The sequence below is a fragment of the Lynx rufus genome, unplaced genomic scaffold (genome assembly GCF_022079265.1).
Source record: "Lynx rufus isolate CCGP_SWC_20201006 ecotype Redwood Valley unplaced genomic scaffold, mLynRuf1.p SCAF_9, whole genome shotgun sequence".
In the NCBI taxonomy this organism is placed as follows: Eukaryota; Metazoa; Chordata; class Mammalia; order Carnivora; family Felidae; genus Lynx; species Lynx rufus.
The window spans coordinates 78,730,681-78,802,769 of NW_025814897.1; the positions used below are offsets into that span (position 1 = coordinate 78,730,681).

The 72,089-nt window shown below is 36.4% G+C and overlaps 1 pseudogene; it reads right to left on the reverse strand.

Moving 5' to 3' along the window:
* Positions 1–15,850: 15,850 nt before the first annotated feature.
* Positions 15,851–50,051, reverse strand: LOC124505998 (transcription initiation factor TFIID subunit 10-like; annotated as a pseudogene).
* Between the last annotated feature and the right edge of the window lie 22,038 nt (positions 50,052–72,089).

Consider the following 72,089-nt stretch of genomic DNA (forward strand, 5'->3'; position numbering starts at 1 on the left):
TTTACTAATTACATGAATTTGGGAGACTATCTTTCTGAGCATAAATAACAAATAAGCATATTGAAGTATCCAGTGTTATTTAATTTATTTATATTTAAATTATTTATATTTATTTGTTGATCTAAACAAGCTTATAGAAGATATTCTAATTTATTCTGTGGCATGATGTCTAACTTATCATGTTCATTATTCCCTCAAGCAGGGAAGCACATTTTATGGCAATTTTGAGCTTATATTTTGCTCTCTGTTTTCTTAATGCATTCCTTCAACAATCCTCTAAATCATGTGTCCTCATGTTTATACACAAGGAGGTATAGAAAATAGAGTTCTAGAATAATAGCACTCAAAGGGATATTAGAGACCATTTATTTCAAATGCCATCTAAAGTATGAAGGTATATTTCTTTGTTTCTTTTGAGACTTTGTTAATCCCTTAATAAATAATATTTAAGTGGTGTCTTTTGAAATGAAACCAAAACCTGACATTCTTAAGATATACAAGTCCCCAAATATGCTTTATTTTGATAGTTTCTTTGTATTATGAATAGGATTTTTTTCTAATTCCATTTATCCATTGGATATTGATGGTCTAGAAAAAAACCCTTGGGGGCGCCTGGGTGACTCAGTCGGTTGAGCGTCCGACTTCAGCTCAGGTCACGATCTCGCGGTTTGTGAGTTCGAGCCCCGCGTCAGGCTCTGGGCTGGTGGCTCAGAGCCTGGAGCCTGCTTCGAATTCTGTGTTCCCCTCTCTCTCTGCCCCTCCCCCATTCATGCTCTGTCTCTCTCTGTCTCAAAAATAAATAAACATTAAAAAAAAAGAAAAAAAAAGAAAACAACTCTTGATTTACAGACACACACACACACACACACACACACACACATATCCCTGTTTTGCTGGCCATTTACTAAACTATTTTATTAGTTTTAATAGTGTTTACAGTTTTCAATTTTTCTCTTTTTTAAAAGTATTAACAATTTCATCTGCAAACTGAAAATTTGGATTATCTTTAATATTCGAATTTAATTTTCTATGAATTAATTCAACATAAAAATGTCTGAAAATATTTGTAGACAAAAGTTTATTACAACATTATACAAAAGAGTAAAAATTAGAAACAGCCCAAATGATGCCCATTAATGAAAACTGGTTATAGTCTGAAGTAAATGACATAATTTCATATATCTTGACTTTAAGAAGGTGTACCGGAAATAATACTCACCTTCAAAATCTTGTTGCAAACTGTGGGCATTACATGTTTAATTTTTGTCTCACCAAATTATTTTGGATTTGTCCTTTAGAGGTCTAGAGTTTACTGTAAACAGCCATTCTTAGCTGACAGCTCACATCTAGCAAAGATCTAATAGATAGACACTGCTTAAAATAGGCAAAATTTGTAATTGCAGAATATTACAATAGGCTAAAACTGTTTGAACATATTGGCTTATACAACTAAAAATTGTATGAATATGCCACACTGTCCAACTGAAAATTTAGTTGGTGTTTCTGTCATATCTTCATCTTACTGGTTGTAGGAAACATCCTTGTGATTGCTGGATTGTATGCACCACATACATCTACATTCAGGTACTAAGCCTTTAAATAGTTCTGATCTAGATCTTGTATCTCAGATTGATACTTAGTTGAACTGGAAAGAAAAACTTACTTTCCTCACTTTATGGGAGGTATTTCCCCCAACCTGTTTTGATAATAGAGAGAATCATGTACTTTATTTTTTAACATTTTTTTAAAAAAGTTTATTTATTTTTGAGAGATAGAACAGTGTGAGTTGAGGGAGGGGCAGAGAGAGAGGGAGAGAGAGAATCCCAAGTTGGCTCTGAGCCACCAGCACAGAGCCTGATGCGGGGCTTGAACTCACAAAACCATGAGATCATGACCTGAGCTGACACCAAAAGGTGGGTGTCTGAGCCACCCAAGTGCCCCTAGCACCAAACACTTTAAACCTGATATACTAGGGCATATGCTGACCCATCAGAAAGCAATTGAGAAATAGGAGACTAGGAAGCTGCAGGGCAGAAGGCTCTTGCTTTAGGAGAGATGATGCTTTGTTAAGTACCTCATGGGGTTTACTGAAAGAGGTAAGAGTCTCCTGGAAGTCCCCAGGGAAGAGTTGCACACACCTTCACCTTCACCTCGTGTTTATATGGTTCCACAGGACTGAGATGTTTTATTATGGAGGCAAACACGATTTATTATGGATGGTATTTTTAACTTGTTTGCCAAGGACAAATGTGGAGGTAGTAAGACACCCAGTTCAATATTCTCCAAAATGCCTGAAGCTAAACTCCTGATTAAATCTTTTGATTAGTGCCTAAGATGCATTATTTGTATTTCTTTCAGCATGCAGCAAAGTCACCAGACAAATGCTTTCAAAACACAATAGCAGAAGCATTGACCTTAAGAATTAAAAAATCAATGGGCTTTTAACTGTTCATTTGCTTAAAGGTGCAATATTTTAGTATTTTGTAATGAAATTATAATAATAATGGTAGAGATCCGCTAATGTCATTTAATTTTAGAGAAACTTGTGTCGGGTCTAATTATTGAGAATTGAATATATTTCCAGTTAAATACACACCTATATTTTAAAATAGAAGCAATTCAATCTTTCACTCTTAAGTCATGATATCATTATGTTCAGGAAAGCCAGGATACTAATAATCAGTATTGCTGCTAAATAGTTTAGCCACTAAAAATAGTTTGCAAAATAAAAGCTCCTAAAACTTATTTTATATAAATTGTTCCTCTAGAGCATGCTGAGCTGTACCTATCACAAGCCCTCTGGAACCTTCAGTTGAACAAACCATTTTAGGTTTGTGGGTCAATGAAGCAGTCGGTTCGAAGTGGGAGAAGAATTGCTCCAAAACTAAAAATTAGACAAAAGAGGCCGTCCTCCATAAAAAAGTTCTTAGAATGTGAGGAAAGGGAGCATTCACATTTACAGGGGGAAAAATGCTCATTTCTACCATGAAGCTCTTGGGGATCCCGTATTACCCAGGAGTCATGAGGAAAGGTTCACTGTGTATCTCTTGGATATTTCATGACGTAGGTAACTTAGTAACATTTTAAGACTTTTTCCTTCAATATATCCTTGTTAAGTATTTATTCTTTGCCAGAATCTGTCATGAAAATATAAATATTGGAGAACTAAGGCCAAGAACATCCAAGGAGTTTTTACAGTTCAGCGCACAAGACAGATGTGTAAACAATCATTCCAAGCACTTGTAAGGTGGGAGTGTTGTCCACACTGCAGAGAAGTATAGTAAAGGAGAGTGATCAGTTACAATAGTAGCAGTGTGAAGAGGGTGGTGGGAAAGGTTTCACAAAAAGGAAAGAAGCAATTTGAGGCTTATTTTATTTTGGCTAAAATATAAAAATAAAAACTAACACTATTGATTGCTCAATATGTGCTAAGTAAATTAATTATCTCACTTAGTCATAACAACTGCTGTATAAGGTAGGAAAAATTGTCTCTGTTTTACTAATGAGGATCTGAGGCCCAGGGCGTATAGATGAAACAGGACAGAGTTCATATTTGAACACAAGCATCTTGCTTCTGAAGCCATTGTTCCCAAGCACTCCCTATGCCACCTCATTGTAAAAGGAAGGAGAGCACATTGCAAAACCCAGACTGTGAAACAAAACTATGCTTTGGGGGAAGTAAAAATAATTCAGCACAACTGAAGCAAAGGCTGTATGTACATGAAAGAGTGAAAGGGTATAGGATTGGATCAAAGGATTAGAAGACAGACCAAATGGGACCACGTAGGCTGTGCATATGGCTTAAGAAATGAGGAATGTAGGACCAAAGGCAAAGAGATCAGATGACAGACAGAACAACCAAGGTAAGAGAATGATGGCTGCCTAGAATAAAGCAGACACAGTGATAAAGGGACAGGAGTGGATAGAAAAATGGTTAAAAAGAAGAGTGGAAAGGGGCGCCTGGGTGGCTCAGTCGATTAAGCGTGGGACTCTTGATTTCAGCTCAGGTCATGGTCTTATGGTTCCTGAGTTCGAGCCCCACCTCAGGCTATGTGCTGACAGTGCAGAGCCTGCTTGGGATTCTCTCTCTCTCTCTCTCTCTCTTTCTCTCTCTCTCTCTCTGTCTCTCTCTGCCCCTCCCCTTGTCTCTTTCTTTCTCTCTCAAAATAAAAAAAAATAAACTTCAAAAAATCTTTAAAAAAAAGAAGAGGGGAGGACTAGGGGGTGTATTAAAGGGAGGCTGAAGAAGACAAGAATGGATCCTAGGTTTATAACCTGAGCAACTGATTGTATATTAGAACCACACAAGCTAGGACACAAGGGAGAGAGTGCTTTCCCAGAGTCAATGCCCTTGTGCCTTTGAGGGTTTTGTGTGCATCTTTCAGAGATGCTTGTGCCTGGTGAATGCTTAAGAAGTCATTATCTATTCATTAGAGACCTCTTTGAGAGAAGCATACAGCTGTCTTTAGGACACAATAGAATGTGTCTCCTTTGCCAAGGTAACAAATGATTCTCCATTTTCCCCAATTTGTGTAAATATACAAAAATTATCCAATATCACGGGTTTATTCTTAGATTCTGAGCCCGAAAGTCCAGCAACTCGCTTTGAAAACATCCAACATCCTTTTATTGTGAGACATTTAAATTGCCCTGCAGACGTGACCTCACAGATCGTTACTTCGCCACCATGAAGTGGGCCAAAGAATAATTTATCACTATTTTTAAAAGGTATAAAAAGGTTAAATGACTCATTGGATTGCTCAAAATAGAAGCTCAGCTCTGAAGTCAGCTAGGTGCATGTAAGAGCAACCACCAAATGGCTGCATGACAGGGTGTAAATTGCAGTTTATTGATACTTGATATAGCTTGAGTTCTTAGAGTCTTAGTCTGCTGTGAGCAATGAGCTTAGAAGTGAAAAGGGGAATTGAAGAGGTATTTTTTCCAAGGTAGGCAGTTTATTCTTATTCTTTGTAGGCTTTTCTTCTGACCTGTGCTATTCCATCAATAGGAATCTCAAGTTGAGATCCAATATCAAAGAAATAGGCACAACACGTTTGGCAGAAATGTTTCCTATATAAAAACGCCTTTATGTTATGTATTATCCAATATTCTATTTGTCCCATACAATTTTATATTTTATAATTTTATATCTAGGTCATCTCATTTAGTCTCTGCTGATGAATATGTATGTCAAATGCAGTCCTTTTCTCTGGATGCCAGACCTACATAAGAAACTGTTTTTGCAATTCTTGGCTGACGAATAGGTCTCTCAAGGTCAGTATATTCACAACTTGAGTTACGTATATTCTTTCTATTCCAATTTTGCTACTCCTACAGTCTTGTACAACTAGTTAATTGAAACTCTGTTCTTCTGTTGGTCAGGCCAAATCTTGGAATCATTCTTAATGCCTCAGCTTTTCTGAGGTCCCAAATTGGGTCTCTGATGAAATCCTGTAGCTACATTTATAATCAAATAGCTATTCCATTTACTCTTCCCACATCCACTAACTTACCAGGTCGAACCATCAATGCTCTTGTCTGAAAACATTGGGACAGCCTTCCAACTTGTCATCCTGACTGTGTATTTTGCCTCCAAAATCTATTCCCACCATAATAGTCAGAGTTACTCTGTGATAATCGACGCTATATTATTCTTTCACTTAATCCCTCTGGTGCCTTTACTTCTCATTTGAAGTACAAATCAAAGTAGTTACAACACAATTTAATCTGGTCCTACCATATGAATTTCCTCCTCCTACATTCCCTATAGCCCATTCCTTTCTGTCCACACTTGACTTCTTCATACATGAGGCAAACTCCTGCCTCAGTGCCTTTGCACCCATGGTCCAGTCTTCCTGAAATCACATCTTACAAACTTTTGCATGATTTCATCCATTATATCTCTTAGGTCTTCACTTTTCTTTGAGGCTTTCCCAAACTACCTGTTTTAAAATTGGAACCATTATGGGGTACCTGGGTGGCTCAGTCGGTTAGGCATCCAACTTCTGCTCAAGTCATGATCTCACAGTTCGTGATTTTGAGTCCCGCATCAGGCCCTGTGCTGGCAGCTCAGAGCCTGGAGCCTGCTTCAGATTCTGTCTCCCTCTCTCTCTGCCCTTCCACCTCTCAATGTTGGTCTCTCTCTCTTTCAAAAATAAATAAACATTTAAAAATTAAGAAATAAAATGAAATAAAATTGGAACTATTACTCTTATATACAATATCCTTCTTCCCTACTTTATTTTTCCCCTTAGCTCTTATTGTTATGTATAATAGGTAATATGCATTTTATTTATTTTTCTTATTTATTTTTTGCATGATAGAATTTAAGAACCATGAAGACAGGGATATTACCTGTTTTCTTAATGGTCTTGTACATGTAGTTACTCAATATATATTTATTGAATGAATGAAAAGCTATGCATTTTATACTTACTAAAATGACCTAGAATTTTGTACATTTTTTGTACATTTTTAAGAATCCTCATCATAGAAGAATGGTTGCTGTCTTTGCATGGATTCATGAAAAGTTGTATGTCTAGTTCATCTATAAGGTTGAACCATATAAAATTGCCAACTTTCAATATTGGTTTTGATTAATTTCTAAATAAAATTAATCACTTTTTTTTTCTTAGTACTGATTGCTTTTCTCCTTTGATTTCTTTTTTTTAAGTTTTCAAAATGTTTATTTTTCAGAGACAGAGTGCGAGCAGGGGAGGGGCAGAGAGAGAGGGAGACAGAGGATCTGAAGTGGGCTTTGCGTTGATGGCAGAGAGTCCCAAGCAGGGTTTGAATTCGTGAACTGTGAGATCACCACCTGAGCTGTAGTCCAATGCTTAAACCAACTGAACAAACAAGGGGCCCCTCTCCTTTGATTTCTTGACAGCTCTTAACTATAATTCCCAAATTCTGAATTCTATAAAGCAAATGGCTATAGGCTACTTCAGTTAAAGAAAAAGAAAGGTTGTCAATTACTCAGAAATTAGCTACTCTATGATCAGCTTTATGTTTGCAAGCATATGCAGGTTTAAGGCTGATATTCCTAGTCTGGAAAAGATAAGTTCTGGGCTCCATTCTGCTATTGCAGCATCAGGAAGATATGATAATGTAATCACTATATTATTTTATTTTTTTACTTTTTCCAAAAGAAAAATGTCATTATCATCTACTGAAGAATTTGAGACATTGGGTTAAGTTCTTATTTTTGCCTTTTATCTATGTAATTCTTTTTAAATTGGGTTTCTCCTGAGTAAACCCAACTATTTTACCTTGAACAAAACTCTGTAGCTTGTCTCCTTTCACAGAAAAATTTAAAAAAAGAAAAGAAGTTATTAACTGTTTTATCTTTTGGTGAAAAATAATCAGCAGTGAGCTTAACACTTTGAAACAAAGTATGCTAGTAAGCTAGTGAGTACACACATGTTGCCTCTATTATTTACTTCTCCTCTATTTAAATTTTGTTAATGTTTATTTATTTTTGGGAGTGAGACAGAGGGACAGAGCACAAGTTGGGAAGGGGCAGAGAGACGACAGGAAGACACAGAATCCAAAGCAAGCTCCAGGCTCTGAGCTGTGAGCACAGAGCCTGACACGTGGCTCGAACCCACGAACCATGAGATCATGACCTGAGCTGGAGTCAGACATCTCACTGACTGAACCACCCAGGTGCCCCAATTTCTCCCCTACCTTAAAAATGGACTGTGATGCTTTTATTTCATCTATTTCTATAAATATAAAAAACAAAATCAGCAAAAACAAACAAATAAACAAACAAACAAAAAAACACTCCTAAATGTACTGAAAGCCAAGGAAGACAAGACTTCATTAAAAGTGGCTGATGAAGTGATGAAGTATGGACAAGGAGGAAAGGATATCCTTGGCATCTGGGGGTAAGTTTGTGTCAGAGGCTGTGATAGGTAGGGATGTGGAAATGATAACTCACGTTGCAATAAAATTGTGTTAGTTCTTTTCCATAACAACAGTCTGGCAGGGTAAGATTTTCCTGTCCCCATTTTACAGAAAAATAACCTAAGATTCTTGTCTAAGAAAAAAATATATTGTATATGCGTAGGTAATGTATGGAGTATTCATGTATATGTAGGTGTGTGTATGTATATGATTCTTTCTGACAAAATAATTTGTTAGCTTTAAGGTATTTTTGTTAGCTTCAAGGTCTTTGAGACAGTAAGCAAGAGAGCTGAAATTGGAATATTTTCATCTGATAAATAGAATTATGCTTCATCTCACCTTCTGAGTCATTCTTAACGCCTTAGGAGTATGAACTCTTGTTAATCGCAGAATATGTGTTATTAAGGATTTGCCTTTCCTGCATCCAAAAGGTATAGTGTGGCCAAGGTACTAAAACAGACATCAATTTTCCTCCTAGTAGAAATAAAATAGTTCTAAGAAGCTCTTTTTATCTCTAGGTTAAACCATAATACTTTTATGACAACACAGAAACTCCTGGAAAACTTTTGACTTAGAAAAATTTGTCTCCTTAATATTTTGTCCTTGAGGTGATATATTTATTAGGATCTGGGAGAAGCCTTGGTAAGGAAAACAACAAGAAACAGCACTGCCCATTTTATTTAAAAGTATATTCAATACACTGGGGAACCAACAGCACTGCTTTAATATCCTTCAGAAGGAATACATGATGGAAATGGAAAGAAGCATTTGGACACTTCATTATAGAACTCCCTGTGGTTGGGGGCCACTTGAGAGTTTTGGCTGCTTCCCCGGCAGGAAAGAAATGCTTGTGATTAATAACCTCGATCTTCAGTGCCTACCAGAGCTGGTGCACAAATATGCCAGGTCCCTCACATTTTGTGTGGTGCGTTTTACACTGATTTCCAAAGTTTCTCATGAGAGATTAGCCTCCATTCACTGGCAATAGTAGCTGGCTTGAAAAGGTTGTCTTTATTGGCTGCCTTTTCTCTTAGCTTCATTTCTCTACCACTGGTGTTTCTTTCACATCTTTACACAAGCTACTTGCGCTTGAGTCCTTGCCTTGGGGTATACCTCTGGGGAACTCAAACTGAGACACACATTTTAAAAACTGGGTGCTTCCTGCTCTACTTTTCAATGACCCAAATATCTAAATGATTATTCCCGACAGCCTCTGAGCACCCATGTCCAGGTTTCTGCATCTTAGACGCTTCCATTTTGTCACTCTCCTCTACATATATTTTAAGAAGTTAAATTCTGCTGACATCCCATTCTAGATATTTGGTGTCTGGGTCCCTTTAAAGTCTGTCAGAGCAAAATTTGCACTGGATAGTTAAGCAGGCAGAAGCCTTTATACAAAACTAGTGTAAAAAGGAGAAAGAGTGAACTCAACTCTGGGAGCGCTCTTAAGTGTGGGGGTGAGCAAGTGGAAAAGTCCTAGATGACATTAGTGAGAGCACACTTAGTCCTGTGTTGGCAGTTGTTTTTCTCCATGATTAGGCCATGTGTGATTGCTCCTTGATGTTTATTTAGGTTAGGTTCCCACCTTCCACGAAGACTGGGAGGTAGGGGCACTATTTCTTTCAACGTTCACATTTCAAAAAGGTGGTTCCCAAGTCGTTGAGAAAGACATTTCCTTGATTATAAAACTGGCAAGAGTCTGGGAGAAGACTTACATCCACATTTCAAATAATGTGTACATAATATACAATTGCAAACTTTCTAAAGTAAATGCTCTAAGAAAAGAGGTCAAAGGCCGATTGTCAGGAAGAAAGCTGTCCAAAGTTTAGTCAGGCTGAGGGGAATATTAAGGCCATCTTGGTCAATTCCTATTAATAAACATCCAAAGACATGCTTTTCTAGTCCTCTCTCATGCAGTGGTAAGAGTTGTCCAGAGGTGTCCTTCATTAGTTGTGTGATTCTGGTAACTTTACTTCACATTTCTAAGCCTCATAATCAAAAAGCTGGTAGTAATCATATACTTTCTTCAGTATTAGAACGTATTAGTTGGCTAGGGTGGCCCTAACAAAATACCACAAACTAGAAGGCTTAGACAACAGGAATTTATTTGCTTATGGTTCTTTGGGCAAAGTACGAAGTGTTAGCCTGGTTGGTTTCAGGTAAGACACCCTTTCTAGCTTATAGACGACCATCTTCTTACTGTGTCCTCACATGGCCTTCCTCTATATGTAGCATCCCTGGTATCTCTTGCTTTTCTTTTAAGGACATTGGTCCTTTTGGATTAACACTCATTTGACCTTAACTACTTCCTGACGACCCCACCTTCACATACGGTCACACTGGGGGTTAAGACTTTCACTTATGAATTTTGGAGGGACACAATTCAGCCCGTAACACATAGTTTCAGGATCATAGTAAGAAACCTACAAATGGTAATTATTATTAATAAGCACACGACAACTGGAAGCTTTGAATGAAAGGTAACTTTAGTAGCGTGTCAAGGAAATTTGAAAGCACAGAAGATGAGCTCTTTGGAGGCAGACAGCTCTATTCTAAAGTGCAGATGTAACTAATTCACTTACCAGCCATGATTAAGAAAACATATTTCTAAAAATTCTTTCACCAGTACCTCTTTGATTTGATAAGTTTTACATTGGTTTGGTAGGCTGATATTTTCTTATGCTACATAATTATTCAGGATAAATAAGCTTATAAAGAAACGTCCTTCTGGGGGTGCCTGGGTGGCGCAGTCGGTTAAGCGTCCGACTTCAGCCAGGTCACGATCTCGCGGTCCATGAGTTCCAGCCCCGCGTCAGGCTCTGGGCTGATGGCTCAGAGCCTGGAGCCTGTTTCCGATTCTGCGTCTCCCTCTCTCTCTGCCCCTCCCCCGTTCATGCTCTGTCTCTCTCTGTCCCAAAAATAAATAAACGTTGAAAAAAAAATTAAAAAAAAAAAAAAGAAATGTCCTTCTGGCAAATTTGTATATTAGAGTTAGACTAAAAAAATTACCTTTAGGAACTAGCCTGAAACCCAGAAGAACCTCAATAGATCCACCTAGCCCTTTTGCTACCAATCGTATTGATTGTGGGAGTAAATACATACAGAATACATAATTGGCTTTAAGTGACATATTTGCTAATAAACCTATAACCACAAAGTAGATTTAACTAAAAGAAATATTTGACAGAACAAACCTTTAGAAAAGGGGCAGTGGGTGGGAAGTATTTCAGGAAAAGCAATGCTAAAATTAGAAATTTTCTCACGGAGGATTTTTTGGGGAAATCCCATTTATTCCCTATTAATCTCATATTTTAGGAACTTCCAACTTGTACCATTGGAATAATTTACATGATTGTCAAAACGTCGAAAAGGCAAGACGCATAGCCTTACAGTCACTACTCATTCTTGTACCTGGAGGAACTCCAGATATCTAAGAATACTCTCAGAAAAGCAAAGTACATGTAACATTCCCAGAGTCACTGATGGGTTGAATGGAAAATGCTAAAGTTGAATATCTACCCACCCTTTTCCCATTTATGTTGTTCTAGTGAATTTAATAACCCTTGCCTGAACTTGTTGTCCTGAGTTCGAGCCATTGAGAAGGTTTTGGTGATAACATAACATCATAGATGTGATTGGCTTTTGAATCTTTGTCAAATTGATAGTGTGAAGGAGATATTGCAGAATAATATGATGTGATAGAGAATCAAGGAGTCTTGTATGTCGTACAAGGCAGGAGGATTCCTCAAGCTCCTTTACTATAATATCCCTGCAAATGTTTCGGGGTTATTACCTCAGGGCTTTAAGTGTGTATATAGAGATGGGGTAGGGAATGTACTTGACTTGTCCATTGCTTCCCAGATTCCAACTCTGACAAATCTTCTTCTTCCTTACAATAAAAGTAGAATAAAAAGAACATGGGAGAATAAGGAATGGGAAGCAAGACCAAAAAAGAGAAATGCAGCAGAATGAAGAGCACCAAAAATCTGAGCTGCCTCACTTCTTATGTCCTCTGGTATTGTTTATGCCATTAGCTAAATTAATTAAGCACTTAGATTAAAAGTCTTCTTGACCGCTGATTAATCAGCAAGATTTTCAGAGTGCTAAATTACTCTCTGAGGAAACATCAAATTTGATTAATACTTCTTGTCACATTCACTCACACACACACACACACACACACACACACACACACATCCCTGTATACACATGCACACACATAACACTAATTACTAAAGTATTATTTTGGTATCTTAAGGATAAGTCTCACTTCCAGAAGGATTTTTCATCATTCTTTTGTTTAAAGTTCACATCTTTGTGAAATAGCTATTATCATTTGCTCACTTTCCGGAGGACGAAAATGAGACTTAGTATGTTTGTTACTTGACCATAGTCTCCAAACGAGTGAAAGATGAATTTAATAATGTAACCCACTTCTGTCTGATTCCAGAGCCATTACAGGGAGACAATAGATTTTAGTTATCAAGAGGTAAACTCTCAAGTCAGATGGCATATCTTGAGTGCTGAATGCAACTAATTACAATCTATGGAAACCTCTGCATGTTAATTTCCTTCTTTCACCTCTCACTTCCCCTTCTGTGATATGGAAATAATATATTGTGTACCTCATGTAAATGTTGTGACAATTAAATGAATTAGTGTATGTACTCAGAACACTGCCTAGAATATAGCACATGTCCAGCAAACGTTAGTCCTGAAGACAAAACAATGATGATGATGATGATTAATGATGATAATGAGGACCCATTGTCTCTAGTGATGAAACAGCTCTCTCTGCAGTAGGTGAAGCTTCTACCCCTCACACTTTTTTGACAATGATACATATGTGTTGAGAAGGCTTGCCTCTGACGAAATAAGCCTATCTATTCTATATGTATTTCCTGCATTGCTGTTACTGGTTTGATCAATGCTGACCATTGCTGTGGAGAAATGTGTTATGATGTCTCTTCCAGAAACTGAAAATGCAGGTTATTTTTCCTATCTATACTTCAAACCCTAGGAAACTTCTTCGTGTCATGTCTCCTAATGAAGTTGAGGGAGATGGCATCCAACTGGAGCAGGATGAAGGCTTCCACAGCCCATCAATGTGGTTTAAAGAGGAAAGACCTTCTTTTTCCATTTGAAGTTTCTGTGTTGATTCTCATTGTTCATTCTACTTTTCTAATCACCCTCAACTCAAAGGGAATTTAGGGGATTCCTGACACCATCTTCTGGTTGAAAAGATTTACAAGACCTTTAAAGTAATGAAAGAAACTGGCATCAAAGACAAAAGTAGCCAAAAATTGGAATTATTCAGAAAATTTCTTGAAGTACTTTTATGTTTGTGTCAGTGCAGTACCAAGAAAAATATGTTTTAAACAGAAACACTCTTTTTGTGGACTTTCATATTTGGGAAATTGGCTTTGTTTTTAGAGGCCCTTTTTACATTGTGCTTGATTTAATATCAGGCCAGAGGCAGAGTTTTGTCTTCCCAAATAATGATGACATTAAACATCTTAAAATTAGTAAATGACAGAAAAAATGCAATTCAATAGAATGTTCCGAATTTTTACCAAGACCTTTATTAATGAAGTTGGTCAAGAGAGCTCTTAAATTATTTCAGTTATTCTTTGTGGATTTTATGGGATACGTCTGAGAAGATTTTTATTTATTTATGCATTTATTTACTTTATTATTTTTTGTTTGTTTTTTAGTGACAACATGAAATTAAGAACATATGATTGTATCTGGTCATCAACTTTCATCATCAGACTGAATGCCAAATGAATTCTAGCTGTTTCCTAAATTAAAACTTGTAGTCAAAAGACAGAGTTATGCTACATTAGAGAAAATTAAAAAAAATAATTGGTCTCAGTATCTGAAGGCAAGGCCATGGTTTGTGGAAGGAAATGGATCTCTAGAGAACCCTTAGGACAGTAGAGTAAGGAGTTTGGATCATTAACCATTTGTAGTTAATAGAATATGGTTACAGTCACTGTATTTCAGTGCTGTCTGCAGTGACCAAGTCATGTTGGAATTAACAGGATATAGATTATGTGGTGGCTAATATTGATGTTGCTTGGAGAGGAGGATTGGGCTGCATTTATATGATCACAATATAGTTAGTTCAGTTCTCTGCACTATTCTGTGTCTTGCCAACTAAATTCACGTGTGTGAGTCCAAACTGCATAGGAGACTTGTGTATGTGAGAAAGAAGTGTGTACACATACTAAGATACTGAAAAATCGGTGATGGGGTGTCCTAGAAAGTGCTCAGTATTTAGTCAGAGATCTGGTGTCTCATCACTGCCATTAGTTAAGTGTGAGATCTGTGCTGACTAAAGCATTCTTCGAGCTTTACTTCCCTGATTGATAAAATGCAAGCAATAAATTCTAACTACATAGCTGCTATGAGAATTAGACGTGATGCAATTCATCAGAGTGCTTTGTAAGAGGTAAAAATTCTACATAAGGTTGACACTTGAACGCAGGTTTGAACAGCCAGGTCCACTTATACACCGATTTTTTTTCGACAAATACAGTATAGCACTATAAATATATTTTTATCTTCCTTTAATTTTCTTTTTTTTAAGTTTATTTATTTTTGAAAGAGGAAGAGTAAGGGAGGAGAGGCAGAGTGAAAGAGGAAGAGAGAGGATCCCAAGTAGGCTCCCCACTGTCAGTGCAGAGTCCAGTGTGGGACTCGAACTCAAAAACTGTGAGAGCATGACCTGAGCTAAAATCAAGTCTTAATTGACTGAGCCACCTAGGCGCCCCATCTTCCTTATGATTTTCTTAATAACATTTTATTTTCTCTAACTTATTTTATTGTAAGAATACAGTATATACTACATATAACATATAAAATATATGTTAATCAACTGTTTATGTTATCAGTAAGGCTTCTGGTCCATAGTAGGCTATTAGCAGTTAAGTTTTGGGGGAGTCAAAAGTTATATGTGGATTTTTGACTGCATAGGGGTGTTGGTGCTCCTAAGCCCTGTGTTGTTCAAGGGTCACTGCACAGTTGTAACTTATTATAATTATTTTTATTCATATTACTTTTATTCTACATGTGCTCTAAATCTCAGCTAGAACCAATAAATAACCGGTAATAGTCATAGGTATAAAAGTGTATATTATATCACTGATCTCATACTAATTTTTCCTTCAGGAGGAAAAAAAGACCTCCCCCCCAAAAAAAGTAAAACACAAATAATCGAGGGAAGAAAATTAAAAATTAGTTTGAAGATTGGAGACCAGTTTTATGTAGCAGAAGATATTGAAAAATAGCAAGAAATAACATCATCCTATTTGTAAAAACTTGGTTTTCATTATTCAGATGTGTGTGTGATCACCATGCACACTGAAGAGAAATAATGTTTTACAGACTTTTATGAATTAAAGGGAATATTCTAGATAGTGAACTGGCCTAAGGGTTTGAAGAACCAAATTCTTGGCTTATTTTCTGGGTTAATTTGAATAATAATCTCACAGTGCCCAAATCTCTAATAACACAAATGAGAAAATCAGCCGTGCTAAGTGATCTCAAAAAGTTGTTCAGACTTCAAAATTCCAGACCAGACACCAAGTCGCTGCTTCTAAACTAATGCAGGCTTCATATCAATGATACATTTATTATTCCATTTTATTAGTAAGATGGCATCATACATTTCTATAGCTCAAAGTGTACTTTGATCTCCATACTTTTGATTCATGAAAAACTCCCTGAGTTGTCTTCAATTTCTTTCATCAATGTTTTATAATTTTCAGATTACAGCTCTTTCACCTCCTTGGTTAAGTTTATTCTAGGTATTTTATTCTTTTTGGTGCAATTTTAAACAGGATTGTGTTTTTATTTTTTCCGTGTCACAATAAATTTTTTATGGAAATAGGCTGGTGTGGGGACAAGGGCACAAACAAGTGCCTTTAGGTCCAGTGGCTCAGGTGAACTAGTGCGGCCTCTTCACATCGATGCCATACTCCGCTGACTGCAGGGGTCAAGTCCTCCATGGTTAGCGTGCTGCTTGCGGTCCTTGCTGTTGCTTCCAGAGCTGCTGGAAGCTGTGCCCTTCATTTTTCAGTGCTGTAGGGCATCACTGGCAATATCTGAGATGGATTTCTGGGCAGCCGCAGCTAGGGAGATGAGCTGAATTATGCCTGGGTCCAAGGTCTCAGAGCCAGCGCCGTGCAGGTAGTAACTAGGCACCGCATCTGGGATCATAGGCGTGTAATCCTCTAGCTGCATCAAGAAATCGACCACAGGCTTCTAGACATCACTGCCTTCACCTCTCCATTGGTCCTGCTCCACAGCACGTAAACCCCAGTAGACCCAGCCCCCTCGACTTCGGTGCCTGGCAGACAGTGGAGGCGCCCAGCACCACCCCAGTCACGTGCCCCCTGCCACAGCTCCAGCCCCAGGTCCGCCCCTCCCCCCCACCCCCGCCGTCCCTGTGCAGCTGGCCGTTTTCCCCAGTGGTGCTCATGGGGCAAGACTAGGGGTACTGCTGAGGCTCAGGCGGCAGAGCTCAGCACAGACGTGTGACGATTGTCTTCATTTCTCTTTCTGCTACTTTCTTGTTGAGAGTTTGTTGTTGTTTTAAATCATGAACGGATCTGACATTTTGTCAAATGCTTTTTCTGTATCTATTGAGATAGTTACATGGTTTTTATCTTTTTTTGTTGTGAATGTGATGTATCACATTGATTTATTTGCAACTATTGGACCACTCTTGCATCGCTGGAATAAATTTTACTTACCTGTTAGAATGGCTAGTATCAAAATGACAAGAAATAATAAATGTTGGCAAGGTTGTGGAGAAAGGGGAACACACTCATGGTTGGTGGGAATGTAAATTGGTGCAGCCACTACAGAAAACAGTATGGATCTTTCTCAAAAAATTGGAAATAAAACTACCATATCATCCAGCAATTCTACTTCTGGGTATTTATCCAAAGAAAAATAAAATACTAACTTGAAAAGATATATGGACCCCCATGTTTATTGCAACATTACTTATAACAGCCAACATATGAAGTAACCTGTGTCCACTGATGGATGAATGGTATATATAAACAATGGAATATTATTCAGCCATAAAAAAGGATGAAATCTTGCCATTTACTACAACATGGATGGACCTCAAGGGAATTATGCTAAGTGAAGTAAGTCAGACAAAAAAAGACAAATACCATATAGTCTCTCTTATATGTAGAATCTATAGATAAATTAATTAAACAAAAAAAGCAAGGTCAAAATCACACAGAACAGGTTGATAGTTGCCAGTGTTGGAGCATAGGAGAAATGGGTGATCTGTTTTTGTTCGTTTGTATTTCGGAAATAAATTAAAAACCAAGCCAAACAATGTTAGTTGGCATAGTGTAGGTATAACATCGGGATGAGAATCAGAAACTTGCTGAATTTTGGAATAAGGTAAAATAAAGGATCTTGCATACACTTAATAAATTACCAAGCTAAGGTTCAAATTCAGGTCTGTCTATAAAAGTCAAAACCTTTGTCATTATTCTAATCTCTTTTTCATCAAGAAGAAAATGTTGAAGCAAAGGGTCATGAGGATCAAAGGTAAGGCACTCTGTTTAATCTAAGCAAGTAGCCAAGGATAATAATCAAGAGTAATCTACCATTTAGATTAAAGACAGTAAATCTAGAAAATGGATCCATAGTCCAGGAAACATGCAGCCAATGTTTTCGGGACAGATATTTGGGTACAAGAAATTATAAATGCAGATTATAGAACTTGATTCTGAAGACAGCTTCTATCCCATCCAAAGGAAGATATTTCAGTGAGCATTTTTTACTGAATAAATTTAAGATTGCCAATAGATGGTATATTGATACATAGATACATAGATATATAAATATAGAAATAGGATATATGTAGCTTAAAAGATTAGAATTTAGATAGTGGGTGGTAAAAGTGAAGAACAGAAATGAAGACATAACCTAAGAAAATGAAGCTCCTACTTAATGAAAATTTAATGGGTTCTGGAGACAGATGGACTGGGTTCACATCCAGTCAATATTATTACCTATGTAATCATAGGCAAGTTTTATAACCTCTGGAGCCTCTTTGTACTTTTCTATAAAACAGAGACCATGAAATTAACCATGTGTGGTTGTTATGAATATTAGAAAGAATATATCCAAAATGCCTAGCTGTGCCTCCATAAAGTAGTTACCCAATGAATGGCAATAGAACTTGTCTTTATTATTAATACTGTCAGCTTCACGTAAAGTTGCATGTCCTTGAGAAGCGGGGCGGGGGGGGGCAGAATGATAGATTCTGATGGCTAAATAACACATTCCCATGCACCAGAGAACTGAAAAGATAAGGGAGAAGAAAATGGGTGTATCAGAATAGGCAGGTTCCATTTCAAAGCACTCAAGGAATCAGCAGTTAAAAACTTAAAAAAAAAAAAAAAAGGTCTTATCCATTTGTGTTGAAAAAAGAGACTAAGTTGGAAAGTGACATTTGTAACATTAAAGAACCTGCTCAGTTCAACTTTGCTATTTTTACTATTTAGAGTCTGGAACACAGAGAAAAAAAGGTCTTTGAAATTTAGTTCCATGTTTCCAATTAGTAAATGGCTTCTTAATTATTATGATTCTAATTTAGGAAGACGAAAATAATGGTTCATAGATATTTTTATCCTTTCTAATAATAAAGAATAACTGTAAGTTTGTAGTTAAAATAAACCATAGACGGATAAATGAAAAGCTGAGAATGTAAATAATCTAAAGAAAATTACATTGCTTGCTAAAAAGATCATTTTGGCATAAAAATCTGAGTCTAAGCCATATCTGATGGTAAGTATTTTGAAAGAGAAATAAAAAAGACAAAGCATAAGAATTATGTGATGTGTCAGCCAATGACTGCCTGATAACTTTAAAAAATGGAGTCAAAGATGAGATTTCTCTACTAATAAAGAGAAAAACAGGAGTTTTGCAGGTTAAAAAAATAAGGTAAACAACTTATACATCTATTTGTTCTAAGTGCACTTATAAAAGACAATAAAATAGGTAGACAGAATATAATAACAATGTTGACATTATGCTCTCAATTTAGTAGAAAATAGCCTATATATAGCCTTCCTAGTATCATGACACATGTGACTTATGTATACGTGGCAGTCTTCCCTTAATGTTATGGCTATGTATGTATAGACACCATTTCAGAATTCAACTCAGAAATCTCATTATGCTCTATTTAATTGGGTGTGTTTTTAAGTAAGTTGAAATCCATAATAGGAGACATAATACATTTCTACCTTGTAACAGATTTATCCCATCTTGAATAATAATTGCCTATTCCACAAGAGTAACCATTTGAGCACCTTAATATGGATGCCTGGTAAAGAATAAAGAACACCAGGAAGTCAAATATCCTCAAATGAGAATATATATATATATATATATATATATATATATATATATATATATAAAATAACATAAATGGTATAGAGTTGTGACAGCCTGTGAAGGATTAGTTAAAGATTTTGCTTAAACAGATGTGACCTGGAATTTATTGTAATTACTGTGGGTCTATGGTTAATTCCAGAGAAAGCAAATAGGAAATAAGAGTAAAAGATTTTATTTTCTCAATTAGGCAAGGATCAAGCTGAGGGAGATCAATGAAATCGTGATCAGTAACACCTAGCTTATCATTACTGAAAAAATAAAAGTCACTTGGAAAAAGACTAGGAGAGCAGAAGGTAGGCAAAGGATCTTGCTGGAAATTTATGGACAAATTGCTTGAGCCATATACGTCATGAGTCATAGGCTCACTATTTCACTGTTTGTAGACACATCAAAACATAGAATGCCTTAGCCTACAGTTACACTAAACCTAATTTGAATAGTGGAGAATCTCCAGAGTTGAAACTTTTTAAATTATTTAATTGCGTATACTTTTTTACTAGGATTATTATTACTGAATAAATATGCTTTTGAAAAATGTGTTTAATTTTTCTTTCTGAATAACTATGCTTAAAGGGAAGCTATTTCTGTAAACCACAATGCATACTGCCCCCAATCCACCACCTGATAATTAACCTGAATTTACTCATCCTAATTTGCAGAAATGTGGAAAAAAGTAACTTCCTTTTTATAAATCTGTAGATTATGATAAAATTAATGATAACACAATCAACTAGTCATTCATTAACTCTAATTTTAATTTAATGAAGCAAATCTAGTCTGAGTCTTTTTTTTGCATTTTACCCTTTATCAATAATAATCTGAAACTACGGAATGCCATTAGAGAATGCATTAGTAAGTTGAGATCTGTGCCCTCTCTTCCAAATAGTCAACAAGATCCACAAAGTCTATGTTTTGCTTTTGATCTTAAAAAAATGAAATTCAAACTAAAGTTTCAATTTAATGAGGTGAATAAATTCAGAAAAAGCAAAATTACAAAGAAATAGAACATAGGATAAATTAGTTCAGACACTGAGATTAATGATTTTCTTTCATAGCTAAATTATAAAAACTATTTATGAAATTATAAATAAAGATGCTTTTCTTTTGGTTATACAGGAAAATAAAATATATTAATCTAATTTTGATATTTAATTAAAGTTAAAATTTAGATTTTCCAACTATAGTATTTTGATCTTTTATTAAACTTAGATTTAAAATTCAAAGAAACGCATTCTCATTTTATAGCATTATCCTCCACTTTGTACTTAAATATCTATCATTAATATGTTATATTGGGTAAATATAATGCACTAATGAATAAATCAAGCTGTGTGGGATCAAATTAAGTTGTTTTAGAAAATAAGCTGTTATGTGTTTGAATTCTGGTTTTTGACACTTAATGTCGTTTTGACTTTGAAAAGTTACTTTAAAAGTCCCTGATCCTTGGGGCGCCTGGGTGGCGCAGTCGGTCGGGCGTCCGACTTCAGCCAGGTCACGATCTCGCGGTCCGTGAGTTGGAGCCCCGCGTCGGGCTCTGGGCCGATGGCTCGGAGCCTGGAGCCTGTTTCCGATTCTGTGTCTCCCTCTCTCTCTGCCCCTCCCCCGTTCATGCTCTGTCTCTCTGTGTCCCCAAAAAATAAATAAACGTTGAAAAAAAAATTAAAAAAAAAATAAATAAAAGTCCCTGATCCTTATTTTTTTCATATCTAAAATGAAGTTATTAGAAGTAAGTTTATTGTGAATACTAGATATGCTCTATTTGCAATATTTACCATTGAATATGGCTCATGGTGGGAACCAGTCTTTAAAGTGTTGGGGCACCTGGGTGGCTCAGTTGGTTGAGAGCCTGACTCTTCGTTTAAGCTCAGGTCATGATCTCACAGTTTCCTGAGTTTGAGCCCCTGCGTTAGGCTCTGCACTGACAGTGCTGCGCCTACTTGGCATCCTTTCTCTCTCCCTCTCTCTGCCCCTCCCCCACTCGCTCTGTCTCTCTCAAAATAAGTAAACAAAAAATTAAAAAATAAAAATAAAATGAATATTACTCCTCTTTCTCCCTCCCCTTTGGCTTCTTCTGATCCCCCCTTCATCTTCTTTTTTGTATCATTATTATCACCAATTGTTTTAGCATGAATTTCATTTAAACAAATGAAAACACCATCATTCCCATGTTTGAACTGCATCATTTTACATCTGGGTAGACTAAAGGGCTAAATGTGATGAATGAGCTGTACTGATTCCAGATCAGAGCCTCTTGTGACCTTATTACTTTAGGGTAGAGTATAGAAAATGCTTTCAGAAAGAAAGATGATCAAATTGATATAGCCAAAATAATCTTTTGTTCAACTTGTCAATCAATTTCATAGCCACAAATGATATATAATAATGAAGACTCTATTCACCATGGATTCTTTATGGTCTCTAGTTCAAGCTCTTGCTATTATTGAAAGTTTTATTCCTTACATTCATTTTTAAAATTTGACTTCATATTTGGATATTATACAGTGATGTTCACAAATGAGAATAAAGTACATGAAGACTTAGGGTCTTTGGGGAAAACATTATCAACTTAAGTATATGGTCCATGGTGATAGAGGTCAATCTGAACAGGTAAGTCATTTGTTCCATCCAATGTTAATTTGGGCTGTATGCCTGAAGACAAGGTGTTGCCTAATGGAAATCATCAATTCTGATTTAATTCTGGATCTCATTCTAAATTATATTGTGAGCTTTCAGGTGGCATTTAACTTCTAGGACTAATGAACTTCCTCTGTGAAATCTTTAAGATACTTTTTTTAATTCTAAGGTAGTTACAAGGATTTTAACCTGGGAAATAATGATTTTTGGAGAACTAATAACTGTGAAATGAAGAATTACAGTCTTTGCTTTTCAGGTTATAAAGGGGTCACTTCTGAAGCTGGGCCAATGAATTAGCAAGTATCTATATCTACTACTCTATTTGATCTCTATGACTATATCCCCTCCCTCCCCCCACATTATGCATCTGTGTGTTCAATTTGAGTTTTGTTACACAAATGCAACTTTAGTTATCAGAACATAAAATAATGTGGTAGACTAAGCCAATAATGAAAGGCCAAATTTTCTGCAGCATTGTCCCATTTTTTGATTACCTTGATTGCAGGGTTTTCAGTCAAAAAGTGGCAAGATCTAAGTTATATTGTGAACTGATCACTATTTTCATTGTGTCAATGCAGAGAAACTAGTTAGGAGGCTACTATAATAATATAGGCAAGACATGGTTGTAACTTGGACTTATATGATACTTTTGGAAATAATTATCAGCGGTAAGATTGTGGATAATTTTGAAGAGATAGCAAACCAAATATTTTCGGAGTATGAGAAGAAGAAAGTCACCAAGGATGATTCTTCAAAGTTTTGTTTCTGTTTTCTGAGCAACTTCATAATAAAGAAAACTGTGGAGGGGAGTAGTTAATGGTGAGTGGGGGCAGAAATACTATTAGTCATGTCTTGGACATTGGGTTCTCCAGATGCATACAGGTTCAAAAAGCTTATTAGAGATGAACAGGTATATATATATATATATTTTACATTTTTTAATGTTTATTTATTTTTGAGAAACAGAGAGAAAGAGCATGAGTGGGGGAGGGGCAGAGAAAGAGAGAGACACAGAATCTGAAGCAGTCTCCAAGCTCTAAGCTGTCAGCACAGAGCCCAACACAGGGCTTAAACCCACGAACCATGTGATCATGACCTGAGCTGAACTCGAACGCTCAACCAACTGAGCCACCCAGGTGCCCCAGAGATGAAATTGTGTAAACAGAAGGTGGACCAATAAGGCTGATGAGAGAAAAAAGTTTAATTGCAATGCAGGGCTGTCAACACCATGACTAATTTGATGGAGTCCTCTGCAATGAGCATTGCCTATCAGTGTGTACTACAGAAGCTGAAATGGCTGGGCTTATCTATCCTGACCCTCTGTCACTGGATGTGGCTTCCCCCAAACAAGGTAGCTGTCTGCAGGCGAGGCAGACTTTAAAGATCTGGAAATTGGAGGCTGTCTGCTGACCTCACAAACTGCAGCTGGGCAGCAAACCTGGCTTGGAAAGATCTGGCATTTTTTATTGACTTTTCCATATTCATTAAGAGAGCTGCTGCTCAAGGATGCAAATGGACCTTTCTTTCTGAGGAGAACCATACAAAATAGACATTAACTGGACAAATTACAGCTGGTCTCAGGGCTAAAAATGATGCTTACTGTCTCCCTCTTTCACTATCGATTTCTAATTTCCCAACACTCTGAGCTACTATCTCTGTGGCCTTAGTACCTTGCATGGCGAAGTTACCTAGACCCTGCTTTCAAAGGAGTCTGAGCCCGGATCCTCTGCTCTTCTCAGAAAATGGCTGTTGTTATATATTTATAGTTATAATTGGTCAAAAGTGTAGTAAGAAGCATCCAAATGGAACAACCAAGTTTAACATGCATTTTTTTCTGCGTCTCGTGTAACAGCAGTGCTACATTCTCACAATTGTCGGGGTCCATTACCATTGCCTAGGGAGTAATTCCTCTTCTTGTGTAGAGGTCCTGGAAACAAAAGGCACCCTATATGCTCAGGAATCATCTGATTTTATTTTATTTTATTTTATTTTATTTTATTTTATTTTATTTTATTTTATTTTATTTATTTATTTTAAGTTTATTTATTTTGAGAGAGAGAGAGAGAGAACACAAGCTGAGGAGGGGCAGAGAGAGAGGAGAGAGAGGAGAGAGAGAATCCCAAGCATGGTCTGCATTGTCAATATAGTCAGAGGCAGGACTTGAACTCACAAACCATGACGTCTTGACCTGAGCTGATATCAAGAGTTGGATGCTTAACTAACTGAGCCACCTGGACACCCCTGAATTTTGTAATTATAGTTACATAAGATACTTTTATGTATCCTATGTGAAAGTAATTTCTTTCTAAAGATCAGGATTTCTGATCCTACAGGGTCCAGAGTTGTGGAGACAGAAAGCATCAAATCCCTCTTAGGTCATCAGAAATGATAATGAGACCATTCAGCTTCCTCACTTGGTTTCTAAATGCGAGTGTATTTTTTCTACTGGGTAACATTTTTTTTTTGTATTGAATATATAGTCAGAGTCCTGAAGGATATAATCTTATCCTTCAGAGTATCACCCTAAAGGGGAAAATCAGCTGTGCTTTCAGCAGGCTGTCCCAACAATCTATCAGGTGATGAATGCAATATGAAAAATGGATCTCCCAATCATAATCCCAAAACCACACCTTCTTTGCTGAAAGTGAGTGCCCTAGTCTCTTGCGATGTGATGTGGGATCCCATTCCAGTGCAGCAAGTAGTGGGTAAGCCTTCAGAAATTGGAGGTCAAAGTCCAGGGGATAGAAAAAACAAATCCATTACCCAGAATAAGTGTGTGTGCGTGTGTGTGTGTGTGTGTGTGTGTGGTGTTTTTTGTTTTTTTTTTTTTTGTTTGTTTGTTTTTTGTAATTCTGTTCTTTCCAAGGAAGGGCTCTAGAGAAATCAACTTTCCACTTGGTCTAGTCAAGAAATGATATCACATGGAGGCACCTGGGTGTTCAGTCGGCTAAGTGTCTGACTTCGGCTCAGGTCATAATCTCACGGCTCATGGGTTCGAGCCCCACCTCGGGCTCTGTGCTGACAGCTCAGAACCTGGAGCTTGCTTCAGATTCTGTGTCTCCCTCTCTCTCTGCCCCTCCTCCGCTCACACTCTATCTCTCTCTCAAAGTTAAAAATATTTAAAAAAAAGAAAAGGAAAAAGAAAAAAGATATGATATCATATGAAGACTTCACAAGGCTCTCTGTTGCTGGCATTTCAGACATTAGGCAATAATGATGATTAGATTAGTCTTGGGAAGTAGAGTCCCTGATATTGGGCTTATGTGTAGCCTCCATTCCTATAACTAGGTCTTTTTAGTTCATATGTGTGCATCAAGGCAGAACGATGTTGGCTAAAGACAGACAATAACTGACATCAACTGGCTGAGATAATTTGTCTACTTAGTCGTTCAGTGTTTTTTGTACTTGGATGCTCTCTAGTGGATATTAACATGTTACAGACAGATGTCCAAATGTAGACACTGATTAATTAAAGATTTATGCCGGAAAACATAGGATGGCTAATAAAAATAATTGAATCCTTATGTTATAATGTACAATTATTGGAAGAACACTGAACTAAGAGTCACAAACACAAGGTCTCATCTTGAATATGACATTAGTAGGACCTAGACCTTGACCAATTGTAACTGCATTTGTGAAAATAGGAATATTACTTGCTCTGAATGCCTCAATGTGTTATTGTGGTAAATAGTAAATTCTGGTGAAATTTAAGTACTGTTTAATATGGAATAAGAATAGTTATAAGCAGAAGTCCAGCCAGTGAGGTTTTTAGAACTCTTATTCATAAGAATATAGACAGTGATTCTTCCTTGTGGAAACTTGATTTCATTCCATCTCTCCTATAAGTCTACCTTTGTCTAACTGTTTCCTTAGAGTAATAGTCTCTAATAGTTGTGACCGCGTAAATGCCTTTCACGTTATAGCACAGGGTGGTTTTACTAAATTGTTTTACCTCAACACTTAGTGGTTTTACCTCGGTACTTAGAGGTCACTTGTTTTGTGTGTTTCATTATCACCTATTCTCTGATACTAAAGTGAAGGGCACACATTTTAGTTTTTGTGGTTGTTGTTATATCAGTATTTCACTTCTAGCTATAGTGTAAATTCTCTGAATTAGATAGTGTAAATTATCAAGCTACCTCCTCCAGACCTGCAAAAATATGGTTAAACAGTATGAAATTTTATTTCTTCTTTATGTAACCACCCAGAAGTGACTGGTTGAGGGCCAAGGGAGAAGTTCTGCCATATTTTTCATCCAATGACACCTAAACTTCCTCTGGTCATCACCATTTTCTAGTCACTATAAAGGAACAGAAAGTACAGAACAATGGTTTGGGCTTTAAAGAGTGATTTATAACCCACTGAATCTAATAAAAGTGTAATTTTGGCTTATCACATCTGATCTCGGTAATTGGAACTAAGAGCCCCTTAGAGAGAGCTGGCCAGTTATCATCAGCCAAGGTGGAAAAAGTATGTCTGTCACAAAGTAATCTTGAGCCTAGGTCAAGACGAATCTAATATAATAAATTATAAACAGGTTGGTAATGAAATAGGAAGCAGCAGCATGAGCTGATAGCTGAGTCATATAATTAGAAATTCTTGAAATAAAAATCTATTAGTTCTTATTATTGAGGTCTTGAGAACCTGCAAAATTCCTACAACCAGCTAACAGACTTAAACCATGCCTTAAATTCTGTTCTTCCATTTTTATGAAAATACATTAAAATTTATCTAACATCTGCTTACTCCTTTTCTTCCCTCTACTGGGATCAAGAAAGTTCTTATGCCATATCATGTGCTGAACCTTTGCAAAAAACTCAAGTCAATTAATTTTTGAAGCCAAAATGACATTTAATTCAAGATGAAAACTATCATATCCATTATGTTGGCCAAACTAACTTTCAAGGAGAGCTTAAAACTATGGAGATTCTGTCAGTGCAGTGACCCAAATTACTTTTTGCCACTCATTGCCTCATCAGTGCAATTTAATTGATTCAACAAGGTCATAACTGGGCATATAGGCAAAGCTATAGAATTTCTTCCCAATATACAAGTTGATGTCAACTTCCAACCAACATGTTTTTATTACCAGAATTGTTTGTTATGCTATGATTATTTTTCAATATGTCATAAATTACTTACAGCTATGCTCATATTGACAAAGTTCTTATCTACTGACACCAATTATTTCCCCTTTAATCTTGTCAGATGGCTGCTGTTCAGTATAAGGTGTCCTTAATTAACAACTAACTGTAATTAAAAGTATAATGAAAATATATTACATTGTCAAGACTCTGTTCATCTTGATGTTATACAAGGACAATAGGACTGTTTCTATGAGAATGTAATGCTCAAATATTTAGCCCTCAAAATTTTCTCAGTGCATTTCAAGGATTAGCATTTTGAAATCATTGTTTTAAAATTGCAATAAGTACTAACTCCACTAAAAATAATATATACGACAACAGCTGTTTATGAACTCGTTCTCAGAAGTAGCTGTTTATTTTTTGTGTGGAAGAAAAATGGAAAAATTAGGAAATAATTTATTCTTTGTAAGAATCAAAGCTTGAAGCCATCTCTTATTTATTTAGGCCAATTATCCAATTATATTCTTGATATTAGGTCAAATTAAGCCATAAAAATTAATAGTAGTGCAATTCATCAAAAACACATTAATATTTTTACTTAGACTACATCTTTGAGTATATTCATTCTGTCTTGGCAGTGTATTGAGGTTTTCTATTGACACAGGATTTGAAGTATTTGCTTCTTTGTTATCTGCTTTGAAGAAAGAAATGAAATGTAAAAATCTAAATAAGAAACATTTTCAAACAGTATTGAAAGAAAATTAGATCAGAACTTTTTCTTTTGATTTTTTAAAAATTGGCCTTCCTTGGGGCGCCTGGGTGGCTTAGTCGGTTAAGCATCTGACTTCGGCTCAGGTCATGATCTCACAGTCTGTGGGTTCAAGCCCCCGGTCAGTCTTTGTGCTGACAGCTGAGAGCCTGGAGCCTGCTTTGGATTCTGTGTCTCCCCCTTTCTCTCTGCCCCTCCCCTGCTCGCTCTGTCTCTGTTTCTCTCTCTCTCAAAAATAAATAAACATTAAAAAAAAACACCACCACTTAAAATTGGCCTTCCTCTATATTATGTAATTTCTCATCTAATATCCTCTTACATTTTAGCATTTTACTATATACTTACTAAGTACCTGGGGGCTTATGATATATTTTGCACACAAATATGCACTAATTTTTTTGTGAATAAACGATATGGTGATCTGACGTATGTTTCAGAGACACTCTGTGAAGTAACAAAGGAAGACTCATAATTACTTGATCAGAAATAAAATTAAGGATCTCTGACTAATGATGAAATCACAACCATTAAGACAATTAAATATTACAAAGTCAGTGTAATTTTATTTTTTCTCTACAGTGTCAATACCCTATATCCAGTGACTACCAGAAACATAATATTTGGCTGAACTATTTGCGTTTATTACTCATCTCAACAGAGGAAAGAAAAAAAAAAGACCAGGGTTATATTGTGATTTATTATAAAGCAGATATATTTGGTCTTCATATCCCATTCCTGCACAGAGTTCCTAAAACCTTTGGAATTTCTTAAGTGAAAAGAATGATAGAGGTGTCTTGGTATTTGTAACAAACCCCTTTCAACCACATCTGAGTTTAATGTTAATGAGGTCACTTTTGGATCTATCTAAGGATGGGGTTGGTTTGCCATGGGAACCAACCTATGTTTGGAAGGTTGGTAGTTTCAGTTCCATCCTTCTGACCTCCTGGGAGAGAAGATGGGTTAGAGATTGAATGGATCAACAACAGCCAATGATTTAATCAGTCATGGCTATGTAATGAAGCCTTCATAAAACCCCAGAAAGATGGGGTTTGGAAAGCTTGCAGGTTGGTAAACACACGGAAATTTGAGGATACTAGTGTATTAGGAGAGGTTGTGGAATCTCTGCCCTTTTCACATACCTTACCGTATGCATCTTTCATCTGGCTGTTTCGAAGTAACTCACTTATACGATCAACCTGTAATCTGGTAAGTAAAATGTTTCCCTGCATTCTGTGAGATGCTGTAGCAAATTAATCAAATGTAAGGTGGGAGTCATTGGATAGTCCAATCTATAGTTAGTTGTTCAGAAGCACAGGTGACAACATGGACACACAAATTGGCTTCTGGAGCGTGGGGTTGGGGGGGTGCAGTCTTGTAGGGCTGAGCCTTTAGCCTGTGAAATCTAGTGCTATGTGCCAGGTAGGTTGTGTCAGAGAGTGAAATTGCAGGACATCCAGCTGCTGTTGGAGAACTGCTTGCTGGTATGAGGAAAGAACCAACACGTTGTAAATTGGAATCAGAAACATTAGACAGCCTGATGGGAATGAGAAGAAGGACTTAGTACCTCTGATTTTCTTTCTCAAACTTTCTTTCTTTTTTGCACAGTACATCAGTTTGAATCCCAAATTTTTTGCAAGAATTACTGAAAAATGACAGGATAGTTTTTTACTCCTGGAGTTGCTAAATTTTGAGAATGTGTTTCAGGAATGCTTAGCAGGTATTTAACTTTTCTATGGAGAGATAGCCTACCTGTTACAGAAGCTGACAAAGAGGAAAGACAAAGAAACCCTGCATGAATCCAGAAGGTATCTCTTGACCTCCTGCATCTAAATATCCTTGAATGTTTTCAAGCTTGATGTCCATATAATGAAAGCCAGGAAATTCCCTTTATTCCTAAAGTTGGGTTGACTTGGGGTAATTTGCTGCAACTGAAAGATCCCTGTCAAGTTAAAGAGGCTGAAACCAGTGATTAAAGAGGCAAGAGAATGGCAGGGTTTTCCTTTAATAATGCAAATCAAACCTGCACTAAGGGCTCCTTTAGGGGAAGATTTATTTTCTATTCAGATCCTGTAGCACAAAATATAGTACCTCCCAGATATTTTATCCACTGCTGTTCTATTATGTTTTTCTTCAAAGTACTTCTATTCTGATGTCTTGCCATCTGATCCCCACCTCTCATTTGGGTGGGGTAGATCCTACCTCTAATAGATGCCCTGCAGTTTTCCTTTATATCGATAATTTCTCTTTTTTTCTGCCATATTTTTCATAGATGTATTTATTGCTCAAAAACTTCTGGAAGCAGTTAAATGGCTTGAGTTGGTTGCTGAGAAGTCAATCCTGTCCTCTCAATTTATTCAGGAGCATTTCTAAAGGCACTGCTCATTTTCAAGTGTTCATAAATTCCAGTCTGCTCATAGGCCATATTGCATAATTTTGACTAAGCCTATTTATCACCTGATGTGAATGTTCACTTGCTCCCAAACAGATCTTTAGATTGCATGGTTACAAAGAAAAACTAGAGCTAGTCATTAGTTACAGAGGTAAAAACAGATTTTATTCAGGACTATTGCAATAGGGGAAAAGAGACCTCATATAGAATTGGGTTCAATCCAAATATAACATGGGCAAGTCAGAATTTATGGCTAAGAAGCAGGGTAGGGTCAGTGGATGGAAAACTACTAAGAGGAAACATTAAGGTTAAGAAGGACATTGGCTAAAGCAATATAACAGGATTCTTACTGAGGACAAGACGGGGTAATCAGGTGTCACCTGGGGGATTGGGGAGGATGACTAACCCAATCAGATATTGGGGGTGATCAGATATTGAGCGTGGGAGGTTCTGGTTAAACTGAATTAGTAGGTTTTTTGCTGAAGCTGGATTTTACAAGGAAGTGCACAGATGTGCCTAAGAGAAGGATCCTAAAATCTGGATGAGAAACAAATCTTTGTCAAAAGAGTTCAATGTTCTTGGAACTCTAGACTGCAGAGAGGGGAAATCAGAAATCTTAGAAATGCGAATCGGCTCCTTGAAATGGCATACTCTGTGCATCCCGCCATCTTCTCCCCTGCCCAGTCTATAAAATGCCTGATATTGTTTCTTAACTTTGTAGGTATTTGATCAACATGGTTAATTTTATACATCCAAGCAGCACCTACATGATTTGGAGATTTGATATTCCATGCTTATTTTCTATAAACAGATAAATAGTCTCCTCTTGGACAACATTAGTAATTGTCCTAACGTTCATACAGAATTTTCCAGTTTTCAAGGCATGTTACCATACATTGTCCCATTATTTTTTTTCTTCACGTAAACCTCACCTATACACAGACACAGGGGTGCAGTGAGGGTAATGACTTGTGTGAAGCCTTGGGAAAGTGAGCAGTAGAAAGAAGCAATGCCTGGAAACTGGTATGTCAGGTCAAGTGCTCTTTTCACTTTGCTCTGCTGCTTCTGGATTTTTCAATAGGATGCTGTTTGCTTTTGCATTAAAATAAATGCTTCATCACTTATTTAGGAGTAATACTTAAAAAGATTTTGGCTTTCAAACTTGCGGGGTAAGAGATTCTCTTTAAAAAATTCTTTTAAATTGTATTTTAGAGAGTGAGGAGCGTGTCTGAGCAGGGCAAGAGGGGTAAAGGGAGAGAGAGAGAGAGAGAGAGTGAGAGAGAGAGAGAGAGAGAGAGAAAGAGAATCCTAGCCAGGCTCCACGCCCAGTAGCAGAGCCCAACTTGGGGCTTGAGTCCACGACCCTGGGATCATGACCTGAGCCAAACAGGCTCCCCAAAAGATTTTATAATGAATCCTTCTGCACACATTTCTCTTCTTTTCAAATGTAAATCAATTTTAGGGAATCCAAATTTCCAGCTTCTTCGATCATTTCTTTATTTTATGCTAATTATTATATAATGCTAAAAAGACAATTCATCTCCGAAAAGTACAGATATTTATTATGTTTGAATCTAAACATAGAGACTGCGTTCAATGGGATTTTCAGCCACTCACCTGTCTATCTTGGCTGACACACTGAAGATTGTTTTTCCCCTTTGGAAATAACAGTTTATGTATCAGTTCCTCTGCAATCTTTGCTTTATGATTCTGAATTCTTTTCATAATGTTTTTGTTTTTGTTGTTCAAGAAGAAAGTTGACTCGGTGCTGATAAAGATGGTATAAAATAGGCAGTCTCAGTGTTTAAGTAGAAACATAGCTTACAGGAAATTTTCTATTGCTGCTATTGCTGCAATCCCTCCTCTCCTTCTGTGAGCCTCTTCCTTGCATAAAATGTTGCACACATACAGATTTGAGCTGCAGGTGAGGGGACAAATGATCAATCTCGGTAATCCTGAAGGATAGTAGAATATGCTACCCAAAACAGGCCACTTTGGCTTATTATTTTGAGCCATAGGCATTTGAAAAACAGCAAATTCAGGGAAAAGTTTTCTGGACTTCCCATGGCTGCCTAAATAAAGGTCCCACAAAAGGAACTCAGTTGTTATAGAGCCTTTCCACTACAGTTTCATCATTAGGGAAGATTGAGTCTTATCACAGGAAAGGAAACTAGAAGTGTCGACACCCCATCCAGACACTTTGTCACAGACTATTATACCTTCCATCTATTCTTCCAAGGGTCTATTTATCTTTTCTAAAAATCATTTGCTCTCCCCAGGAAGCCTACATTTCCTTCCTCTTTTCCTATTAAGATGATATTTAATCCAGAATTTTAAGCCACTTTGGAGAGTTGCTCATTTTTTACGGTCTCCCGTGTGCATAGGAATTCAGAAAAGTATACGGAAAATTCTTTTTTTTTCTCCTCTACAATACAGATCAGCTCTCTGAAAGTACGTACCTTGAGGATTCTACCCACCCCTGCCAACTTCAATTACTTTAGTGCCTTTTCTAAAGAGCTTTTATTATAGGAAAATTTTATAACACTTAAAACCTGTCAGAATGGCTAAAATCAACAACGCAAGAAACACCAGGTGTTGGTGAGGATGTGGAGAAAAAGGAACCCTTATGCACTGTTTGGGAATGCAAACAGGTGCAGCTACTGTGGAAAACATTACGGAGGTTTCTCAGAAAGTTAAAAATAGACTACCTTACCATTCAGCAATTGCAGTACTGGGTATTTAACCCAAAGAACACAAAAACACTAATTCATAGAGATACATGCCTTCCTATGTTTACTTCAGCCTTATTTACAATAGCTAAGATATGGAAGCAACCCAAGTGTCCATCACTTGATGAATGGATAAAGAAGATACATATATCACATCTTCACACATATATGTGTGTGTGTGTGTGTATACATATACATACAATGGAATATTATTCAGCCATAATAAATGAATGAAATATTGCCATTTGAAGAGACGTGGATGGAGCTAGAGCATATAATGTTAAGTGAAATAGACCAGACAGAGAAAGACAAATACCATATGATTTCACTCATATGTGGAAACAAAACAATTGCTCATGGGGGAAAAGTGAGAGACAGAGATAGTCATAGCAAGAAATAGATTGTTAACTATAAAGAACAGTCTGATGGTTACCAGAGAGGAGGTGGGTGAGGGGATGGGTTAAATAGGTGATGCGGATTAAGGAGTGAACTTGTGATGAGCACCAGGTGATGTATGGAATTGTTGAATCATTATTTTGTACACCGGAAACTAATATAACACTCTATGTTAACTAACTGGAATTAAAATAAAAGCTTAAAGTAAAAATAAATAAATAAAATACCTCAGAGAGCTCCAAAAAGCTTAAAAAATCAGAATATAAAATTGGATGTAAGTTATGATCGTAACTTTCCAAATACATATATGGCAGAAAACTATAATAATTATAGCTCTCTGTTAATGATAATAATTTTATGTCAGTGTTATGAATATTAGATTTTTTTATTTGTTTTCTTTTTCTTTTTTTATGATTCTGTCAAATTAGGTATTCATTAATTAATGATTCTGAGGTATTAAGTCTGGGTGACCCACAGCTTAACATGGTAGAGCCCTTAATATAGACAGTTCATTTTTCAGACCGTGATTTTTTCTTTTGGCAAGTAAATAGCTTTGATCGAGTCACTTAGTTGTATATGTACTATAGCTACTATATATTAACATACTTAAACTATACTTAATTTATATATTCATGTATCTATTATTTATTAAGGTCTCAACAAATTAGATTACATTAATGACTAAGAGATGTCCCCACCCTTTAAAGTGTTTGAAGTTTAGTGAGAAAGATAGAGAAGAAAGCAGACGATTGAAATATAGGACATTAAATGATACAAAAGGCCGAATCTGAAATGTGATAGGAACAGAAAAAAAAGGGGGGGCAGTGCTTTCAACTTACAAATGTCAGAGAAGGATTTGGGTAGAAAATTACTAAGAAGTCAAGGTGCATATCAGTTGTTTGAGATTGGAGAGTGAGGGGTGCTTCAGGCATAGAGAACAGAATAGGTTGGTGAGATCCTGGCATGTTTAGGTGACTAGAAGTGAGTGAGCATGTCTGGAGCTAGGATTTCAGGGTGACTTGACAGAAGACGAAAACAGGCAACAAAGATGCTTAGACTTCATTTTGATAGCAGTGGTGGACTCTGTTTTGAGATGTACATCACCAATTAGAGGTTGAAATGTCAATGTCCTGCAAAGTTTGAACATATTTAAGGAATATTATGTTCAAGCTGAAGTTCTCCTATTTCAGGGCAGAGGCCAAACAGAATGTTAATACCTATTTCAGTGTGACGATGGAATAAAATCTTAAATCATCACAAGTTCCCATGTTACACCTTCATGGCTTAAAAAATGAGGATGAACTTTAGATTTGGGCACTGTTTTGTTCAGTTGTACTACTTTGTTAAAATATCAGCATCTCCCATGAATTGTGTACAGGGAACAAAGTTATTTAATCTTCCAGAGCCTCAGTTTCCTTGTTTTCTAGATGGGAATTAATTCCAACCAGAGGGGAGTTAACAGATTACAGGTGACATCTTACACAAAGTTAAACTAAAAGGGTGCCTAAGAAGAAGAAGACATTCAAAAAGTACTCTTCCTATTCTTACCTCCGAGATTTCTAAGAACACACATGAAAATGACTCCAACAGGTCAAAAGCAAAACATTCTTTTAGATGTAGCCAACTCCACTTGGCAGTTGCTGGGTACTATTTTCTAAACAAGGAGTCTGTCCTCTAGCTCTTAAAAATATGCAAATGATCCCCTTGAAATTCCCTACACTGCATGTGAACTCAGCAATGCAACACCTTACTTGGCACACATTTTCTCATGATATGTCTTGTAAAGTGCAATATTTTAACTTCTACTTCACCAATTGTTACACTATTACTTTGTATAATATCCTATTAAGTGTCCCTTCTAAAGAGATTATAATCACCAGGCCCTGAATGTTCAACCCTGCTGAGCAATTCATCACCCCTACTCCACTTTTCTTCCCACGTCAACATCCACAATAGTCTCTGTGCCTCTATTATTTAGAAACTATGAAACCCTGTATCAGTACACAAACAGCTGTTTCTCAGGACATTTTTCAGCTTATTCAAGCGCTTGCCATAACTGAAATCATGCATAATTACAATTCTAACTGCCTACATATATTTACAAAGACCAATCTTTGCTTTACTTTCTGACAAAGGCCTCAGTTGGTACAACACAGGTCAATAACTTAATTATACCATCGTGAAATTGAAACAGAGAGGCCAAACATTTTTCAGGTTTATTGCCATTGGTCTTACAATGAAGGAAGGGATATTCATGTGAATTACAAAGCATGTTTTTATGTCTTTTTTTTTTTTTTGTATTTGCATTCAATTTCACATACTTCAAATACAATGAGATTGTGTGGAAGTGACTTAAAATGTTTTCCGGTTTATTTTCATCCTAGAATCTCAGTATATAAAAATGGGAAAAGTGGGTTAAGACCAAAGTCACAGCACCTTCTTATCTTGAGTACAAATTTTTGGAAGAGTCTTTATTTTTCTTGGAATAAGCTTCAGCAATTTCACCAAATTCTCAATTTAGAAAACATTCAAAATATTTTTGCAGTAGTTATTTTTTACAGGAGTACCTCTGTAATCATGATAACCACTTTTTTTTTCATTTTGTTTTTTATAACGACTATTTTTAAGACTTCTTGGAGGAGGCAGTTCCATGTGTTGTTAGTGAGAGTGAAATCTGGTCTAATATTTTTCTTGAACTCTTTCACATTGTTATTAAAATTTATATAAATACATATATGCCCTCTCTTTATAATTTCTTATACTTTATCCTAATAAAATTATCAAAGATGTAAATAAAACTTCAGTCAAAATGCTACTCAATGCAACATTCTTATAATAATAAAAAGAAGCAAATTAGTCTTACATCATACAAAAAAAACACCTCAAAATGAATTAAGGATCTAAATATAAGACTTGAAACCACACAAATCCTAGAAGGAAGCACAGGCAACTAATTTCTCTGACACTGGTTGTAGCAACATTCTTCTAGACATGTCTCCTGAGGCAAGGGAAATAAAAAAAAGCAAATAAATCATTGGAACTTTATCAAATTAAAAAGCTTCTGCAAAGCAAAGGTAACAACCAACAAAACTAACAGACAACCTACTGAATGGGAGAAGATATTTGTAAATGACATATCTGATAAAGAGTTAGTATCCAAGATATATAAAGAACTGATACAACTCAACACCCCAGAAACAAATAATCCAATTGAAAAATGGACAGAAGACACGAGCAGATTTTTCTCCAAAGAAGACATACAGGTGGCCAACAGACACATGAAGAGATGCTCAACATCACTCATCACCAGGGAAATGCAAATCAAAAACACAATGAGATATCCCTTCACACTTGTCAGAATGGCTAAAATCAACAACACAAAAAACAACAAGTATTGGCAAGGATGTGGAGAAAAAGAAACCCTTGTGTACTGTTGGTGGGAATCCAAACTTATGCAGCCATTGTGGAAGACAGTGTGGGGGTTCCTTAAAAAATTAAAAATAGAACTACCCTATGATCTAGTACTTCCACTACTGGATATTTACCCAATGAATAGAAGAACACTAATTCTGAGGGATATATGCACCCCTACATTTATTGCAGCATCATTTACAATAGCCTAACTATGGAGCAGCCCAAGTGTCCATTGATACATGAATGGATAAAGATTTCTCTGATCCATTTTAAGAGTTGTTCACACTCGATTCCTTTTCTCCCACCTCTCTGGAACTCACTTCCATTTAGATTTCATCCCTATAGCTTTTCTGAACTAACCCTTGTCAAAGTCAGCAATGACCTCCAAATCACTAACAGCAGTGGTCATTTCTTCATTCTAATTTTGACTTGTCGACATTTTTTAATATATTTGATTCTCTCCTCCTTCAAATACCATATTCACTTGTGTTTCAGAAATTAATACCTTGCCTCTAATTAAAGGAGAGTTTTATGGGTCAGTCATTGGAGCTTTTCTGTCTTCTCTCTACCTTCATACTCTAAACTGGGACTATGTAGCAAAAATGTCAAACCAGCCACAGTTCAGTGTCCTGATCTCCTGGTTCGTGAGTTTGAGCCCCACATCAGGCTCGCTGCTGTTAGTGCAGAGCTCACTTTGAATCATCTGTCCCCCCCACCCCGCCCCTCCCCTGCTCACACTCTTTTTCTCAAAAAAAATTGTTTTTTTAATAAAATTGTATAAAAAGTAAAAATAGGCAATTTTAATTTTAAAATATATTTTATTTAAGACAACATATTAAAACATGATTGAAAGTACAATCAATATAAAATCATTAGTGAGGTATTTTAGATTATTATTTCACACAATGTCTTTAAAATCTATGGTATTTTATGCCTACCATACATCTCAATTCAGATGACTCATGTTTCTAATGTTCAAAAGCCCTTTGTGGCTAAGTCTACCATATTGGTCCATGTGGGTGTAGATAATCTCATTTATGGCTTTAAATACCATCCCTCTGGGCTGAGTGCTGTCAAATTAACATAAATGGAACCACTTCCCTGAAATCTTCTTCCCTTAAAAGCTTATTTGATATCTCTACTTGGTGTCAAATAGTTACATCAATATGTGTGTGTGTGTGTGTGTGTGTGTGTGTGTGCACGTACTATATATACATATATTTATATGTATGAATATATATACATACATATATAAGCATTTAATATAATGATTTAATGATTACCTACTATAAAAGTGTGTGTGTGTGTGTGTGTGTGTGTGTGTGTGTATACAGACAGTTAACCTTGTTAGAACTAGAACTACTTCTATAATGTGCATAGAGTCTGATCATTTATGTCCATTACTACGCTCTATTATTTCCCTGCCACTAGGTCCAAGTAGGAGTCGCTATTTTTCATGGTGCTTGCACTGTTCCTTTTCTACAGTGAAGTTTTTTTTCTTTCTCCAGAATTCTATAAAAAGTAGAAAATAAAAGACAAATTCATACGGTGGTGTAATTTAATGTTTGCACCTAATTGAACTTACCATTTTCGTTTTCTGCCTGGTCTCTGTAGGCATTTGTGCTTATAACGCTAGATGTAGACCGTAAGACATGACACACAGAAGGAGGCTTAACATATCTTAACCAGCATCTGTCCTATTTATCACATTAAAGATGTGGGTGATGTTTGTTGGCATTGCTATGTCTGTAAATCATTAAATAAAATAATGACAACCTTTCCTTTTGAACTCCATAGTTGAATTCTTTTTACAATTGAATCTAATAGTATGAGCAACATTTAGGAGAATTTAGACAAACATACTTGAACTATGTTACCCACCACAGTAGTTTCAAACTTAATGCTATGTTTTTGATTCCTAAAAGAGCACTTGTGACATACAATGTAGAGTAATTACGTGTAATTGAATATTTTATTTCTATGAATAAAAAGAGTATTTGCAATGTGTTATTTGTGCTGAGGTACTTATCTGTAATAAACTGAAACCCTTGCTCTCACCTTGCTATTTTGTTATATAATACATAAAAACTAAATTAATAACCATGAAGACAACAAAAGATGAGTTTTAAAATAATCAAAGGGGTTCATATTCATGTGTTTTTTTTATTATTTATTTTAAGAGAGAGCACATACATGGGGGAGGAGCAGAGAGAAGGAGAGAGAGAAAGAACTCAAGTAGGATCTGCACTGTCAGTGCCGAGCCTGATGCAGGGCTCGAACCCACGAAACATAAGATCATGACCTGAGCCCAAATCAAGAGTCAGATGCTTAACTGACTGAGACACCTAGATGTCCCTCATGTTTGTTTTTTTAAATGTCATAATTACAGACAAATTTCAATTTATATTAAACATAGATGTAGATATGGGTGCAAAACTAATCAAATAAACCATGGAATCATCAATGCATTTGTAGACAAATCAAGTTTTCTTTTTGAAAGTACTGATTTAAATTAGATGAGACCCATTATCCTCCAGTTAAATATATCAGAGCAAAGGGATTTTCATCTGCATTGCCATCACTGAAATAATCAAAAGGAAACCAAGTAAATAAATTCCAAAAACAGGCAAAATGTGAAAACACCACTCATTTAAAAAGAAAAAAAAAAACATTTGAAGTAGTCATAACACCTAACCACTTAATTGGAAAGAATAGTTGTTGTAAAGTGTGAAACTTGAAACAAGTCAAGGGGTGATGATAAAGTAGATGAGGCAGATTCTCAGACTTGACTAGAGGTACCTTTCCCTCTGGATTATAATGTGAAGGTTTGTTCTCTAGGATTCAATAGAGAAGCAGAAGAGCTCAGGTGTGAGTGTGGGAAACCTCTCATTTAGTAAGTTCTGTTTTATCCTCTGATAGCTTATTAAATATTCTGTTAAGTGTTCGGTACCAAAGGAGGGTTTATATCTCAGCCCACGGAGAGAAAGTCTTGTAATTTTCATCGTAAATCTATTTTTCAGCGTCAAGGATAAGAGTAAATGCTTCCATTAGAAAGTTATTTTCTTAATCACTTCTCCTGTTTCTCCTTAGTATTATGGTTAATTAAAGTAATTTGTTGGATTACGGTTACAAAAAGATAAGAAAGTATGAAGATAATTATGTGCCACCTGGGTTTAACTATTATGCCAGTGAAGATTGCTGCAGTCCTTATGTTAAACTTTTAAAATGAAATCTTGTGTAATAATTACATAGTCCTTGTTAAGTTACATTATATTGGAATAAAATATAATACGCATAATGTTTGGGTTTTTTTCAACCAAGAGTCAAGGACTTGTATTATCAAAATAATTATGAAAAAAGCATTTAATCCGACAAGTAAATATATTTGTAGTGTTGTCTACATATGCTATGCTATCACACAGGAGAAGGAAGGGGACATCTTCCAGAGGGAATGCTCGTTAAACCTTATGATGTCTGTATTTCACCTGAAGGGATGAGTAAGACATGATGACTATTTGGTATCGTTGAATAAGTAGTTCAGAGAAGAAATCAGCAATGTGCATTCATTAGTTATTTCAGCAAACATTTAATAAGCATCTACCATCAGTCCAGCCCTGGTCAGCATCCTAATGGCAGAGAATAGACAAAGACTTATTCTAGAGGGATAAAAGATGGTAAGTATGGAAACAAAAACAGATACATCAATTTTAGGTTCTCTGAAGATAAAGGAAGGAAGAAATGAGAAAATGAGGGCTGGCTGCTATTTTCTGAAGGGGTAAGGAAGCCTCTCTGAGAGTCACAATCAAGCAGATACCTCAATGGAACAGGCTGCTTATCATTGACATACTTGATGATTCAGTTTGAATGCTGAGATTGTGTGAAATTTGTCCAGGTTATCAGTATATGAGTTTAGATATTTTGTATTCTCCATAAAAAGAGTACTTTGTACCACCATCAACACAACTGTAAAGATATGTATTGGCATTGTTTCTGGTAATATAAAAGCAATAGGAAGGGCTCTTAGGGGTACAATAACGCCATTATTAATTGCCTTCATACACTCATGAGAAATTTCGTTAATGAGTATTAATGGTTAAAGAGATGCCTTCCTCTTAAAATCCATGTAACAGAATAACCTGTGAAACATGAACTAATTCTCTTAACTTTATTGTAACTCAATTTTCTTATTTGTGTAAAGACTTTTTACTGTCAAATTTCTTCTTTGAATAGTGTATGGGCTTGAACTGACAGATTGCTTGGCTCTTGAGCTCCTTTGAAATGCAGATTGTTTTGAGGTTCTTGGGCACACAGGGCTCTGTAATTATGCCACAACAACAGGGAACCTCTAGCTCAAGAAAGACATTGAACAGCTGCGGTGACCGTGTACAAACGTTTTCTCAGTTTCCAAAACAAACAGAAACACACACTGTTCAATGGCCTTTATTAGCAGACTATTCGCGAATTTCGTCTCATAACAATCTGCTAGTGTTTTCTTTAAAATTGCTTTCTAAAAGAAAAAATATATATTACTTAGCCATTTTAATTCAAGTGAGGCTAATGCTTGGCACTCCATCAAGACTGCTATTTGAGTCCACTTTTTCCCCTGCGAGACTATTAACTACTCATTATAAAGACCATGATAAAAACATATGTATAAATACTAAACCTTAATATGTACAAGTAGTAGATTACATGTACATGTACCATATGTACATGTAGAGTCACTTTGAATTTATCCTTTTTCATATCAACTCTGAAGGAATCAGAATTTGTACATAAAATCTCATTGGTCTGGTCCACTGAATCTTACGTAAAGAAATGGCTCATTACTGTCAACAATAGCCAAATTATGGAAAGAGCCTAAATGTCCATCAACTGATGAATGGATAAAGAAATTGTGGTATATATACACAATGGAATACTATGTGGCAATGAGAAAAAATGAAATATGGCCTTTTGTAGCAACGTGGATGGAAGTGGAGAGTGTGATGCTAAGTGAAATAAGCCATACAGAGAAAGACAGATACCATATGGTTTCACGCTTATGTGGATCCTGAGAAACTTAACAGGAACCCATGGGGGAGGGGAAGGAAAAAAAAAAAAAGAGGTTAGAGTGGGAGAGAGCCAAAGCATAAGAGACTGTTAAAAACTGAGAACAAACTGAGGGTTGATGGGGGGTGGGAGGGAGGGGAGGGTGGGTGATGGGTATTGAGGAGGGCACCTTTTGGGATGAGCACTGGGTGTTGTATGGAAACCAATTTGTCCATAAATTTCATATATATAAAAAAAAATTCACACCAAAAAAAAAATAAAGAGCTCTACATACTTTGTATCATAATGACGGTATTGTCAAAAAACAGAAAATAATAAGTGTTAAGAAAAACATGGAGAAATGGGACTTGTGCACTATTAGTGGAAATGCACTTGGAAATGGTTAAGATGTCAAATTCTATGCTATGTGTATTTTGCCACAATTAAAAAAATTAAAATGGAAAAAAAAAAAAAGAAATGGCTCATTAATTCTAGGAGACAGTCCTACAGAATGATTAGAGCCAGGGGCCCTGGAACCTGGGTTCAGACCCTGACTCTGCCACTCATGAGGTGTTTGGCTGTGGACTGGTTACTTTGCATTTCTGAACTTCTGATTCCTTATCTATAAACTGTGAATGTTAAGAGCACCAGCTTCATAGTGATGCTGAAGTGATAAATACATCTGGCTTTAAGAGCTTCCCCTGGATCCTGGTAAGAGCTCAGTGCACGTGGCTTCCTCCTGTTTGTGCTCTTTGAAGTCGGGGTGACTATACTGAGCACAAGTACAGAGTGTATCCACACCCCTCAAAGTAAAAGTGATCCTTTGCTATTTGATTAGAGAAGAAATCATCAAATAGTTCTAGCAATTAGGAACATGTATGAGCGACAAAGACAGAAAGCCTGACTACACTGAAGCCATATACTGCTTTCTCAGCTAACCAGGCCTCGGGAGATGTGCTGTTACTTGTCTAGGTTCATTTGCACTGTGGTGTTATCAGAGAACTTGGCTTATAGCCTAATGATTGCAACATAGCTGCTACAGATGGATACACCAAGAAAGTCCTCAAGGCAGAAGGGGTATGGGAGTGAAGGCAATCTCTTCTGTTCTTGCTCTTTTATCAGGAAATCAACAGATTTCCCACAATTTACCATCTGAATTTTGTTGATGACTTACTGTTATTCTCTGTGTCATATGGCAATTCTCCGCGGTAAGAGCTATTGAAATAGCAAGCTAGGACCTTGCAATCTCCAACAAATTTTAGGTTATATTAATAGGAATGGAGGTGAGAAATACAGGTTGGGTAATATTTTAGTGTGTGCCATAATAGCCATCCAGGGAAAAATCAGAATTAAGTTAGACTTCCATATACTTATTTTATGGTTTGGTATTTATTGTTTTAATATCGAATTGCCTGTTGGAGAGTGATACTATAAACTTTTCATTGCTTAATTCCTCTGAAGTTTTAATTTAGCAGTAGTACAAGATTTTATTTTGTAGCTGAAATGTTTTCATGTGCATTTGTTTGTTCATTTGTTTTCCTGAAAACCATCAGCAGTTGGGCAAGGTGTCCCTAGAGTTCACTCAGTTCATTCATCGCGCTTCAGCTATACTGGCTTTCTATTTCTCAAATAGGCCAAGTTCGGCCCTACTTCGTGGCTTTCCCACTTGTTCTTCCTTCAGGTTTGGAAAGCACTCTTCCAGCCCAAACCTACACCTATCACCACCATCTGCCCACCTCTGATTCCTAACCTAGGTTTGGTTCAAATGTCTCTTTCTCAGAGGCTCCTTCTCTGATCTGACGCCCCTTCTAATCAGCCTCTATCTCACTAATCCTATCTTATTTTATTCATTCTCTTGTTTTAATTTTCTTTCTTTAAAACTGTCTTATTTTTTATGCACTTACTTAATTGTCTGACTCTTCCAAATTTACAGTAAGTTCCTCCAACTGAGGGACATTTGTCTGATTCATCACTACAGTTCTCAACCTAAAACTGTACTTAGCACACAGTAGCAATTTAATAGATACTTGTAAGATAAATGAAAGAATTCTTAACACAAGGTTGTTCATTAAAGCAAGAGGAGTGATTTAAATATTAAACACTGAAATGTTTGATTACAGCAAGAGAAAAATGGGTCAATCTCTTCATTCCAACAATTGGAATGTACTTGAGAATACGTCTTCTTACACCTAACAGAATCTGAATGGACATGGTAACAGCTCTCACTTAAATTATACCATGGCTAAAAAACCTCCTTTTATTGACACAGACTTCCATTACCCCTGGTCAAATCTTGCTGGCTTTCGCATCATTGCCTTTGTCTATGTCTGTCCTGAGGCATCAAATATTTTTTTTTTAATTTTTTTTTCAACGTTTATTTATTTTTGGGACAGAGAGAGACAGAGCATGAACGGGGGAGGGGCAGAGAGAGAGGGAGACACAGAATCGGAAACAGGCTCCAGGCTCTGAGCCATCAGCCCAGAGCCTGACGCGGGGCTCGAACTCATGGACCGCGAGATCGTGACCTGGCTGAAGTCGGACGCTTAACCGACTGCGCCACCCAGGCGCCCCTCAAATATTTTTTTAAAAATGCAATCTATCCAATTAAAAGATGGGCAAAATATCTGAACAGAAGTCTCACTAGAGAAGATAAACAGATGGCAAATAAGCATATGAAAAGATGCTTAACATCATATGTCATTAGGAAATTGCAAATTAAACCAACAGTGAGATACCACTACATGCCTGTTAGAATGGCAAAATTCCAAAACGCTGGCAACACCAAATGCTGGTGAGGATGTGGGGCAACAAGAGCTGTTGTACGTTACTGACAGAAACGCAAAATGGCACAGTCATTTTGTAACCCAGTTTTGCAGAATTTCTGGCAAAACGTAGTATCATTTTGCCATATGACCTAGCAATCATGTTCCATGATATTTAACCATATGAGTTGAAAACTTATTACTCAAAAACATGAATATCAGCCTGCAGAGCAGCTTCATTCATAATTGCCAAAACCAGGAAGCAATCGAGATGCTCGTCAGTAAGTTAATGGACAAACAAACTCGGCACATTGATGCAATGGAATATTATTCAGCAATAAAAAAGTGAGCCATCAAGCTCCCACAAGACACGAGAAAACTTAAGTGCATATTGTTAAGTGAAAGAGGCCAATCTGATGATGCTACGTGGTGTATGATTCCAACTATTTGACATTCTAGAAAAGGCAAAACTATGGAGACACTAAAAAGATATGTAGATGCCCAGAATTTGAAGGGAAGAGAATAGGTGACCTATACGATGTTAAACATAAAGAATGAACCTTAATTTAAACTATGGATCTTAATGAATAATAATGCATGAGTACTCACCAATATTAACAGATGTACTACAATAATGCAAGATGTTAATAATAGAGGAAACCAGAGGAAGGGTGTTGGGGAACATGGGAATACTTTGCCTATTCTGTATTTTTCTATAAACCTAAAATTACTCAAAATAACCCAACTAACATCTATTTTTAAATAATGCTCACAGAGTAATATTTAAATACAGAGCACCTGTCTCTAGTGTCTTTGTATTAACAACTTGTAACATGAAAACTGGAAACAGTGATTGATTGGCTTGGCCATACCTATCCACAGAAGAATTGATTTATTCTCTTTCTCCCTTAGATTAGTTGAATAACCAAAGGCCAAAAACGTTACCAAACCCCATTTAATTCTGGACTCTGAGATTCAATGTTTTTCAAAGTTCTGTTTTGAATGGCTTTTATAAGTGTTAACTAAACAAAATGTCAGACTTCTCAGAGATCAGCATGTCTTGGGAAATTTTAATAAAAAATAATTGTAATAATAATTGACTGTATTTGGACTAACAAGTAGATATTTCATTTTCTTCCTCAAAAAAAAGGACAATTTTGGCTTTGAGGAAAAAATAAAATTCTCAGGTACAGTAAAAATGTGCACAGATTCTAATGTGTCATTCCGTTATCCATGAAATAGAGAATAAATGTCTTGCTTACTTACTAGAAAAACAAATTTCAATCCTAGAAGAACACTAAAATTCAGATACTTTAATACCTCTTAATGCTTCTGGATTATATGGAACAATGTACTGTAGCTCATGTTATTTCACATAAACATGGAGAATATTTCCTGTGGGCTTTTGATTTTTGGACACAATCCAGGATGAATCAAGGCTTGAAAGTTCAAATACATTAAAAATGAAAAAAAATATTAACTGATGTAATAGTCATCAGAGTTACCAGAAAGTTGTCATCTTCTATTAATCTTAATAATCACGATACTATGTAGTTTTATCACTGTTAACCACTAGAGTAGTTTCACAATGGTTTTTCTTTCTTTTATTTATCTTTCCTAACAAATATCTATTGTGCAATAAAGGTTAGAGATCATGAAACTGCCGTGTCATTTACAAAGCCTGAGTGATTCATTGATTGCTGGTCTCTTGACTCACCCTTATAACTATCTAAAAGGTTATCTTCTCCTTGATGAAAGTCTTCGAGCAGGCAAGGCGATAGAATGTATCGATGAAATGTCTAAAGGCAAAAAAAAAAAATGCAATTGCACTCACTGTGAAATTCTAATTGGTAATCTGTTTTAAGACTTCATAGTTGAGAGACATTTCCATTTGTTTCTCCCGCTTGTAAGCCAGTGTCTTAAAGCCAGATGATGCTGGGGGAAGCTGCAATAACTTATCCTAAATTTCTTTCCTAGCGATCTGTTGGCACAATCCAAAAACTAGAGGTTCTTTTCTGATAGTCTTAACCTTAACTGAAACCCGACTCTTGCCAGGACCACATGCGTTTCCAGCTTTCTTTTTTAGAGGATAATGAAAAGTGCTGCATACGTGAGGTCTGCTACTGAGCCTTTAATAAAATTTACCTCATGCAACAAGATAATAACCCTCTGAAGTAGGCATTACTGCCCTGTTGTATAGTTGAAGAACCAGAGACTCAAGAACTTACATATCCTATTCAATGTTTCAAAACTACACTATGGCAACAATTGATTTCTACGTCCTTGATTCTACACTATACATCCCTGTTCCCCCTCCTGGTGTACTGCATAGACTCCTCTGACACGCGCCTGTGGTTATCACTGTCAGCTCTCTTATGTGCAAAGCTCTACCTCTGAGTCATCACCATGCAGTCACGGTGGGTCTCCAATGCTTGTAACTATCTCCATGATTGTAGTCAGCTTCCATTCCTAGCCACCTCAACTGTGGCTGCAAACGTCACTTTCTCTTTAACTCCTCAAACCCTCCACCAAACAAGTATCTATCATCAGGCACATGCCTTCTCTCTCTCTCTCTCTCTCTCTCTCTCTCTCTCTCTCACACACACACACACACACACACACGCACACGCACACGCACACACACATACACACGACTTTGCATCCTACTTTACAGAGTAAAATTCAGGTTTTCTGGCAAAAGATTTCTCAGCATGCTGTCCCTCCCTTAACCCTTTTTTGAACCTATATTCATCATCAAACCTGTCCTTTCTGTCCTAGCAAAACAGACATCCTCAATCTTCCTGTCCAAAGCTAATCTATACCTGGGCTCCTGAGTCCACCGCTCAGGAACTGGCTCAACATTTTCTTCTCTTTCATGATTTCATATACATACATCTTTTGGAGTTTCTACTAAATCTATGTATATGTAAATTTTAGGAATGATTTTTGCTTCCAAGTAACAGAAAACACTTCTATATATGGCTTAAGGAAATAGGGGTGACTTTTTTCACATAGTAGGAAATCTAGAACTAGAAAGTTACTGTCATTGGTTTAAAAGCTTAGCAATATCAGGAGAATGTATTCTTAACTCTCTCCTCTGTATCCTGTCATGTAAATATGCTGCCATTGTTTCGTACATTACACCCTTTTAGAAAGATCTCCAGGGGCGCCTGGGTGGCTCAGTCGGTTGAGCGTCCGACTTCAGCTCAGGTCACGATCTCGTGGTCCGTGAGTTCGAGCCCCGCATCAGGCTCTGGGCTGATGGCTCAGAGCCTGGAGCCTGCTTCCGATTCTGTGTCTCTTTCTCTCTCTGCCCCTCCCCCATTCATGCTCTGTCTCTCTCTCTGTCTCAAAAATAAATAAACATTAAAAAAAATTAAAAAAAAGAAAGATCTCCAAAAGGTTTCCACTCTGATCTTATTGGCTGGAATTCATCGGCCAAACTGGTTGCACAAAGCTACCCCAAATGCTTTAGAGAACGGGAAGGGCAGGTATGCAATTTTTTAAGGCTAAAGAGTGAAGGCAGGAGAGAAAGAAAGGAATTGGGAAAAAGTACTGTTTTAGTGAACCGATGCTGTCTGTCAAAGCACGTGTGCGTACTTTAGTGTCTTGTATTTTCGAAACAGGAGAGTTATGCAAAAGAAAACTGTGATAGATCCAGATTCTTGATTAGTGTCCCTGTGTTCAGCTTGTGTCTTGTTCCTCCTCTGTCTTACCTGGGCTGCTTCAGGTCTGACCCTCTGCAGGAATTTGTTGGCAGTTCCCTAATTTCTGGATCCATCTCCTTGAACACTTGGAGCTGTGACCACTTCTGCCCAGACACAGGAGTCACCTCTTCTGTTCATTCGCTTCTATCTGAAAACACACGACGGAGCAACCTTGTGTGCTCAGTCCTTTTGGCTTTGCTTTGACGTTATTAGTTTTTTCCATATTTTATTTCTGTGTTGCCATTTTGGGACTGTAACTGGAGAGACATTGAAAACTGTGTTGAATCTGCCTTCTTTAACTGTGAGCTTTATCTTATTATGTTGAGTGATTATTTGTATGTCTGTATTGGCTCCTAGGTTCTGAATTATGGAGGCAGGGTCATTTATTTACTTTGTTTTAGTTCTTAGTGTGCTGCACAGTTCTTAAGTACTCGATTATTGATGAATGTGAATACAAATTAATTAATTAATCCCTAAATGCTCAGAAGGATTTGAAATCCAAATACCAGACTTGGAGTACAGGATTGCCCCTTTACACCTGCCTGAAGCAGCAAAGTTTATTTCACATCTCAGATCTTCAGTTTCCCAATATTTAAATTAAAAATAATACTAAATGCACCATGTACTTCATTCATATTCTATCCTAAAATAAAACCAAATAACACAGAAAGTTGCTTGTTGAATTATAAAATGTAAGCAGTTATTATTTGATACATTTTTCTTTTGAAAGTCTTTATGTAGAATCTGACAAAATGATTAATTAATCCAAAATTATTAATTGAAATTCATCAACAATTTAGTGAATATTTACTATGTACCAATCACTATTCTTGGCACAAGAAATATGGTGACCACTAGATCAGTTCCTGTTCACATGAAGCATACTTCCTGGTGGGTGAAACAAGGTAGGTGTATTCATTTTCCATTTGCTGCTATAAAAACTTACCACGGGCTTACTGTTTAAAACAAGACTTAATTATCTTACATGGCCAAAGCCTGACAGGTTTCACAGATTAAAGTCTGGATGTAGGCTGGGCTGTTCTCTTTTCTGGAGTCTATAGAAGAGAATTTGTTTTTCCTTTCTGCTAACCACACCCTGCTTTTTAAAAACACATTGATAGTAAGAATCCTGGGAATTCTTTCCCATACACCATTAGGATGCATTGGAAACTGATGAAAAATACAATACACTAGCATTGCCAAGAGTTTTTTTCAAAACCATTTATATTCTCTCTCTCTCTCTTTAAACATTTTTTTTAACGTTTATTTATTTTTAAGACAGAGAGAGACAGAGCATGAACGGGGGAGGGTCAGAGAGAGAGGGAGACACAGAATCTGAAACAGGCTCCAGGCTCTGAGCCATCAGCACAGAGCCCGACACGGGGCTTGAACTCACGAACCGCGAGATCATGACCTGAGCCAATGTCGGACGCTTAACTGACTGAGCCACCCAGGCGCCCCTCTCTCTTTAATTTCTAACTGAAATCTCCTTATTTTAAAAGAATTACATACAAAATCAATTTACTAAAATTCCTTCAGGGCTAAGTCAAGTAAGGTACATTTATTTCTACTACCAACCCAAGAAGGTGATTATTATTTCTATTTCCTCTTAGCATATGAGAAAACTCATAAGTGTTCAAAAAACTGTAACTTATCCAAGAGAGGCTACCAGCTGCGGGTTGGCCAGGATCTGGACGAAGGGCTGAGCAGCCGTTGGTACCAGCCTTGTGGTACATATTAGGCAGGCACACCCACCTGCCTGAAGTCTGTGGGCCTTTTCCATGGCATTGAAAAAGAGGTCACATGTTTAGGAAGAGTAGAAGAAATACCAATTTATAAACCACACCAGGTACAAGTTACATTTCTAAAAAAAAACTTTCTCTTGGATAATTTGATGAAGACTAAGACCAGGGGTGCCTGGGTGGTTTAGTCGGTGAAGTGTCTGACTCTTCACTTTGGCTCAGGTCATGATCTCCCAGTTTCGTGAGTTCGAGTCCCGTGTTGGGCTCTGCGCTGGCAGTGTGGAGCCTGCTTAGGATGCTCTCTCTCTCCCTCTCTCTCTGCCCCTTCCCCACTTGCACTGTCTCTGTCTCTGTCTCTCTCAAATAAATAAATAAATAAATAAACACTTAAAAAAAGTGTGGCACAATGTGAAAGATCAGATAAGGGGAAGAGCTGGAAAGGCAGCTACCACACCACTCTATTGTGCGATACATCTGCGCAAACAATGGGAATTGTAAAATGTTTTCAAAGAGTAAAGCCTTAAAAAATGTCACAGGCCCAAAAAAGAACAAAAGAAAGAGAATACTGGAGCATAAAGCATTCAAGCCCAAGAATCGTTTTGACAAATGGCCTGGAGAATCCCAAACCTCAGTGGCTTTTGATTTGATTGCTGGATACAGAGCAGAATCTGTGTTGCAAAGATTCATATGGGATAAACTTTAGAAATGGTTTAAAAAAATTCTCAAATCTCAGTGGAGAAAACCGAGTCAGAGAATAATGGGGCTGCTCGGTGAACCACAAACGCCCATGGGCTATGAGGCTCAGTGGGAAAGGAAAGATTTATTCCTCACTTGAAATGCAATGTGAGGCCATTGCAAGGATACAGATTTTGGAATCAGACAGACTCCGCTCAAATCCAGACAGTTGTTCTGTGTAATGGTGATACTCTCTCTGAGTATCACTGTTTATGTGCCTGAAACAGGAATTAACCAAGATCAAATGCATTTAATGGTCACACATGGTCTCGTATACTAAATCTCAACACATGAAGCCTACTTATTCGTTCATTTGTGGATCATTCCCTGAGTGCCGGGGAACTTTGATAAGGAATGATCAGTCTTGGGGATAAAAAACAAGTAAAAAGGCAATGTATTACAGTACACAGTGATACACGCTTTAGGATGAGACTATGGCATGCTGGGAACACACAGGAGTATCACCCTGAATGCCTGGGGCGTAAATAAAGGCACCTAGGAAGGGCAATATCTCCTTAGATGCCAGAGATGCATAATGGCAGTTCGCGTGAGGAGACTGGAACATATTATGAGACTAGAGAAAGAATTAGGGTGCTGCAACAGTCCAGGAGGGTCTATCTCCAGCAATGGGAACCGGAAAATAAGAAATGTAGAGATCTGAAAGAAACGACCCGGTTAGGAAGCTCATCCCTTTTCTTTCCCTCCTCTGTAAAGTTCAAGCCTGGTTAGGAGCAACCCATATCTCGTTTTCTCTTTCATCCTTTTTTCTACTTACACAGTTAGGAAAAGGCAAATATCAAATATTTATCAAGACACCGACCAATCAGAACAGTAGTTGTCTTGGCAATGGGGCAGGGTTCTAGGGGAAAGGAGTAAGAGGAAGCAGTGGAGAGTTTTAACTCAAATGAAAGCGTAATATTTAACAACTGGCATGTCCATGTCATTGTACCATCTGAATTTGAGCCCTGGATCAGGTTAAACAACTGAGAAATAAGGTTGTCATCACTGACATTGATTTTTTATGTTGCACTTACTTTGTAGTAGGTTAACATCCTCCTCTATATAACCCGTGCACGTGCACGTGCACACACACCTCAGAACACTTTATATCCCAGCTATGAACAACTGGGTCAAATGTTGAAACAAAGCACATTATTTAATTTCACAGAATTAACTGATCTAAAGGTCGGTGATTCTGGCACCATTAAGACTGTGCCATCAGTCTCAAATGACCCACAATTCAGAGATGATATGATTAGTATAAGACTTTTCTAGTTTCAAAGCACTTTCACATTATCAGATGTAATCCTCACAATAGCACAGTGAGGTAGATAGAGCGGGAACTCGGTCATTTACAAATGCTCTGAAAGCCGATTTCTACCAGCTGAAAGATGGCCAGGAGCCAAAGAAGCAGGTGGGATCATGATGTGTACATAGAAAATGAGAAAACTGAGACCTATCAAGATAAAACTGATATCCTTTAAATAATATGCACTACTCTTGAAATGAAAAGATACAAATAAAGAAAGGGACACAAACAGAATTTTATTATTAAAGACATTTCACAAGTTGAATGAAAAAGGACTGAGAACGTTAGAATTCAAATGACAGGACTAACTTCTTTTTCTAAAAGCTTTTATTTGTGGGCTGTTTGGAGTTGCAAAGGATTACAATTGGGTTTTAGGCTCGCTAATTGATGTGTGTCTAGTTAAATCCTAAAACAGAATTTACATAGTATTCTGGGTGGACAGGAGGCAGTGGCATGTTTTCCAAATAAGAACAAAATAGTGGAAAATCTGTTGCTTTCTTAACCAACATTGGTTTAAAAATATAGTCCCAGTTTTTGTGAGAGTTAGTGCTGATGTCCACACAATTGTGATATTTTTATATAGTGTGGTCCACAGAATTCCAGGGTAAAGGCAACATTTCCTGAGGGATCAGGGCAGGTTTCCTTGGAGGAGTTGGTACCTTGAAGAATGGGATAAATTAATCCAGGCGCCTTTCAGTTTCAACAACCATTTTGCCACAATACACTTCAACGTTTCTTTGGTATTTATTCACTCTTGCCTTCTGTCTAGACCACATCGCAACCTTGTCATTTTCAGCCAGAAGAATGAAGACATTTGTGAACAAATCAAGAGGAAAATTGTACCAATGAAGGGAGAATCAGTGAAATGAGAATATAGATATTCCTTTTGGTATCTGTTTAGGTTATCTAGTACACACTGAATAGAGTGGACTCTGGGAGGTGCTATATAGAGGAGGCATAAGCCCAAATTAAATCTAGACCTTGAGGAAACATATGGCACAAATACATTATCTTATATGATATTTTGTATTATATAGTGTATATCGTATTGCACTACGTTATCCTACGTATGATACAGTGTATGATTATGCACGGGAGAAGATGTGATGAAATGACTTAGGAAGCATCTGAATATATTGTATGGGATTTCTGAACAGATAGCAATTCATTTAAGCTTAAGGGGCAGAGGTGGGGTAAGTGACAACAAAGACACATGGAGATGGGGACACAAGGCAAAGGATTGCAGATACAGTGTATAGCAAAAGAAACAGGAAATGCAGGGTAGAGATAGGCAATCATGTGGCACGAATGTTAGGAGGCAAGCTTGAGGGCGGTGAGGTGGGACTGTGAAGCATTGGGGACTGGATGAAGGAAGCCCTTGAACATCCTTATCTGGAAAGAAATTGGGAGTCAGACAATCTTTTGGAGGATTAGCCCCACAGCGCTCTGAAGGATGGTGCTTGGAAGGCATGAGAGAAGCCAGGAGTCTGTCTCCCTGGGAGAGCAGCAGCACCGCCCCCCAAAGACTTACTGAGTGTGAGACACCATGAAAACTCTGAATGGGACAAGCCTCATAAATAGGATTCTGCTTTTTATTATCACTTTTCATTAGTTTTCTGAAACAAGAAAACCAGATTCTACAGACAAGTCAGTGTCAAATCTGTATCAAATCTGACTGGGAGAAAAAAATCAGTATCAAATCTGAGGGGGGGGGGCAATAAAAAAAGGCCCATTGAGGCTGTAAGGCATTGAACAATGGGTGGTGTTTGACTTGGGTGGATTACTGATGTGTGTTTTTAAAAGATTTTATTCTGAAAGGGACAAAGCGTTCTCCTGAAAGACTGGCCTCTTTTCTCTCTAATTTTAGTCCCCCTTTTCTACTCTGCTATTATATTGCTCTTTTAAAAGGAATATTTTACTAACTCTCCTCACACCAGGTAATTCTTTCATTGCCAGGACAGTTAGAAGGTCATTGCTATGTGCTCTTTTTCAATCAAAGAGTGACACCCAGACAAAAGTCCTCCCCCAGCACACTCCCATTGCTTGGCTGCACTGCCCTGGCTGAGCTGCAAATGTGTCTCCTGTAACAGTTTAGCATTCCCCAGAACCTGTCAGGGGCACTGAGCAAAAGCGGGAGAAAGGCTTGCTGATATATTCATGGTCATTTATAACGTCGACAGCCATGCCGAGCAATGAGAGCTGAGGCATTTCTAAAACTAAAGAAATGTAAAAACGCTTGCCTTTAATCAGTGTGTCTCATGCTTTTGCATGCATTGTTTTAAGCAAACGATTTCATCTGAAAGCGTTCTATTCCTGACAGTACTCCTCTGGGAGACTGTTGAAAACTCTAAATCTCAAATCAAGTGTGAAATGTTGCACAATTTCTAATTACCGAGCTCCGTGGAAAGAGTAGATCCGATCGAATGTGACACCGGGGGACTTATGGCATGGCGTATTAGGAACAACTGTTGTCGGGCAAAGTGACATCTAAGATGCTGGCACAATCTCCCAATTAAGGTGGTTAAAGCTAGCTTAGGGTAAAGCCAATAAAATTCACAGTAAAACATGCTGTCAGCTGAAAGATAACTGCACAGAATGGGCCTTGGGAGGGGGGGGGGGGTTGCTGTTTTTGTTTGTTTTGCTTTTTGAATTTCCTGCCAGCACCATTACCACACAGTTTATTTTCCCAATGGCTCCTTGTTAATCTACAGAGGGTGCAACAAGTATATTAAACTACAGCCATCCTTGGCTGACCTGGACGTGAATGAATACGGGCAGACGTTTGTTTCTCATGAAAGGACACTACGTCCCGAACAGCAGGTTTTCAAATCTCCTTAGTGAATATCTTGGAAATAAAAGTTTTAAATGCGGCTGCTGCCATTACTTTCTATTGCACAGGGTTCCTGCCTTCCCCTGAGCTCAGTCTGCTTTGTGGGTGTTACTGCGTTTGTCTTCACAGTATGGTGTGCAGTTGTAGGCTATTATTCTGGTTTTACAGATGTCAAAACAGACATGCCGGCAGGCTGTGACTTCCCCAACATCACGAAACAGAACTGAAGCTGCCATTCGTTCCTGGACCTACTCGATTACCCATACATTTAAAGGAGAAAGAGGAGGGTGCGAGGCTAGAGAAGAGTCAGAAAAAGAAGATGGGTATAGTTTTTATTACCGACCATAACCTCTGTTTTTACAGGCTCATTTAACCTTATTTGTCAGGTCTGTGTATGGGAAGACTTAGGGCTTTGGGCTTCTGAATCTTGTACATCATCACAAAGCACATTAAAAGGCAGAGCCAGCATTTGAACCAAGCTGACTCTTGAGACTTTTCACTGCATTTTGAAGGTAAGTTTGTCATTACACCCCACGGTTTGGTTTTCTTTATCCGTCAGAGGGGCTGCACAGAAACAACAGCTGTTGCTTAGATAAATGGGCTTTATTTCTTTATAGAAGTTAGGGATAAATCCTAGAAAGGCAACAGAGGCCAGGTAGGGGAAAAACAGAGGTTTGGGTTTGGGCGAATGTGCGCATAAAGTGCACCTCTGCTCCTCACTAGGTGATAAAATCTTTTTATCAGGTACTTAATTTTTATCCCTCTCTGTTTTTCCATCTGAAAAGAGATACAAGCCTACCTATTTTGAGGAACTGACATAATAATAAAAGATAATGTGATTTTCTAGTACATTTACATGTCGAATAAATAGAAGCCATCATTATTTCATGTAGTTCAGATGCGTTCATCAATCAAAGAGGGGATGTCACAATTGAATCTTACATCTCCAGTCCATGTGAAATAGGGTGATAGAGATGCTAACACGTTGTTAGGAAAATATGTATCATGTGATCGATTTTAGAAAGCATTCCTATTGTAAAGTATTTCCTATTCCTAATTCTGTCTCCGTTTGCAATCTTACATTAATAAGTCCTATGTTTTGAATTAAAATGATACATGTACGATTTAATTACGGAATTAAATATATTTTAAATGGTAATTTAGTCTGAGAACCAAAGCCAGTGAAAATTTTTGTAAACATGAAGCAATCAGTAGCTACTAAATTCTATTTATCATGAGGTAAATGTGACAATGGAGCCATTAGAAATTAAAGTTCCATTAAAAAGTTCAATAACAATTAACTATCTCTTTCTCAATTGAAAACAAGCAATTAAACACTAATATTCAGTAAAAATGTAGATATTTTTATACTTAGCAGCTTTATTTGTAGGAAGATCATCACTTCTACTACAGCTAAAAAAGGCAAGGCAGAGTGTTCAAAGACGTGACTTCCAAGAATCTTACATTTTGCTAGCTTTTTACTCCTTACTTATTGGAAAGTGGTAAGGTGATTCTGCTATAAAAAATCTCCATAAAAATTTAATATTTTATAATGGAATACTGAATGTTAAGTACACTGAATTGGAGGGTAAGATTTTTTAGTTGTAAAGGCAAAAATACAACAGTTTTGTTTGCACATAAACCAAATATCCTACAGATTGAAACATGGCCAATGTACAAAAATGTTAGAAGGTATTCAGCGTCATTTCACCGTCAATAGTTCAGCTGTGAACATTACTGCTGTCATTTAATACCCCAAATTTGTTTTAGAATTAAAAATGTTCAATTTGGGATTGGATGAACTGAACAGACCTTTTTACAATAACCATCATAAGCCAATTTGAAATTTCTTGAGACAATAGGTACAGCTCAGACCAAGGAAATAAGAGAAATTCTCTATCATCTAAAACTTCTTAGTGGCCCGATGTCTTTAAAAGTGAGCTACAGTGGTCTACTGAGACTCGCTTCAGGAAAATCAGAAGACCTTTAAAATAAGGCAACCCAAGCAAGAGTTGAGAAATTAGTAGCCTTCTGAGTGCTTTTAAGTTCATTCTAAGCACTCATTAATTTATGGAATGCTTACTAGAGTCTGCCTCAGCGTAAACAGAGGCATTTGAAGTCCAAATCAGGATTTTGAACTCATAACTTAGAGGTCACAGAATCATTGATCCATGGGAACTTTGGAAATGATCTAGTCCAATCCTCTTCAATTGAGAGAGGAGAACATTAAAGGTGTTAAAAACTTCAAAAAGTTTTTGCATACATCAACTTACGCATTCTCAGAGCACCTTTTTCTATGTAGAGGCATAGATAATGGTCATGTCATTTTACAAAAAAGGGAAACAACTCACAGAAACTATCTCCTAGTTGGTCATTGGAAGAAATAAGCAACCCTGGGGAACTAAGGATACTAGGACCTTGAAGGCACCCACAGAAACTTCAGGAGTATCTGTAGAGATGAATGGTAACTGAGAATTACCAGAAGTCTATAGGACCATTTCCAAAGGAGATTCAGTTGGGATATCCATTGGCCATAGCACTGTGAGCCCTACGGCTTTGGCAGGGGCCATTTAGCTACTAACGTTGAGGAGCAGAATGAAATAAATGGGCAAGTGGCCAAGTTAATCACAAGTTTATCAGTGTCCAGGTGAATTTTAAGCACCAAGAGAGCTGAGCAGCCATATTCCCCACCAGTCAGAGGAAGAACCCAAATGATGGACTGCTTGCTACTGTGGATCCAGCAGAAGCCCAGGGAGGCTGAAAATGCCGTTATTATAAGAGGCTTGTAGCAAGACAAACACAGATGTGAGGTCAGGCTCTGCCTCTTTCTTCTGGCTTTGGATTTGGAGAAAATCACTTATTTCTCAGAGTCTGAGATTCTTCATAGTTTTGTCTCCAGAGAATTTGCTTTTTAAATAATATAATTCATGTTCAAAAGCTTTATTGCAGAGTGCTTAGAACGTAAGAGCTTGAAATAATAAAAAACCTATTATTTTCGTTATTATTATTGTTTAAAATATACCCCTTAAGGGGCGCCTGGGTGACTCGGTTGGTTAAGAGTCCAACTCTTTATCTCAGTTCAGGTCATGATCTCATGGTTTGTGAGTTCAAGCCCCATGTTGGGCTCTGGAGACTGCTTCGGATTCTCTCTCTCCCTCTTTCTGCCCCTGCCTCACTCATGCTGTCTCTGTCTCTCTCAAAATAAATAAACTTTAAAAAATAAAAAAAATAAATAAAATATAAAATATACCCCTCGAGTCAAGAAGTTTTTTTTTTTTTTTTGTTTCCCCAATCACCAGGCCTATAAGCAACATGATGACATCTGAACATGGAATAGGTGGATGGCAAAGGGGTGGACAAAGGGGTGGCAAAGGGGAATATATTCCTTACAACTTAGGTGACTAATCCAAATTATTGGAGACAGAATGGAAAGCAAGTTTCCTTCCTTCTAAGTCATTTATTCCCCTTTAATAAGCCATTAGAGTTTCACAAATTCTTTTTGCATTAAAAACAAAAAAAAGTCCCTTTGTTATTCTCAAAGCTGTATTTAAATTAACCCACAAATATCTATTAGGACATTCATATCTGTTATTTTGAATTTTATGGAAACTCTACCACTGCTTTTGGTAAAGTTGCTAATTCAGTTAAACAATGGGAGGCTCTCATGTCACTATTTTAATGCTCTGCCTTGTTGAGGTTTGTAAATATTCATGCAGAAGAGCCACTCAACACACTCAGTATTGTTGTCTTGACAGATAAATGCCTAGCCTTCAATTACAGGAGATTTTTTCCCCCCTGAAGCAAGCATTCCATTTGACTAAAGCATGAAAGAAAAATCAAGTTTGTAAACAGATTTACCAATCAAAGGACATTTAAAAAAAATTTTAAAGCAAAAACTATACTTTTTTTTGCCAAATAACACAATATTTTTGGTTTTCCAACATATATGTCCTGACACTCCTGATCTTGATACAGCTTTTCCCTGCTCATGTCTCCTTTATCACATCTTACCAGAAAACTTATTAAGTCATTAATAAATTAGTTTTGACTGTTCTAGAATTTCAAATAAATGGAATCATACAATATGTACTTGTTTGTTTCAACTTCTTTCATTTAGCATATCTTGTGATATAGACACATTACTACATGAATAAGTAGTTTTTCCCTTATTTCTGAGTAGCATCCCGTACACAGAATGATCGATTCGGTTATCCGTGAACCTTTCATGGACATTTAGTTTGTTTTAGAGTTTTTGGTTATTACAAATGCAGCTTCTCTGAATATTCAGACACATGATTATTTTAAACACATTTTAGTTTTTATTAAGTAGGTATCTAAGAGTAGACGTATATGGTTGTAGGTTTGTTTGTTTTATAAGAAACAGACCAGTAGAATATTAATGGGTCCCTAAAACTCATTTTCTATAACTATGGTTGTCCAGGTAGCTATGGGCCTAAGTGGGAGAAAAGTGAATAAATAACCATATTACATGGTAGAAGCCAGAGCAAACACTTTCACCGAGAAACCTGGTTTAAGTGTTCCTGCTATTAAACAACACATGATCCTGCCTCTAAAATAGACTCTCTACATGTTCCCATGGTCATTGCAGCATTATTCACAATAGCCAAGATATGGAAACAACCTAACTGTCCATCAATGGATGAATAGATCATGAAAATGTAGTGTGTGCATGTACATTTATATATATGTGTGTATATATGTGTGTGTATGTGTGTGTATATATACACATATGTATATATGTATACATATGTGTATATATACACATATGTATATAAATGTATACATATGTGTATATATACACATATGTATATAAATGTGTATATACACACACACATACACACACACACATACACACACACACATATATACACTGAAATCCTCACATGTGTGACAACATGGATGAAATTTGTGGGTATTATTAAGTGAAATAAATCAAAGACAAAATTACTGTATGATCTCATTTATAGGTGGAATCTAAACAAATCAAACTCAGAAACAGAGAATAGATTGGTGGTTGCCTCCAGGGGCTCGAGCGTGGGAGAAATGAGGAGCTGTAGGTCAAAGTATACATACTTTCAATTACAAGAGGAATAGGTTCTGGGTGTCTAATATATAACATATTGTATACTTGAAATTTGTTAAGAGAGTTAATGTTCTCACCACACACACACACACACACACAAATGGTGACTACGTGAGGTGACGATATGTTAACTATCTTTATTGTGGTAATCATTTCACAACACAATCATAATCGAATGATTATGTTATACACCTTAAAGTTACGTGGTGTTGTTTGTTAATTATATCTCAATAAAGCTGGACAAAAATTTAAAAATTAAAAAGAAGTACACTCTTTATAACAGTGTGAGAACAAAGCCTGTAGTAGAGTGAAGAATGAGGGGACAGATTAAAACCGCATTTGTTCATTAGCTAAGAAATCACATTTTCAGCTGATTTTTCGTTTAAACTGTAGAACATCTTAGTACTAGGCCTGTGCTGCTATGTATAGTCTAGGCACAGTTAGCAAATTCTTAAGGATGCCAACTCAAAGTTTGACTTTATTATGTTGAACACAAAGGAAAGCCAGTAAGCAAGAGAGGAGGATGGCCAAGATTTAGCTTCATAAGATTCTATGAAAGCATAGTTTGCACTGTCCTTCACACCATTACTTTCCCTTTCCCAACTAGGTCAGACCTGGAGACTGTCTACATAAGGTCAGCTTGCACAGATATTCTCTCCTCCCAATATAATTCTGTTGAGTGAATCCAGCTCAGGTTTGTATATCCCTTTACTCATTTGGAATTGAGAATGATTTGCCTAATTTGACCATTGTATAAATAAACACACTCATAAGATATAAGGAAAGTATTAGAACTTTTTTACATCTTTTTTTGAAAGTTTATTTACTCTGAGAGAGAGAGACAGAGAGCTGGGGAAGAACAGAGATAGAATCCCAAGCAGGCTCCACACTGCCAGCATGGAGTCCAATGTGGGGTTTGAACTTATGAACTGTGCAATCATGACCTGAGCCGAGATCATGACCTGAGCCGAAATCTCGAGTTGGATGCTTAACCACCAAGCCACCCAGATGCCTATGAACGTTTTTATATCTTTAACATGGGAGTGGTCATGCTGTTGTACTTATTTGTCAAGACTCAGCATTTTGCTAACAAGCACTTTTCAATAAAAATGTAGAAAAAAATAATGTAATTTGGCATGAAAGTCAATTAGAGAAGCTTATTAAATTCTCTAGATTTGCCAGTAATCTGAATGATTACTGTATTGAATACATGTATTGAATAATTCATCAGCTGTTTATTACATTTAACCCTCCCCCAATTACTGGAAATTTTTTCTTTTCCTTTTTTATTTTGTAAAAGGATTAAATTTTTTCACCTGGGAGATGCCAGAAGTTTAATTGCAGTTTTATTAACATGAAGCTTTTGTTATTAGAAAGGGTTTTAGCTAACACTATGTTCTGTGCTCAAATTAAGGGACCTCACTACAGGATTAGGGTATTTATCATAAATCCTCAGTCTATTTATTTATAGGACAAGCAATGGCTAATTCTTTCTAGTATTGTAAGCCACAGATAGATGGGTATCTTGCTTCTAATTGTCTGATCTACTAATTTGAAACAAATAAAAAAGAGTTAAATAATGCTGTTTTTAAGCTGAACCAGAATAATAAAATCTAAGGTGATTTCATTCTATGTAAGTGGACTGCTCTTCCAGAAATGTAAAAAAGAAAAAAAAAGATTAGTAAGATAAGTACATAAACATATATAGAATATACTAAAACATAATTAAATATCAGGTGAATGCATGATAACTTAAATTGTACTAAATAGAAATCATGTTATATTAACTAGGCTATCCTGTGCATCTGTTAATATTATACAATTTGACAATTTAAATAATCTGTCATGAATTCTTTTAAAATGCAAATTATTAATTTATACATATTTTATATTAGTATAATGAATTCCTATGACAAGCATGGGATGATTCTAGCATAAAGGCTCTTGCAGTCTATTTTATAGGCAAAGCTGAATTTCATATATGAATAAAGCAAGAACTTACAACTGGCACTTAGAATCTGTCTATAAGGGGTGCCTGGGTGGTTCATCAGTTGAGCTTCTGACTTTGGCTCGGGTCATGATCTCATGGTCTGTGAGTTCGAGCCCTGTGTCAGGCTGTGTGCTGACAGCTCAGAGCTTGGAGCCTGCTTCAGATTCTGTGTCTCCCTCTCTCTCACCCTCCCCCATTCATGCTCTGTCTCTCTCTGTCTCAAAAGTAAATAAACATTAAGAATTAAAAAAAAATCTGTCTTTAGGAATATAATACTCTTACCTGGACCAGAATACAAATTTTGTCAGTATTTGTGGTATAAGTTAATAAACAGAATACATTATTCATTTTTAACATGTGTTTGAGATTAAAAAAAAACAGGTTTTAGATTGGTGACATTCATTAACATACTTGCTTTATTTCTTTTGAAAGATAAAAGCACCTCAATAGATTTTCTAAACTGCCAGCTTCCTAAAAAACACAACTGATTCTTTTCTTAATGTATATGAGTTTATAGGTCAAAGAAAATAAAAGATGAATTAGAATAAATGTAAGCATCTAAAATTACCTTGCTCCTTGCAATTCTGCACAGAAAGGCTTACATCTCTATAAAAATGGGACAATGGAGATCAAAATAAATTAATTCATCTACAGTGGTCTTGAACTTGAATCAAGCACACAAAGGTAATTGTCTCCTACACCTACAGAACACATTTCTCACATCCGTAAAATTTCAACATGATGTTTTCAGTAGGGTTATGCGTGCCATATTATAAATGTTTTATAAGTTTACAATTATAAGAAATAAAAAAAAGACATTCTTCAGGTACATTATGTTCCCACCATGTTTTTATAAGATTTTCCTAATGGAACATTTAGTGTTTATTAAGTCCTACTACGAGCTATTCAAGTTTTTCATTTGTCTGAATCTCAGGAAATCCAGATGATGTGCCATAATAGAGCAACTAAGAGCTCTAGATTAGACTTTGACAAACTTGGCCCCAAGTTCTAGGTCAGTCTTTTGGCAATTGAGGACTCAGATTTCTGCCAGAATCCTGATAGTCTCATGGAATCGCCACCCTAATCTGAAATGCCTACTTCCAAACCTCTGGGTAAGAAAAATAAAATCTGTTTTAAGCCACTGTTTTCCAGATTTGTTATCTGTGGCTAAATATGGTTATTAACTAATATGCTAATTGTGTCACTGTTGGTAGATTCTAATTCCATTCTGAACCTCTTTTTTATTCGTTCATAAAATAAGTATAGTAAATATTGAAAGAAATAATCGTACTGAGTGTGCTGGAAGAAGTAAATGAGAACACACATCCAAAGTGATTAATCCAATTGTTGGCAGTGAATTTGCACTCAACAGATTGCAAATATTAAATTTATGTACTGTTTAAGAGGCAAGGCTTCCTTTTCTTGCCCCATCCATTTTCAGTATTACATTTGAGAGAAACTATCAGCAGTCAAATACTTGAAGATGGAAACAATCTTGTGTCTTCACATCTCTTTGTATTTTTTAACTCTAACAATACAACAAATCAGGAATCATAGAAATCAATCCAAAATTGCTGTGAATCTATGCCCTTGAGAACTCTCCAGAGCAATACTGCTTACTCAAAATATAGAGAGGAACTGATGCTGTAAGGCTGGATGTAGTTAAACTTTAATGAAAGCAAAATGTGAGAAAATAAAGTACAATCAGATATTCCATACCTTATAAATGAATAAAGTTAGATGGTTTTATTTTTACAAGACTCTAAAAAGGCAGAAGTAATGTTAATTTAGACAGCTGAATTGTTTCAGATAAACAATGACTTGAGAGTAATTACCATAGCAAATGTGCTAATGATTTTGAAAAGATTATTCTAAGTAAAATCCATCTAACTGAGGAAATAAAAACACAAAGCATTAAATCTCAGATCCTTTTTAAAGTGAAGCATTACTTATTTACTGCTTTTAGGAGATTTTTCCTCAACAGAGCAATTAATTTTTCCTAATTTAATATATAATGAAGCTTCTTATGCATAATTATATTCCTTTCATTTACATTTCTAAGAAACCATTGAACTTCAAAATAAAAAGTTCATTACAATGCTAATATTTAACACTTCAAAAAAATCCCCCTGTGCAAGTAACTAAATTAGTTGCTTGATTAATTCTATTTACGATATTCCTTTTCTGTTTCAACCATGCCATTTTTTTCCCCAGATTCATTCAAGAGCTTAATTCTCTATGATTTATTGGAAAAGCAAACATTTTTCTTGGTTTATTTGGTTGACTTGTTTTCATGTGTGAACTCTGCATTTTTTATTTTCCTGCTGTCAATTGCTTCCAAAAAGCAATTTTTAAAGTTGTCCATCAGGCATAAACTGCAAAGGTATATTTTCCCCACCAAACCCTTCTGAAAATCTTCCACGTATCACCCATTACTTAAAGTCTAAAATATGTTCCTAAAATCTTTGTAATATAAGATGAAGGTATCAGATTATAGAATAAAGTTGTTCTAAATAAGAGCTGACTTGTTAGAGTTCTAAAATATCTAAAATAAAAGATTAGAGGATACTTTATGTATTTTTGTATGTGTAAGTAGAATAATGGGATGGGAAAACTGATCCTCTCTTTAGGTTACATGGGGGCTCGTATATTTTATTTGTTCCTTTATTTAAAATATCCAGTGAATGTTAAATGCATACATAGCACTGTGATAAAATGAAGGAGGAGCCTATGCAGTATTTGAAAGCAAGGTCTCTACCCAATTCCTTGTTGTCTCCCCCAGCCTCCAAAATGATAAGGAAAGAGAAAGGAAACACACCAGATAGTAGAAAAGAAATGGAAGTAAAGGGAAAAAAGGATGGAAAGAAGAGAGAGAGTGTCTTGAGTTGGTTAGAAGCATGGCCTATGGTAGAAAATAAGTTTATCTTCAAGGCCGGCTCTTGTACTTTTGACAAGTGTGTATTCCTGGGCCTCATTTTCCTCATCTGAATAATGGGAATAATATCATCCACTTCATAGAGTCCTGGGAGAATTAAATGAGATCATCTCTACAAAGTATGTGGCAATACCTAATATTTGCCATATCTGGCAGACCCTATCAGAGAAGTCATCAATTTGAAGTAGATTCTTTCTCATATCTTTGTGGACAGCTTGAATAAAGGAATCAAGATCAAGCTAATTTTATCTCAGTAAGTGATGAATTAAGTGAGCTCATAATTTGAAGTCCAAAAGAATTCACTGATATTACAGAGCCAAATAATGAATGGCAATAGAGCAAGTAAAAATTCAAATATAGAATAGGGAAGAACTGGCTCCAGGAATTAAAAAAAAAACTGATAAATTAGGCCATGGAAGGCAAAGCTAAGTATAATTAGAAAGGAATACTAGATTCGAATATTTAATGATTCAGGTGTCAGTCTTTTTATTCTGTAATGAACAGTTCCTCCTTAGAATCCTGCGTCTTGCCTCAGCCACCTGGATTTAAAAAGGGTAAGTTAAAACTGGAAAAGGTAGAAGAATGAATAATAGAGATGGAATTAAACCCTTGTGAGTAAATGACAGAGTATTTTAAGCTCTTTGACTTTACAAAATGCTATAATGTGATATGATTAACAATTCTATCTTTGTTTCTCAGCAGTGAAGTGAGTTATCCAAGCAAAAATCTTATAAGACAAAATTAAACAGGCAAGATGGACTTTAGTCAAGGTAACTCTTATAGGGAAGAGAGTCTAGCACTTTGAACTCTGTTGAAACAAAGGGAGGGGGCTCTAAGCGCTGGGGTGAGCTTGTGGAAAAGTACTGGAAGACATTAGGGGAGGTTGATCTATGGAATATGTGTAGCACATCCAGTTATTTCTCAGTTTGCAAATGTTTGTTCCTATGATGATGCCATCAGTATTTGCTAATTAGTGCCTGAGGAAGTTGGGCTCTGACCCTCCCACAGATAGGGACACTACCTTCCTTGATATTTACATTTCAAAGAGATGGCCCCCATTCCAATATGAGTCCTGCTACCAACATTTCCCATGGAAAATAAAAAAAAAAAAAAATAAGAGATGGCTCCCAGGTTCCTGAGAAAGACATTCTTGGGTTACAAAACTGGCAAGAAGCTCTTCAAGAGATTGACATCTTAGATGGGCAATAAATAAATTAATTAATATAATATAATAATAATGTACAATTACAAGTTTTCCAAAGTAAATGCTCTTAGGAAAAAGGGAGGTTAGGGCCAATGTCAGGAGGAAGTCTGTCTAAAGTTTAGTCAAGCTGAGGGGAATGTGAAGCCAATCTTGGTCAGAGTATTTGTTTTCCAAGGCCATAATAAAGCAGCAAAATAAGGATAAAAAAAGAAAAGAAAAAAAAAGAGAAGAAAAGAAAATGGAAAACAAAACAAAACCAAAAGATTTCAAATAAAAAGAGATTTTAGTTAGAATTAAGAATCATGAAATAAGTCATCACTTCCAGTGTATTGCAAGTATAATAAAATATTGAAAAGTATAGTTTGGAGGAATTTATTTATGTTGTACCTATCCATGATGAGCATCTTCGTGAAGAAAAACTTTTTTTTTCCAATAGATAGCTAACATTTATTGCTCCTCAATGATGGGAAGGTAGACCAATGGATCTCTCATTTTCTGCCTAATAGTTTCTTAAAAACACCAACCACCTTTAATTTAATAATCCTAAGAGAATGAACCAGTTGTGTGGTCAGTGCACTCATGAAACAGAGTAACTCTAAGACTAGAGTAGAAATTCAATTCTTAGTGTGGTAAAATGCAGCTTCCAGATAATAAGAATAGTTGATATTCCTTGAACATCCACGCTTGTCCCATAATGTGGTAGGATCATATGAAAATTTTATTAAAATTTACTTCATTAAAATTTAATCTTACAGGTTAAATTTACAGATTTCTCCTGTTATTATTGTCATTTTGCATGTTTTGTAATACAGTTTTACAAAAGGACACACATTGGTAAATTTGATGGGGAATTCAGTCAGTCAGAGAAGGGCAAATACTATATGATTTCACTCATATATGGAATTTAAGAAACAAAACAAATGAGCAAAGGGAAAAAAAGAGAGAGAGAGAGAGACAGAGAGAGAGAGAGAGAGAGAGACAAACCAAGAAACAGACTCTTAACTGTAGAACTGGTGGTTATAAGATAGGAGGTGGGGGGGTGGGGGGATGGGGTGGGGAGGGATGGGGATTAAGGAAGGCACTTTTGATGAGCACTGGTGATGCAAATGTTGAGTTACTAAATTACACCTGCAACTAATATTACAGTGTATGTTAATTAACCTGAATTTAAATAAAAACTTAAAAAATAAAATAAAAAAGGATAATTTATCCTAATTAAGAAGAAAAAGAAAAAGATTTAGAACCAGAGTTCTTCTTCCCAATTGTATTATTATATGTTTGCCTCAGAACATAAAAACATAAAATAAAATAAAATAAAATAAAATAAAATAAAATAAAATAGAAAGAAAGAAAAAAGTAAACCCTCTCTTTTGGAAATGGCAAATATTAGCCTGTAGGATTAAATTTAAATTTAATTTAACAGAAAATTCTGTTTTCTACAAAAAATAAAAGACTCAATTATTTCTGACTTGTACTTTAGTGCAATGTATATAATATAATAAAATGAGGCAAGCCATTGGGTAAGGTTTGAAGTAAAAACATGATGCAGTTTGTATTTTAAAATGTACTTATAAAGAGAAAATAAGGCTTTATAAATTACAATATGAACAATATGAACCACTGAAATAATTCAGCTTGCTACATGGTATCTTTTAGTAATAAAGAAAATTCATAAAAGGTGAGAGAGAAATCATGATGAACTGATGCCTCTAGATGATTCGTTTGTTTCATTCCCCTGACAATTTTATATTGCTAGTGAAAATAATGTCCATTACACAACAGTGCAAATTCATATACATTGTCCTATTTACTACTTACGCTAATAAAAGACCATGTTGCAATAACCCACTCCAGATAGTTTAGGAAGAGTAGTATCACAACTCAATGTTCAGTCTTTTCCCCCTCCAAAAAGTGAAATGACTTACCCCAGGGGCATCCTCAGTTGAAATAGTCCTCATGTAAATGGCTTCTTAGAAATATTACAGAAGCAGTTATAGCACATCATTCTGTAAAGAAAGTCTGGGAGTAAATAGTATCCTACCAGTAACACTCTGGGGATTTCTATACATAATTGATGTTTATGGTCTTCAAAATCTGATGAAATCAATAGAATTTCCAGAGACTCAGCAATTGCTCCTTCTCCAGAAAGTGGAATTTTTAAAAAATACAGTCGACACACAATGTTACATTAGTTTCAGGTGTACAACATAGTGACTCAAAAAGTTTATACATTATGCTATATTTATCACAAGTGTAGCTACCATCTGTCACCATACAACACTATGGTAAAACCACTGACTGTATTTCCTATGCTGTACCTTTTATTCCTACGATTTATTCCATTTCTGCAACCTTGTATCTTCCACTTTCCTTCACCCATTTGAACTTCCAAATCTCATAGGCAAATAGTGAAAGGTGTGATAAAGGCAATTTTACAATTTTTCTAAGACATTCCATGTGCATGTTGCTTTGTTTATGCCACTCATAAAATCTTTTATTGATTGATTGATTGATTGATTGAATATAAGGGATAGCCTGTACTGGAATCAAGTGCTCCTCGTTTTCTCTCACCTACAACTAGACCTCAGATTTTTTTTAACAGAATCGTCTTGGCAGGCAGTAGTAATCATTTATAGATGATATTTGAGTTGACATTTGTTTACTATATTAACATAATATTTCGGCAGGAGGGAACAGAAGAACACATTTTTATGATATGGGCGATTTTTTTCACAATAGGTTATAGAAGGAAATGGAGGAATACAGCAGATTAGAATTCAAGTTGGCTATACACACAAAAGAACAAGGACAATAATGCTCAGCAGGACATTTCAAATATACTTTAATCATGATGTTCCATAGCCTTGGGGGGTACCAGTGAAGAGATTACTGTGTATGATAAACCAAAGGTCCTCAGAGCTGAAAAAGTTCTGAAGGTTACCTCCTCCAACTCTGTATCTGGTATATTTGTCTCTGTATCACCTTTAAAAGTGGATTTCAAGATTGTGCCTCAATATCTTTACAACTGAGAGAAGTTGTTTCCTAAAGGTAACTCGCCTTTATTTTAAAGCAGCTTCAATTATGACATTATTATTATTATTTTTTTACTGCATAATCCTTAGGCATGGGCTTTCCAGACATTTGAACACAGGTGATTTTTTTCCTTATTTATTTTATAGTTAGCTCAACTGAATGTCTCCTCTTTTCATGTGATTTAACATCTTACATGGTTTCTTTATCTGCAAATGGAGAGGTTTGTGCTACATCCATATAGTTATTAGTTTTTGTTTACTTTTTAAGTAATGGAACTCTTTATATAAAACAAAAATCCCATGTGATATCCTTTTAAACAAAATTCAGATCAGAAGTGTTAACTTGTGATTAGAGAGGGTGAAAAGCCAAGAACTCAATTACTTGACTTCCCCTTCGGCCTTCTTGGAAACCCAAGCTGGAAGTCCAGGGCTCTCTGGCAGGAACACTGAAAAATATCATTGCATGCAACTATGAAATTTATGTGTAGCTGAAAATATTAGTATAATTGCTCAAGGTGAATTATCTCTTTCCCCCTAGATGGCCTTCATAGGTGGTTCTGCGTCTGTTCGGCATTCTGGTCACTTTTTTGGACACACCCCAATGTGTCTCACTGCAGGATCGATCTTCAAGTGTCCCATTTTAAAAACTCAACATTGAAATTGAATTTAATATATGTAAAACTGACTGTTTTGCTGGCTTTTAATAGAAAATAAATCAATTATAAGTGGTTTACCCCAACATAATTCAGATAAACACTGAAGATTTGATTATGTGAGCCATCATGGATGAAATATAACATTCCCTTCCTAGTCACAAGACTCCTCTCAAATAATATCTTAAAAATTCTAAGAAAAAACAATATTGCTGAAGCAGCTCACATGCCTGTATGATCTTCACATGTCATTAGATACTAAAATACCATCCATACCTAACCTTACATTTCAATAAGCAAAATATATATAGGTGTGGGTGGTCACATTGATTTGTTTTCCCAATCTAATGCCTTATCCATCTAGAAATGGTCAAAAGAAAAATGAGTCACTTGGATGCAAGGCTCTGCTACTCTGCTCTCTTTGATTACACAGGACAGAGTCATACCTTCTGGAGCAGCAATTTGAATTTTTTTTTTTTCAACGTTTATTTATTTTTGGGACAGAGAGAGAAAGAGCATGAACGGGGGAGGGGCAGAGAGAGAGGGAGACACAGAATCGGAAACAGGCTCCAGGCTCCGAGCCATCAGCCCAGAGCCCGATGCGGGGCTCGAACTCACAGACCGCGAGATCGTGACCTGGCTGAAGTCGGACGCCCAACCGACTGCGCCACCCAGGCGCCCCTAGCAATTTGAATTTTAATGTGCTTCAGGAATATGTAACTATGAAAATTATGTAACACTTAGAATACTGAAGAAAAATATTGGTTTTTTAGAGGTAAAATGAAACATTTTCATGCTCTTTTCTAAGAAATTTAAATCTCAACCAAGAGTATAATATTTGATTTAAAAATATTTTGTATTGGCACAGTATTAATGTTGTGTTTTCAAGAACATTATATTTAGTCAACAATTTCTATCATGTCCAGCATTTCTTTTAGTTTGTTTTCCATTGGTATTCTAGGGAAGGAATGGGGAATTTGAATAAGAGTATATCTATAACCATCATTTTTAATTGAAAGAAGATATTTTCTATTTTTCTGCTCTGAGTTACTTTGAAGATGTTTTCTATCAAAGTGTCAAATGAATCAACTATTATATTACTATTTAAAGTATCCTATTTTCACTGGAATTAGTAACATTGTATATAAAAATAACAATGAATCACTAAAGAATTGTGCCATTCATTCTGTGGCTCTTAATTTTCCAACCATTTAACTTTATTAAATGAATGCATTAGACCAGGTGTAAGTGACTTGTAAGTCTCCCTAAGATTACAAAAAAAAAAAAAAAAGTAAATGACTGCAATGGCTTTTGAAAGTCAGATAAAATGGCACATGTAAGCAGAGATAATAATTATGATATTTTTCAAAAACAGATTAATGTCAAACAAAAGCCAGAGAGATCTATTTAGCAGTCAAAAAGAGCAGAATCAAAGTCCTAAAGACCTCTGTATCACCTAAGGTATATACAGTTTAATTAACAAGCTATTCAAATTAGTTGTTTCGTACCATTTTTATTTAGAATTAATCAAAGTTGCATTCATGTCTGAGTTACATGTTCAAACATTCATAATATACTAAAATAATTCAGCAAGTATTTATCAGCGTCCTATATATAAATAGTGTTAATAGTACTGCTTTGGATACAATGATGATAGGGACAGATAACCCGTCCCCAAATTGGGGAAAGACCTACATTAAATAAATTAATACACAGGAAAATCCCACCTAATAACAATACTATAAAGAAGCTAAAATGGAGTCATGTGGAAAAGAGACTGAGAGGCCCTCTCTTGGAGGTAACCTTTTTTTTTTTTTTTGTATTTTCAAGTTTTTATTTAAATTCCAGCTAGTTAACATACAGTGTAATATTAGTTTCAGGTATAGAATTTAGTGATTCATCACTTACATACAACACCCAGGACTCATCACAAACAGTACCTTCCTTAATAGCCATCACCCACTTAACCCATCCCCTTGACCACTTCCCCTCAAGCAACCCTCAGTATGTTCTCTATAGTTAAAAGTCTATTTTCTGGTTTCCCTTTCTCCTCTCTTTTTTCCCCCCCTTATGTTCCTTTGTTTTGTTTCTTAAATTCCACATATGAGTGAAATCATATAGTATTTATCTTTCTCTGACTTATTTCACTTGTAATACACTCTAGCTCCATCCACTTCATTGCAGATGGCAAGATTTCATTCTTTGTGAAGGCTTAGTAATATTCCATTGTGTGTGTGTGTGTGTGTGTGTGTGTGTGTGTGTATACCACATCCTCTTTATCCATTCA